Genomic DNA, 72,089 nt, shown 5'->3' with positions numbered 1-72,089 from the left:
CTGTACTTGATGGTATTGTGTTGGGTAGATCACTGCTACAGTACTTGATGGTATTGTACTGGTGTGATCACTGTTACGGTACTTGATGGTATTGTACTGGTGTGATCACTGTTACTGTACTTGATGGTATTGTACTGGTGTGATCACTGCTACAGTACTTGATGGTATTATACTGGTGTGATTACAGCTACTGTACTTGATGGTATTGTACTGGTGTGATCACCGCTACAGTACTTGATGGTATTGTACTGGTGTGATCACTGTTACTGTACTTTATGGTATTGTGTTGGTGTGATCACTGCTACTGTACTTGATTGTATTGTACTGGTGTGATCACTGCTACAGTACTTGATGGTATTGTACTGGTGTGATCACTGTTACAGTACTTGATGGTATTGTGTTGGTGTGATCACTGCTACAGTACTTGATGATATTGTACTGGTGTGATAACTGCTACAGTACTTGATGGTATTGTACTGGTGTGATCACTGCTACGGTACTTGATGGTATTGTACTGGTGTGATCACTGTTACTGTACTTGATGGTATTGTGTTGGTGTGATCACTGCTACTGTACTTGATGGTATTGTACTGGTATGATCACTGCTACAGTACTTGATGGTATTGTACTGGTGTGATCACTGCTACAGTACTTGATGGTATTATACTGGGGTGATTACTGCTACTGTACTTGATGGTATTGTACTGGTGTGATCACTGCTACAGTACTTGATGGTATTGTGCTGGTGTGATCACTGCTACAGTACTTGATGGTATTGTACTGGTGTGATCACTGTTACTGTACTTGATGGTATTGTACTTTGTGATCACTGCTACAGTACTTGATGGTATTGTACTGGTGTGATCACTGCTACAGTACTTGATGGTATTGTACTGGTGTGATCACTGCTACAGTACTTGATGGTATTGTACTGGTGTGATCACTGCTACAGTACTTGATGGTATTGTACTGGTGTGATCACTGCTACAGTACTTGATGGTATTGTACTGGTGTGATCACTGCTACAGTACTTGATGGTGTTGTACTGGTGTGATCACTGTTACTGTACTTGATGGTATTGTACTTGTGTGATCACTGTTACTGTACTTGATGGTATTGTACTGGTGTGATCACTGCTACAGTACTTGATGGTATTGTACTGGTGTGATTAGTGCTACTGTACTTGATGGTATTGTACTGGTGTGATCACTGTTACCGTACTTGATGGCATTGTACTGGTGTGATCACGGCTACAGTACTTGATGGTATTGTACTGGTGTGATCACTGCTACAGTACTTGATGGTATTGTGCTGGTGTGATTAGTGCTACTGTACTTGATGGTATTGTACTGGTGTGATCACTGTTACTGTACTTGATGGTATTGTACTGGTGTGATCACTGCTACAGTACTTGATGGTATTGTGCTGGTGTGATCACTGCTACAGCACTTGATGGTATTGTACTGGTGTGATCACTGCTACGGTACATGATGGTATTGTACTGGTGTGATCACTGCTACAGTACTTGATGGTATTATACTGGGGTGATTACTGCTACTGTACTTGATGGTATTGTACTAGTGTGATCACTGCTACAGTACTTGATGGTATTGTACTGGTGTGATCACTGTTACTGTACTTGATGGTATTGTACTGGTGTGATCACTGCTACTGTACTTGATGGTATTGTACTGGTGTGATCACCGCTACAGTACTTGATGGTATTGTACTGGTGTGATCACTGTTACTGTACTTAATGGTATTGTGTTGGTGTGATCACTGCTACTGTACTTGATGGTATTGTACTGGTGTGATCACTGCTACAGTACTTGATGGTATTGTACTGGTGTGATCACTGCTACAGTACTTGATGGTATTGTACTGGTGTGATCACCGTTACTGTACTTGATGGTATTGTACTGGTGTGATCACTGCTACAGTACTTGATGGTATTGTACTGTGTGATCACTGTTACTGTACTTGATGGTATTGTACTGGTGTGATCACTGTTACTGTACTTGATGGTATTGTGTTGGTGTGATCACTGATACAGTACTTGATGGTATTGTACTGGTGTGATCAGTTCTACAGTACTTGATGGTATTGGACTGTGTGATCACTGTTACTGTACTTGATGGTATTGTACTCGTGTGATCACTGTTACTGTACTTGATGGTATTGTGTTGGTGTGATCACTGTTACTGTACTTGATGGTATTGTACTGGTGTGATCACTGCTACAGTACTTGATGGTATTGTACTGTGCGATCACTGTTACTGTACTTGATGGTATTTTACTCGTGTGATCACTGTTACTGTACTTGATGGTATTGTGTTGGTGTGATCACTGTTACTGTACTTGATGGTATTGTACTGGTGTGATCACTCCTACAGTACTTGATGGTATTGTACTGGTGTGATCACTGCTACAGTACTTGATGGTATTGTACTGGTGTGATCACTGTTACTGTACTTGATGGTATTGTACTGGTGTGATCACTGCTACAGTACTTGATGGTATTGTACTGGTGTGATCACTGTTACTGTACTTGATGGTATTGTACTGGTGTGATCACTGTTACTGTACTTGATGGTATTGTACTGGTATGATCACTGCTACAGTACTTGATGGTATTGTACTGGTGTGATCACTGCTACAGTACTTGATGGTATTATACTGGGGTGATTACTGCTACTGTACTTGATGGTATTGTACTGGTGTGATCACTGCTACAGTACTTGATGGTATTGTACTGGTGTGATCACTGTTACTGTACTTGATGGTATTGTACTGGTGTGATCACTGCTACTGTACTTGATGGTATTGTACTGGTGTGATCACCGCTACAGTACTTGATGGTATTGTACTGGTGTGATCACTGTTACTGTACTTAATGGTATTGTGTTGGTGTGATCACTGCTACTGTACTTGATGGTATTGTACTGGTGTGATCACTGCTACAGTACTTGATGGTATTGTACTGGTGTGATCACTGCTACAGTACTTGATGGTATTGTACTGGTGTGATCACCGTTACTGTACTTGATGGTATTGTACTGGTGTGATCACTGCTACAGTACTTGATGGTATTGTACTGTGTGATCACTGTTACTGTACTTGATGGTATTGTACTGGTGTGATCACTGTTACTGTACTTGATGGTATTGTGTTGGTGTGATCACTGATACAGTACTTGATGGTATTGTACTGGTGTGATCAGTTCTACAGTACTTGATGGTATTGGACTGTGTGATCACTGTTACTGTACTTGATGGTATTGTACTCGTGTGATCACTGTTACTGTACTTGATGGTATTGTGTTGGTGTGATCACTGTTACTGTACTTGATGGTATTGTACTGGTGTGATCACTGCTACAGTACTTGATGGTATTGTACTGTGCGATCACTGTTACTGTACTTGATGGTATTTTACTCGTGTGATCACTGTTACTGTACTTGATGGTATTGTGTTGGTGTGATCACTGTTACTGTACTTGATGGTATTGTACTGGTGTGATCACTCCTACAGTACTTGATGGTATTGTACTGGTGTGATCACTGCTACAGTACTTGATGGTATTGTACTGGTGTGATCACTGTTACTGTACTTGATGGTATTGTACTGGTGTGATCACTGCTACAGTACTTGATGGTATTGTACTGGTGTGATCACTGTTACTGTACTTGATGGTATTGTACTGGTGTGATCACTGTTACTGTACTTGATGGTATTGTACTGGTATGATCACTGCTACAGTACTTGATGGTATTGTACTGGTGTGATCACTGCTACAGTACTTGATGGTATTATACTGGGGTGATTACTGCTACTGTACTTGATGGTATTGTACTGGTGTGATCACTGCTACAGTACTTGATGGTATTGTACTGGTGTGATCACTGTTACTGTACTTGATGGTATTGTACTGGTGTGATCACTGCTACTGTACTTGATGGTATTGTACTGGTGTGATCACCGCTACAGTACTTGATGGTATTGTACTGGTGTGATCACTGTTACTGTACTTAATGGTATTGTGTTGGTGTGATCACTGCTACTGTACTTGATGGTATTGTACTGGTGTGATCACTGCTACAGTACTTGATGGTATTGTACTGGTGTGATCACTGCTACAGTACTTGATGGTATTGTACTGGTGTGATCACCGTTACTGTACTTGATGGTATTGTACTGGTGTGATCACTGCTACAGTACTTGATGGTATTGTACTGTGTGATCACTGTTACTGTACTTGATGGTATTGTACTGGTGTGATCACTGTTACTGTACTTGATGGTATTGTGTTGGTGTGATCACTGATACAGTACTTGATGGTATTGTACTGGTGTGATCAGTTCTACAGTACTTGATGGTATTGGACTGTGTGATCACTGTTACTGTACTTGATGGTATTGTACTCGTGTGATCACTGTTACTGTACTTGATGGTATTGTGTTAGTGTGATCACTGTTACTGTACTTGATGGTATTGTACTGGTGTGATCACTGCTACAGTACTTGATGGTATTGTACTGTGCGATCACTGTTACTGTACTTGATGGTATTTTACTCGTGTGATCACTGTTACTGTACTTGATGGTATTGTGTTGGTGTGATCACTGTTACTGTACTTGATGGTATTGTACTGGTGTGATCACTCCTACAGTACTTGATGGTATTGTACTGGTGTGATCACTGCTACAGTACTTGATGGTATTATACTGGTGTGATCACTGTTACTGTACTTGATGGTATTGTACTGGTGTGATCACTGCTACAGTACTTGATGGTATTGTACTGGTGTGATCACTGTTACTGTACTTGATGGTATTGTACTGGTGTGATCACTGTTACTCCTACAGTACTTGATGGTATTGTACTGGTGTGATCACTGCTACAGTACTTGATGGTATTATACTGGTGTGATCACTGTTACTGTACTTGATGGTATTGTACTGGTGTGATCACTGCTACAGTACTTGATGGTATTGTACTGGTGTGATCACTGTTACTGTACTTGATGGTATTGTACTGGTGTGATCACTGTTACTGTACTTGATGGTATTGTACTGGTGTGATCACTGCTACAGTACTTGATGGTATTGTACTGTGTGATGACTGTTACTGTACTTGATGGTGTTGTACTGGTGTGATCACTGTTACTGTACTTGATGGTATTGTACTGGTGTGATCACTGTTACTGTACTTGATGGTATTGTACTGGTGTGATCACTGCTACAGTACTTGATGGTATTGTACTGGTGTGATCACTGTTACTGTACTTGATGGTATTGTACTGGTGTGATCACTGTTACTGTACTTGATGGTATTGTACTGGTGTGATCACTGCTACAGTACTTGATGGTATTGTACTGGTGTGATCACTGTTACTGTACTTGATGGTATTGTACTGGTGTGATCACTGTTACTGTACTTGATGGTATTGTACTGGTGTGATCACTGCTACAGTACTTGATGGTATTGTACTGGTGTGATCACTGTTACGGTACTTGATGGTATTGTACTGGTGTGATCACTGTTACTGTACTTGATGGTATTGTACTGGTGTGATCACTGCCACAGTACTTGATGGTATTGTACTGGTGTGATCACTGTTACAGTACTTGATGGTATTATGTTGGTGTGATCACTGCTACAGTACTTGATGGTATTGTACTGGTGTGATCACTGTTACGGTACTTGATGGTATTGTACTGGTGTGATCACTGTTACTGTACTTGATGGTATTGTACTGGTGTGATCACTGCCACAGTACTTGATGGTATTGTACTGGTGTGATCACTGCTACAGTTCTTGATGGTATTATACTGGTGTGATTACTGCTACTGTTCTTGATGGTATTGTACTGGTGTGATCACCGCTACAGTACTTGATGGTATTGTACTGGTGTGATCACTGCTACAGTACTTGATGGTATTGTACTGTGTGATCACTGTTACTGTACTTGATGGTATTGTACTGTGTGATCACTGCTACAGTACTTGATGGTATTGTACTGTGTGATCACTGTTACTGTACTTGATGGTATTGTACTGTGTGATCACTGCTACAGTACTTGATGGTATTGTACTGGTGTGATCACTGTTACAGTACTTGATGGTATTATGTTGGTGTGATCACTGCTACAGTACTTGATGGTATTGTACTGGTGTGATCACTGCTACAATACTTGATGGTATTGTACTGGTGTGATCACTGCTACAGTACTTGATGGTATTGTACTGGTGTGATCACTGCTACAGTACTTGATGGTATTGTACTGGTGTGATCACTGCTACAGTACTTGATGGTATTGTACTGGTGTGATCACTGCTACAGTACTTGATGGCATTGTACTGGTGTGATCACTGTTACAGTACTTGATGGTATTGTACTGGTGTGATCACTGTTACTGTACTTGATGGTATTGTACTGGTATGATCACTGCTACAGTACTTGATGGTATTGTACTGGTGTGATCACTCCTACAGTACTTGATGGTATAATACTGGTGTGATTGCTGCTACTGTACTTGATGGTATTGTACTGGTGTGATCACCGCTACAGTACTTGATGGTATTGTACTGGTGTGATCACTGTTACTGTACTTAATGGTATTGTGTTGGTGTGATCACTGCTACTGTACTTGATGGTATTGTACTGGTGTGATCACTGCTACAGTACTTGATGGTATTGTACTCGTGTGATCACTGTTACAGTACTTGATGGTATTGTGTTGGTGTGATCACTGCTACAGTACTTGATGGTATTGTACTGGTGTGATCACTGCTACAGTACTTGAAGGTATTGTACTGGTGTGATCACTGCTACTGTACTTGATGGTATTGTACTGGTGTGATCACTGCTACAGTACTTGATGGTATTGTACTGGTGTGATCACTGCTACAGTACTTGATGGTATTGTACTGGTGTGATCACCGTTACTGTACTTGATGGTATTGTACTGGTGTGATCACTGCTACAGTACTTGATGGTATTGTACTGTGTGATCACTGTTACTGTACTTGATGGTATTGTGTTGGTGTGATCACTGCTACAGTACTTTGATGATATTGTACTGGTGTGATCAGTGCTACAGTACTTGATGGTATTGTACTGTTGTGATCACTGTTACAGTACTTGATGGTATTGTACTGGTGTGATCACTGTTACTGTACTTGATGGTATTGTACTGGTATGATCAATGCTACAGTACTTGATGGTATTGTACTGGTGTGATCACTCCTACAGTACTTGATGGTATAATACTGGTGTGATTACTGCTACTGTACTTGATGGTATTGTACTCGTGTGATCACCGCTACAGTACTTGATGGTATTGTACTGGTGTGATCACTGTTACTGTACTTAATGGTATTGTGTTGGTATGATCACTGCTACTGTACTTGATGGTATTGTACTGGTGTGATCACTATTACTGTACTTGATGGTATTGTACTGGTGTGATTACTGCTACAGTACTTGATGGTATTGTACTGGTGTGATCACTGCTACAGTACTTGATGGTATTGGACTGGTGTGATCACTGCTACTGTACTTGATGGTATTGTACTGGTGTGATCACTGCTACAGTACTTGATGGTATTGTGCTGGTGTGATCACTGTTACTGTACTTGATGGTATTGTACTGGTGTGATCACTGCTACAGTACTTGATGGTATTGTACTGGTGTGATTAGTGCTACTGTAGTTGATGGTATTGTGTTGGTGTGATTACTGATACAGTACTTGATGGTATTGTACTGGTGTGATCACTGTTACTGTACTTGATGGTATTGTACTGGTGTGATCACTGTTACTGTACTTGATGGTATTGTACTGTAGTGATCAGTGCTACAGTACTTGATGGTATTGTACTGGTGTGATCACTGTTACTGTACTTGATGGTATTGTACTGGTGTGATCACTGTTACTGTACTTGATGGTATTGTACTGTAGTGATCAGTGGTACAGTACTTGATGGTATTGTACTGGTGTGATCACTGTTACTGTACTTGATGGTGTTGTACTGGTGTGATCATTGCTACAGTACTGGATGGTATTGTACTGGTGTGATCACTGGTACAGTACTTGATGGTATTGTACTGGTGTGATCACTGTTACTGTACTTGATGGTGTTGTACTGGTGTGATCACTGCTACAGTACTTGATGGTATTGTACTGGTGTGATCACTGTTACTGTACTTGATGGTATTGTACTGGTGTGATCACTGTTACTGTACTTGATGGTATTGTACTGGTGTGATCAATGTTACTGTACTTGATGGTATTGTACTGGTGTGATCACTGTTACTGTACTTGATGGTATTGTACTGGTGTGATCACTGTTACTGTACTTGATGGTATTGTACTGGTGTGATCACTGCCACAGTACTTGATGGTATTGTACTGGTGTGATCACTGTTACAGTACTTGATGGTATTATGTTGGTGTGATCACTGCTACAGTACTTGATGGTATTGTACTGGTGTGATCACTGTTACGGTACTTGATGGTATTGTACTGGTGTGATCACTGTTACTGTACTTGATGGTATTGTACTGGTGTGATCACTGCCACAGTACTTGATGGTATTGTACTGGTGTGATCACTGCTACAGTTCTTGATGGTATTATACTGGTGTGATTACTGCTACTGTTCTTGATGGTATTGTACTGGTGTGATCACCGCTACAGTACTTGATGGTATTGTACTGGTGTGATCACTGCTACAGTACTTGATGGTATTGTACTGTGTGATCACTGTTACTGTACTTGATGGTATTGTACTGTGTGATCACTGCTACAGTACTTGATGGTATTGTACTGTGTGATCACTGTTACTGTACTTGATGGTATTGTACTGTGTGATCACTGCTACAGTACTTGATGGTATTGTACTGGTGTGATCACTGTTACAGTACTTGATGGTATTATGTTGGTGTGATCACTGCTACAGTACTTGATGGTATTGTACTGGTGTGATCACTGCTACAATACTTGATGGTATTGTACTGGTGTGATCACTGCTACAGTACTTGATGGTATTGTACTGGTGTGATCACTGCTACAGTACTTGATGGTATTGTACTGGTGTGATCACTGCTACAGTACTTGATGGTATTGTACTGGTGTGATCACTGTTACAGTACTTGATGGTATTGTACTGGTGTGATCACTCCTACAGTACTTGATGGTATAATACTGGTGTGATTGCTGCTACTGTACTTGATGGTATTGTACTGGTGTGATCACCGCTACAGTACTTGATGGTATTGTACTGGTGTGATCACTGTTACTGTACTTAATGGTATTGTGTTGGTGTGATCACTGCTACTGTACTTGATGGTATTGTACTGGTGTGATCACTGCTACAGTACTTGATGGTATTGTACTCGTGTGATCACTGTTACAGTACTTGATGGTATTGTGTTGGTGTGATCACTGCTACAGTACTTGATGGTATTGTACTGGTGTGATCACTGCTACAGTACTTGATGGTATTGTACTGGTGTGATCGCTGCTACTGTACTTGATGGTATTGTACTGGTGTGATCACTGCTACAGTACTTGATGGTATTGTACTGGTGTGATCACTGCTACAGTACTTGATGGTATTGTACTGGTGTGATCACCGTTACTGTACTTGATGGTATTGTACTGGTGTGATCACTGCTACAGTACTTGATGGTATTGTACTGCGTGATCACTGTTACTGTACTTGATGGTATTGTGTTGGTGTGATCACTGCTACAGTACTTTGATGATATTGTACTGGTGTGATCAGTGCTACAGTACTTGATGGTATTGTACTGGTGTGATCACTGTTACAGTACTTGATGGTATTGTACTGGTGTGATCACTGTTACTGTACTTGATGGTATTGTACTGGTATGATCAATGCTACAGTACTTGATGGTATTGTACTGGTGTGATCACTCCTACAGTACTTGATGGTATAATACTGGTGTGATTACTGCTACTGTACTTGATGGTATTGTACTCGTGTGATCACCGCTACAGTACTTGATGGTATTGTACTGGTGTGATCACTGTTACTGTACTTAATGGTATTGTGTTGGTATGATCACTGCTACTGTACTTGATGGTATTGTACTGGTGTGATCACTATTACTGTACTTGATGGTATTGTACTGGTGTGATTACTGCTACAGTACTTGATGGTATTGTACTGGTGTGATCACTGCTACAGTACTTGATGGTATTGTACTGGTGTGATCACTGCTACTGTACTTGATGGTATTGTACTGGTGTGATCACTGCTACAGTACTTGATGGTATTGTGCTGGTGTGATCACTGTTACTGTACTTGATGGTATTGTACTGGTGTGATCACTGCTACAGTACTTGATGGTATTGTACTGGTGTGATTAGTGCTACTGTAGTTGATGGTATTGTGTTGGTGTGATTACTGATACAGTACTTGATGGTATTGTACTGGTGTGATCACTGTTACTGTACTTGATGGTATTGTACTGGTGTGATCACTGTTACTGTACTTGATGGTATTGTACTGTAGTGATCAGTGCTACAGTACTTGATGGTATTGTACTGGTGTGATCACTGTTACTGTACTTGATGGTATTGTACTGGTGTGATCACTGTTACTGTACTTGATGGTATTGTACTGTAGTGATCAGTGGTACAGTACTTGATGGTATTGTACTGGTGTGATCACTGTTACTGTACTTGATGGTGTTGTACTGGTGTGATCATTGCTACAGTACTGGATGGTATTGTACTGGTGTGATCACTGGTACAGTACTTGATGGTATTGTACTGGTGTGATCACTGTTACTGTACTTGATGGTGTTGTACTGGTGTGATCACTGCTACAGTACTTGATGGTATTGTACTGGTGTGATCACTGTTACTGTACTTGATGGTATTGTACTGGTGTGATCACTGTTACTGTACTTGATGGTATTGTACTGGTGTGATCAATGTTACTGTACTTGATGGTATTGTACTGGTGTGATCACTGTTACTGTACTTGATGGTATTGTACTGGTGTGATCACTGTTACTGTACTTGATGGTATTGTACTGGTGTGATCACTGTTACAGTACTTGATGGTATTGTACTGGTGTGATCACTGCTACAGTACTTGATGGTATTGTACTGGTGTGATCACTGTTACTGTACTTGATGGTATTGTACTGGTGTGATCACTGCTACAGTACTTGATGGTATTGTACTGGTGTGATCACTGTTACTGTACTTGATGGTATTGTACTGGTGTGATCACTGTTACTGTACTTGATGGTATTGTACTGGTGTGATCACTGCTACAGTACTTGATGGTATTGTACTGTGTGATGACTGTTGCTGTACTTGATGGTATTGTACTGGTGTGATCACTGTTACTGTACTTAATGGTATTGTGTTGGTATGATCACTGCTACTGTACTTGATGGTATTGTACTGGTGTGATCACTATTACTGTACTTGATGGTATTGTACTGGTGTGATTACTGCTACAGTACTTGATGGTATTGTACTGGTGTGATCACTGCTACAGTACTTGATGGTATTGTACTGTGTGATCTCTGTTACTGTACTTGATGGTATTGTACTGTGTGATCACTGCTACAGTACTTGATGGTATTGTACTGTGTGATCACTGTTACTGTACTTGATGGTATTGTACTGTGTGATCACTGCTACAGTACTTGATGGTATTGTACTGGTGTGATCACTGTTACAGTACTTGATGGTATTATGTTGGTGTGATCACTGCTACAGTACTTGATGGTATTGTACTGGTGTGATCACTGCTACAATACTTGATGGTATTGTACTGGTGTGATCACTGCTACAGTACTTGATGGTATTGTACTGGTGTGATCACTGCTACAGTACTTGATGGTATTGTACTGGTGTGATCACTGCTACAGTACTTGATGGTATTGTACTGGTGTGATCACTGTTACAGTACTTGATGGTATTGTACTGGTGTGATCACTCCTACAGTACTTGATGGTATAATACTGGTGTGATTGCTGCTACTGTACTTGATGGTATTGTACTGGTGTGATCACCGCTACAGTACTTGATGGTATTGTACTGGTGTGATCACTGTTACTGTACTTAATGGTATTGTGTTGGTGTGATCACTGCTACTGTACTTGATGGTATTGTACTGGTGTGATCACTGCTACAGTACTTGATGGTATTGTACTCGTGTGATCACTGTTACAGTACTTGATGGTATTGTGTTGGTGTGATCACTGCTACAGTACTTGATGGTATTGTACTGGTGTGATCACTGCTACAGTACTTGATGGTATTGTACTGGTGTGATCGCTGCTACTGTACTTGATGGTATTGTACTGGTGTGATCACTGCTACAGTACTTGATGGTATTGTACTGGTGTGATCACTGCTACAGTACTTGATGGTATTGTACTGGTGTGATCACCGTTACTGTACTTGATGGTATTGTACTGGTGTGATCACTGCTACAGTACTTGATGGTATTGTACTGCGTGATCACTGTTACTGTACTTGATGGTATTGTGTTGGTGTGATCACTGCTACAGTACTTTGATGATATTGTACTGGTGTGATCAGTGCTACAGTACTTGATGGTATTGTACTGGTGTGATCACTGTTACAGTACTTGATGGTATTGTACTGGTGTGATCACTGTTACTGTACTTGATGGTATTGTACTGGTATGATCAATGCTACAGTACTTGATGGTATTGTACTGGTGTGATCACTCCTACAGTACTTGATGGTATAATACTGGTGTGATTACTGCTACTGTACTTGATGGTATTGTACTCGTGTGATCACCGCTACAGTACTTGATGGTATTGTACTGGTGTGATCACTGTTACTGTACTTAATGGTATTGTGTTGGTATGATCACTGCTACTGTACTTGATGGTATTGTACTGGTGTGATCACTATTACTGTACTTGATGGTATTGTACTGGTGTGATTACTGCTACAGTACTTGATGGTATTGTACTGGTGTGATCACTGCTACAGTACTTGATGGTATTGTACTGGTGTGATCACTGCTACTGTACTTGATGGTATTGTACTGGTGTGATCACTGCTACAGTACTTGATGGTATTGTGCTGGTGTGATCACTGTTACTGTATTTGATGGTATTGTACTGGTGTGATCACTGCTACAGTACTTGATGGTATTGTACTGGTGTGATTAGTGCTACTGTAGTTGATGGTATTGTGTTGGTGTGATTACTGATACAGTACTTGATGGTATTGTACTGGTGTGATCACTGTTACTGTACTTGATGGTATTGTACTGGTGTGATCACTGTTACTGTACTTGATGGTATTGTACTGTAGTGATCAGTGCTACAGTACTTGATGGTATTGTACTGGTGTGATCACTGTTACTGTACTTGATGGTATTGTACTGGTGTGATCACTGTTACTGTACTTGATGGTATTGTACTGTAGTGATCAGTGGTACAGTACTTGATGGTATTGTACTGGTGTGATCACTGTTACTGTACTTGATGGTGTTGTACTGGTGTGATCATTGCTACAGTACTGGATGGTATTGTACTGGTGTGATCACTGGTACAGTACTTGATGGTATTGTACTGGTGTGATCACTGTTACTGTACTTGATGGTGTTGTACTGGTGTGATCACTGCTACAGTACTTGATGGTATTGTACTGGTGTGATCACTGTTACTGTACTTGATGGTATTGTACTGGTGTGATCACTGTTACTGTACTTGATGGTATTGTACTGGTGTGATCACTGCTACAGTACTTGATGGTATTGTACTGGTGTGATCACTGTTACAGTACTTGATGGTATTGTACTGGTGTGATCACTCCTACAGTACTTGATGGTATAATACTGGTGTGATTGCTGCTACTGTACTTGATGGTATTGTACTGGTGTGATCACCGCTACAGTACTTGATGGTATTGTACTGGTGTGATCACTGTTACTGTACTTAATGGTATTGTGTTGGTGTGATCACTGCTACTGTACTTGATGGTATTGTACTGGTGTGATCACTGCTACAGTACTTGATGGTATTGTACTCGTGTGATCACTGTTACAGTACTTGATGGTATTGTGTTGGTGTGATCACTGCTACAGTACTTGATGGTATTGTACTGGTGTGATCACTGCTACAGTACTTGATGGTACTGTACTGGTGTGATCGCTGCTACTGTACTTGATGGTATTGTACTGGTGTGATCACTGCTACAGTACTTGATGGTATTGTACTGGTGTGATCACTGCTACAGTACTTGATGGTATTGTACTGGTGTGATCACCGTTACTGTACTTGATGGTATTGTACTGGTGTGATCACTGCTACAGTACTTGATGGTATTGTACTGCGTGATCACTGTTACTGTACTTGATGGTATTGTGTTGGTGTGATCACTGCTACAGTACTTTGATGATATTGTACTGGTGTGATCAGTGCTACAGTACTTGATGGTATTGTACTGGTGTGATCACTGTTACAGTACTTGATGGTATTGTACTGGTGTGATCACTGTTACTGTACTTGATGGTATTGTACTGGTATGATCAATGCTACAGTACTTGATGGTATTGTACTGGTGTGATCACTCCTACAGTACTTGATGGTATAATACTGGTGTGATTACTGCTACTGTACTTGATGGTATTGTACTCGTGTGATCACCGCTACAGTACTTGATGGTATTGTACTGGTGTGATCACTGTTACTGTACTTAATGGTATTGTGTTGGTATGATCACTGCTACTGTACTTGATGGTATTGTACTGGTGTGATCACTATTACTGTACTTGATGGTATTGTACTGGTGTGATTACTGCTACAGTACTTGATGGTATTGTACTGGTGTGATCACTGCTACAGTACTTGATGGTATTGTACTGGTGTGATCACTGCTACTGTACTTGATGGTATTGTACTGGTGTGATCACTGCTACAGTACTTGATGGTATTGTGCTGGTGTGATCACTGTTACTGTACTTGATGGTATTGTACTGGTGTGATCACTGCTACAGTACTTGATGGTATTGTACTGGTGTGATTAGTGCTACTGTAGTTGATGGTATTGTGTTGGTGTGATTACTGATACAGTACTTGATGGTATTGTACTGGTGTGATCACTGTTACTGTACTTGATGGTATTGTACTGGTGTGATCACTGTTACTGTACTTGATGGTATTGTACTGTAGTGATCAGTGCTACAGTACTTGATGGTATTGTACTGGTGTGATCACTGTTACTGTACTTGATGGTATTGTACTGGTGTGATCACTGTTACTGTACTTGATGGTATTGTACTGTAGTGATCAGTGGTACAGTACTTGATGGTATTGTACTGGTGTGATCACTGTTACTGTACTTGATGGTGTTGTACTGGTGTGATCATTGCTACAGTACTGGATGGTATTGTACTGGTGTGATCACTGGTACAGTACTTGATGGTATTGTACTGGTGTGATCACTGTTACTGTACTTGATGGTGTTGTACTGGTGTGATCACTGCTACAGTACTTGATGGTATTGTACTGGTGTGATCACTGTTACTGTACTTGATGGTATTGTACTGGTGTGATCACTGTTACTGTACTTGATGGTATTGTACTGGTGTGATCAATGTTACTGTACTTGATGGTATTGTACTGGTGTGATCACTGTTACTGTACTTGATGGTATTGTACTGGTGTGATCACTGTTACTGTACTTGATGGTATTGTACTGGTGTGATCACTGTTACAGTACTTGATGGTATTGTACTGGTGTGATCACTGCTACAGTACTTGATGGTATTGTACTGGTGTGATCACTGTTACTGTACTTGATGGTATTGTACTGGTGTGATCACTGCTACAGTACTTGATGGTATTGTACTGGTGTGATCACTGTTACTGTACTTGATGGTATTGTACTGGTGTGATCACTGTTACTGTACTTGATGGTATTGTACTGGTGTGATCACTGCTACAGTACTTGATGGTATTGTACTGTGTGATGACTGTTACTGTACTTGATGGTATTGTACTGGTGTGATCACTGTTACTGTACTTGATGGTATTGTACTGGTGTGATCACTGTTACTGTACTTGATGGTATTGTACTGGTGTGATCACTGCTACAGTACTTGATGGTATTGTACTGGTGTGATCACTGTTACTGTACTTGATGGTATTGTACTGGTGTGATCACTGTTACTGTACTTGATGATATTGTACTGGTGTGATCACTGCTACAGTACTTGATGGTATTGTACTGGTGTGATCACTGTTACTGTACTTGATGGTATTGTACTGGTGTGATCACTGTTACTGTACTTGATGGTATTGTACTGGTGTGATCACTGCTACAGTACTTGATGGTATTGTACTGGTGTGATCACTGTTACGGTACTTGATGGTATTGTACTGGTGTGATCACTGTTACTGTACTTGATGGTATTGTACTGGTGTGATCACTGCCACAGTACTTGATGGTATTGTACTGGTGTGATCACTGTTACAGTACTTGATGGTATTATGTTGGTGTGATCACTGCTACAGTACTTGATGGTATTGTACTGGTGTGATCACTGTTACGGTACTTGATGGTATTGTACTGGTGTGATCACTGTTACTGTACTTGATGGTATTGTACTGGTGTGATCACTGCCACAGTACTTGATGGTATTGTACTGGTGTGATCACTGCTACAGTTCTTGATGGTATTATACTGGTGTGATTACTGCTACTGTTCTTGATGGTATTGTACTGGTGTGATCACCGCTACAGTACTTGATGGTATTGTACTGGTGTGATCACTGCTACAGTACTTGATGGTATTGTACTGTGTGATCACTGTTACTGTACTTGATGGTATTGTACTGTGTGATCACTGCTACAGTACTTGATGGCATTGTACTGTGTGATCACTGTTACTGTACTTGATGGTATTGTACTGTGTGATCACTGCTACAGTACTTGATGGTATTGTACTGGTGTGATCACTGTTACAGTACTTGATGGTATTATGTTGGTGTGATCACTGCTACAGTACTTGATGGTACTGTACTGGTGTGATCACTGCTACAATACTTGATGGTATTGTACTGGTGTGATCACTGCTACAGTACTTGATGGTATTGTACTGGTGTGATCACTGCTACAGTACTTGATGGTATTGTACTGGTGTGATCACTGCTACAGTACTTGATGGTATTGTACTGGTGTGATCACTGCTACAGTACTTGATGGTATTGTACTGGTGTGATCACTGTTACAGTACTTGATGGTATTGTACTGGTGTGATCACTGTTACTGTACTTGATGGTATTGTACTGGTATGATCACTGCTACAGTACTTGATGGTATTGTACTGGTGTGATCACTCCTACAGTACTTGATGGTATAATACTGGTGTGATTGCTGCTACTGTACTTGATGGTATTGTACTGGTGTGATCACCGCTACAGTACTTGATGGTATTGTACTGGTGTGATCACTGTTACTGTACTTAATGGTATTGTGTTGGTGTGATCACTGCTACTGTACTTGATGGTATTGTACTGGTGTGATCACTGCTACAGTACTTGATGGTATTGTACTCGTGTGATCACTGTTACAGTACTTGATGGTATTGTGTTGGTGTGATCACTGCTACAGTACTTGATGGTATTGTACTGGTGTGATCACTGCTACAGTACTTGATGGTATTGTACTGGTGTGATCACTGCTACTGTACTTGATGGTATTGTACTGGTGTGATCACTGCTACAGTACTTGATGGTATTGTACTGGTGTGATCACTGCTACAGTACTTGATGGTATTGTACTGGTGTGATCACCGTTACTGTACTTGATGGTATTGTACTGGTGTGATCACTGCTACAGTACTTGATGGTATTGTACTGTGTGATCACTGTTACTGTACTTGATGGTATTGTACTGTGTGATCACTGCTACAGTACTTGATGGTATTGTACTGTGTGATCACTGTTACTGTACTTGATGGTATTGTACTGGTGTGATCACTGTTACTGTACTTGATGGTATTGTGTTGGTGTGATCACTGCTACAGTACTTTGATGATATTGTACTGGTGTGATCAGTGCTACAGTACTTGATGGTATTGTACTGGTGTGATCACTGTTACTGTACTTGATGGTATTGTACTGGTATGATCAATGCTACAGTACTTGATGGTATTGTACTGGTTTGATCACTCCTACAGTACTTGATGGTATAATACTGGTGTGATTACTGCTACTGTACTTGATGGTATTGTACTCGTGTGATCACCGCTACAGTACTTGATGGTATTGTACTGGTGTGATCACTGTTACTGTACTTAATGGTATTGTGTTGGTATGATCATTGCTACTGTACTTGATGGTATTGTACTGGTGTGATCACTATTACTGTACTTGATGGTATTGTACTGGTGTGATTACTGCTACAGTACTTGATGGTATTGTACTGGTGTGATCACTGCTACAGTACTTGATGGTATTGTACTGGTGTGATCACTGCTACTGTACTTGATGGTATTGTACTGGTGTGATCACTGCTACAGTACTTGATGGTATTGTGCTGGTGTGATCACTGTTACTGTACTTGATGGTATTGTACTGGTGTGATCACTGCTACAGTACTTGATGGTATTGTACTGGTGTGATTAGTGCTACTGTAGTTGATGGTATTGTGTTGGTGTGATTACTGATACAGTACTTGATGGTATTGTACTGGTGTGATCACTGTTACTGCACTTGATGGTATTGTACTGGTGTGATCACTGTTACTGTACTTGATGGTATTGTACTGTAGTGATCAGTGCTACAGTACTTGATGGTATTGTACTGGTGTGATCACTGTTACTGTACTTGATGGTATTGTACTGGTGTGATCACTGTTACTGTACTTGATGGTATTGTACTGTAGTGATCAGTGGTACAGTACTTGATGGTATTGTACTGGTGTGATCACTGTTACTGTACTTGATGGTGTTGTACTGGTGTGATCACTGCTACAGTACTGGATGGTATTGTACTGGTGTGATCACTGGTACAGTACTTGATGGTATTGTACTGGTGTGATCACTGTTACTGTACTTGATGGTGTTGTACTGGTGTGATCACTGCTACAGTACTTGATGGTATTGTACTGGTGTGATCACTGTTACTGTACTTGATGGTATTGTACTGGTGTGATCACTGTTACTGTACTTGATGGTATTGTACTGGTGTGATCAATGTTACTGTACTTGATGGTATTGTACTGGTGTGATCACTGTTACTGTACTTGATGGTATTGTACTGGTGTGATCACTGTTACTGTACTTGATGGTATTGTACTGGTGTGATCACTGTTACAGTACTTGATGGTATTGTACTGGTGTGATCACTGCTACAGTACTTGATGGTATTGTACTGGTGTGATCACTGTTACTGTACTTGATGGTATTGTACTGGTGTGATCACTGTTACTGTACTTGATGGTATTGTACTGGTGTGATCACTGCTACAGTACTTGATGGTATTGTACTGGTGTGATCACTGCTACAGTACTTGATGGTATTGTACTGGTGTGATCACTGTTACTGTACTTGATGGTATTGTACTGGTGTGATCACTATTACTGTACTTGATGGTATTGTACTGGTGTGATCACTGTTACAGTACTTGATGGTATTGTACTGGTGTGATCACTGTTACTGTACTTGATGGTATTGTACTGGTGTGATCACTGCTACAGTACTTAATGGTATTGTGTTGGTGTGATCACTGCTACAGTACTTGATGGTATTGTACTGGTGTGATCACTGCTACAGTACTTGATGGTATTGTACTGGTGTGATCACTGTTACTGTACTTGATGGTATTGTACTGGTGTGATCACTGCTACAGTACTTGATGGTATTGTACTGGTGTGATCACTGCTACAGTACTTGATGGTATTGTACTGGTGTGATCACTGCTACAGTACTTGATGGTATTGTACTGGTGTGATCACATGTGCTGCAGTGTTTACTATCAGCACGTCTCTCGACAGACGATGCCGCCAGACTGTGGTAGGGCAGGCTTTCGCCTAGCAGTGGATTGAGCATGGTCGTGTGGCCTGGCCGTGCTGTGTTTACACACTGGGGGTGTTGTTCGCCCTGCAGGGACCTCCCCGTCTGCACACAGTCACTGGGCAGCAAAAATAGCAGCAGGAGGAGAGTGTTTTGTGTCTTCACGGCATCTGCCCGCGGCCCGAAGAATAAAGCATCGTGAACAGCGACTGAACTGTAAAATGAAAGTTCCGCCTTAAACTAGATTTGGCAAGAAAAGCCGGACTTGTGTGGCCCCCACCCCAACGCAATCTCCTCCTCCCCCTCCGCCTCTTGTGTGTGTCACCAGAATCAGCCTAATCCCACTTGTGGCCGAGGTCAAAGATGACATCTCTCCTGCACCACAAACACACAGGGATCGTCAACCCACCCCGCCACAGCGAGGTCCCACGGCTCACACGGGCGGCCGCTTCCGCCTCATCATCCTCATCATCCTCCTCCTCCTCGTTCTCCACTCACTCGCAACGTCAACACGGCGCGGGGCCGCCGTGCCATTGGTGGCCGCCACAGCGAATGGGAGCCCTGTCGCTATGGGCCCTCGCCTCTCGCGGGCGGCCCTGGTTGGTTGGTTGTGGGTGGGGGAGGGGCCTGGCTGTTGCTAACATTCACACTCTCACTCACCTCGGGCTAACGTATATTATGTTTTTATACATTATTTTGTGCGCGTGTGTGCTGGTTTATTACGCCTACCACTGTTGTTTGGTCGTGGTGGTGTTGCTGCTGACACCAGGCTTATATTGTGGAACCAGGTCATGGATAAGGAGCCTTTATTTCCCAAATGTGTTTTTTACCTGTGCCCGACCAAACCGAATTCTGGGTTGTAAATATACAAGTTCTGTCCTGTATAAAGCAAAAGGAACAACTCAACAGATAAGTCAATAACACTTCGTGTGGGTTTAAAATAAAAATGTATCATAGGCGGTGTTTCAGGGAATGCACCCACCTCTTCTGCAAAGCACCCACTGCCTACGCAGCATCGCCATGCATTGTCCTGGACTGTATATTTGAGCTTATTTGAGGCAGGCAAACAACAGTCAGCTGTTGTCAGTTTTAGAGAAAGAACCGCATCTATAGAGCCACAAAAGATAAGCACTTCATCGTGCACAGCTGACAGGCGATATGCCTGCCACAAAGAAAAGTAAAATTTATTGAGCTCCAGACAATACAATGCGAGGTTCAGAGTCCAAACTAATGACCCAGGAATAATTGCAGACAACTGAGCACCAACACAGAGATAAAAAAAAGACATGTTCCTTTGAAGCTCATCCTGAGTGCCCTGTGGCTCTGCTGGGCCTCTCTCAAGATGTCCACAATTATGAGTGCCCAGTGCAAGACACCTGGATAACCAGACAATCTGCTCTGAACCCAGCAAGACAGCTTCTGCGTTATTTTAATAACACAATTGACCGCACTGACGCTCACGGGACAGCCCCTTTGGCTGTGGATCCCAACATTTCTGGACCCCTGTACCACTATCGTCGACCCTAAGCAAATATTCGTGTATTGACAGAGCACCGTAGAGTGGACCACCTGGGTATGCCATTGTTGTGCAACATTCAGCAGAGGGAAAAGTACCAACACGCAGGGTGTGTTTGAGCCATCATTGACGCTTCCTCCAATCAAGTATACAGCAAATGCACCAATCGAGAAGTCTTGTGGATTTCACAGTGGGCGAGGCCACTATGTAAGAAGCGTTTTAAGTAATAGAAATGTGATGCTTTGTCGCACTCTACGCGGAGGGATTAACACCAAGGTAACTGTGTGCGTTAACATGATTACGTTTGGGAAGAAGCAAATGACCAGAGACGTTTTAAACGCAGTTCTGTAAGTGTGCAGCAGGATACACACGCGTGCACTGTCAGGTACATTGGAAGTGGCCCTTTGGCACCGCCTCAAAATGAATTAATGCCATCCAAGTGGCACCCACAATGGCAAAGTGAATATTAATCCGCGGCACAGTGGAAGGACGCGAGCAGCCAGGGAGCTCGCCAGCGCCACCTATAGCGATCCCACCCAAACTCCTCTTACGGTGTTAGCCACGGTGTTAGCAAGCGCCACCACTTGCAAGAAACGCCTCCTCGGCTTTGGTGACCTGCCAGGGCAGTCTGAGGACTGGTACCTCCAATGCTGCCCACCATTGGCAGCTGAGCCCACGAGGGGGGCAAGTGACCTCGCCTGAGGGTGGCTGCCTTCGGCCAAGTGGACATCGCGCGCGCTACGAATTAGCAAACCAACTACAATCACCCAGGAATGTCCTTAACGCTCGTGACGTCACTCCACTTCGAACAGCCCCCCTCATTAATATTCATGAACAGGTGACGTCCTCCAAATGGACACCCCCCCTTCCATTCATAATAATTAGCGGGTGACGTCACTCCACATGGGGGGCGGGGCGCCTCCTCCCCCCTCCTCGGCGTCAACTACCAACCGTCACGTCACGTGATCTCCGTCACGCTGCTGTTGAGACATCGAAGTAAAAAGGACGTCGTGACGAACAAGGGATTATAACCTTAAAATGAGATCGGTCTGTGTCGCCGCGCCCTTACAAACTGCACACGCATTGATATCAGCAATGGTTATCACTTCGCGGTATGATTTTCGCTTGCAATTTTCAGATTGACTGCAAAAGGCGAGTTATTATTAATTACACGTGCAGACGACTCAGGGACACAACTTAACAAAAAAATATCCCTTTGGTGGTGGGAGGGGGGGAGACTCCAGTACTGTTATGAATAATGATGACGATAAATGTGTTTCATATTCAATAGCGTGCGTCACTCACTGGTTGTATGATATATTATGCATTAAATACAGTATAACGATAATGATAATGGGAGGATGGTTGCGTTGGTCATAATGATGGTGATGATGAGAATGGCTATAATGGTATAAATGTTGAAATGCTTTCACACCGTACGTAGTGTTGGAGGTGCGAAGTTAACAGTGGTGAATTGTGTAGAGCTCTATTCCCCCGTGTATGCATGTGTGCAAGAGGCATTTCTCACCCCCTAGTACTGTAATTCCATGATGAATTGTCACAATCCACGGGAGTGATTTCCACGTCCCCTTATTTCACTACCTCGTATGCATTGATTCTTGTTTATTTTTTTTGTCATTATATTCTCAAGCTTGCTCCTCCCATCCAGGGACCTGCATTAGGATGTTTGATTCATACCATTCATGAGTGTTTGGCTTGTCGGGGTAAACCAGAGCACTCGCAGTAAGCCCATGCAATACCAGAGGGTGACACAGCCAACAATGCCATCTTATGCCAATCTCTCAGTTCTGCACCAACAACATCTGGCAAAACCGCTGATTTATCCATCGAAGCATTACGCGTCCTTAGCTTTGCATAGCCTCTAATATTTGTAGTACATAGATTGAGAGCATTGTGGATGCTTTCGTGTGATTTATTTGTGGGCAAGACGTTTAACACACACATGCAGCTTTAACAATTGCTACAATGGGTATGGGGTGGTTGATCTAGTGAAAGTTAACAATGCTCGATAAGCCCAGTGTACAAAGAATTTGTATTCCATTGTTAAGTTGGCTGTGCTTTTGGGCTGGAGGTCAGTCGACATTGGCCAACAGGATACAGAATTCCCTAAGGAAAGCACTTATTCCAAACATATAAATGACAAAGCACAGGTGCATCCGCACCCACCACCACATTGAAACCATTGTTATTGTAGCCTTATAACAATGGCAAGACGCTAACTACCTGGACTGGTATACAGGAGGTCGTGGGTTTCGATCGCGACCCGTGACGCCTGCTGGAAATTTGGAGTTTGTGTGTTCTCCGGTTTTTCCCTCCGCATTTAGAATCAACGTGCGTGTAGAATATCCGGCTCCTTTAAATTCCCACGTGAGAATCCGTTTCGGTGAGCTATCATTTGTGGCCAGGTAACTTCTGAAAGAGAGCCCTATGGCGCAGTGGGCCTTACCTGGTAAAAAGAAAAGTGTTTAGTTTAGAATGTGGAGAAACATTAAGAGGTTTATCATCTCAAGTGCAAAGCAAATGTACATTATCCTGATATAGTTTCATTACGTTTTACTAATGGCTTATTCACCTCACACGTGTTGAGGGGGGTTAGGGGGGGAGACTCTGTCTTGTAAAGAGGACGAAAAGCCTCTTGCAGAGGATTAATCATGAGACCAAGATACAGTCACAACAACAAAACAGTCTCAGCATGGCCCACGGAGCTGCGCCAGCCAACAGTTTCCTGGCAAGTTTCACTCACACGAGGCCAGATTGTTCCATGGTGGAGAGGATAACGTAGCTTGTCAGTAATAATAATAATGTGAATCCACTGCCGGATGAAGACCTTCCCATTGTGTGTATTTGACTATACTCCACCACACTGGTCATTGTGGATTGCTGGAGGCGGGGGCTCAGGACTGGTTCCACTATCATTCGCCACTGATGTTAGTCCTGGCCAGGAGTATAACTCAGTTTTCTCAGGTTATAGGGCAGTGCGACAACCATTGCGCTACTGCTTCCTCCGAGCATGTATGGTTTAACAATCTTAAACCATACATGCAACTGATGAAAATTCCTCTGAAAACTACCTACAAATCCTCCTCCAATACATACTAAACGCTGTCAAGCACAAGAAAGGTCAGACACAATACACCAAGACCTCTTAATGTCCCGAGTTAAGCTAAACTGAGGATGTGGTATGCCAGGACACACTGCCCGCACTGTGGCTTGTGGACATTCGTCTTTTAAAAAAAGTTAAACTGGCATCTTAGTGTGTGCAGCTGACAATTTACTTCCAGTGCCTTGAAGTGGCTGATTGTAAATGCGATTGTGACACAGGCTAGAACCTGTTCGAGCACGTTTAAATACCTCCAGAGTTAATGTTTACATTCTGTTATTGTGATGGTGTTGTGCCGTTGAAGTTAGAAGTGTGAAACTGTTGTGGCTGCAATAGATTGCAATGCCCTTATTTGTAAACGTAATGGGTTTTCCAGACAAATATATACTATCGAAAAGTATAGCAAATGTTGCAGTTAAAATGTTCTGATTGAAGTATTTGTATAGAAAATACCTAAATTCGGGTCAGTGAATGGTGTGAAGTGCTATTTTAAGTAATGTAGGTGCATGTGGTGTGTGCCCGTCCACAGAGTGTAATGCGTGTGTGCAGATCATTTTGTGATACTGCATTGGCAGAGGCGCACGATCACAGACAACAATAATTCTGAACAACGTCGCCACAACAAAAGAAAAATAATATAATTGTCGACGCCTCGGGCAACTGGCCCTCACACCACAAGTTTGTTTAACAAAAATATATGATTGTGGAATGCTTTGATATTGTCTTGCCGACCGAGTTGCCCTTGAACAAATAGCTTCTCAATTAAATGGGCTTACGCTTATGATTCTGAAACGCCTGCCATAGAGACAGAGGCCATACATGTAATGTGCAGACAGACCTTGCGTTCGTGGTGTTGTGCATGCTGCCCTCTAGTGCGCTGTGAATATAGCAGCACAATTCTATAGTTGGCAGCACTTGGTGAGACGTCTGTCCATTTAAGGAAGATTGTTTTACATTTGTCGATATGTGTGCACTTGGAAAATGCACATGTGGTTATGGTTGTGCGGGAATTACAGTGATGGTGCGCCAATTAAGTTATTGGCCGTGATAGTAGAACGTTATGTATCGCAGGCAGGGGCGGAGATTCATGTTGAGTGCTGTTAGCGCTGGTGCTGCTATTCCAAGTATTCTGGATGTTCATGCCACACACGAAAGGAATTGTAATATTTACAGTAATTGCAAAGTTATAACACTGCAGTACATAGCACGAAACAACACTCCCTTCTGTTGTAACGCCGCTGTGAACTGGCACCTTCACAAAAACTTGATTGGCATCACTTTCAGTTTTCAGTTTATTTTTTATTTTGGTTTTGGTATTGCCCTGTGAGCCATTGGGCTCTTGAATCGGGTGCAACCACAACAAACAAAACAACACAAAACACGAACAAGAAAACATCTTAAAGTGACTCTGTGACTGTGCAAACAGAAAATGAATGAAAGAAAACAGCAAAATATTCCTGAAAAAAGCACCGTACACCAACGCTGTGCGCAAAAAATCCCAGTGGGATGCAAGTCAAACAACAACCACAAGAAATTTTGATTTAAAGCTTTCGTGACTGCAGTAATTCATATTCTTAGTTCTTTCTTTTGTTGTTTCCCTTCAACGTGACTTTACCGAAAGAACTAAGAATATGAACCACAAGAAAATTTAGATTAAGGCCATCAGTCTAACTCCATACTACAATAAACAAACATAGCCAAACCAAAAAACTTTTCGAAATCACCAAAATAAAGCCATAAATGCAATGTAACAGTGATCATAAAAAACACAACAGCACGCGAGAAATAACTGCAGGACTTAATACGTCTGAAATACAAAATTATACACTCGTGTGAACAAAAAATAAAGTATTTTAAAATGCTGCAAAAATAAGATGGGGTAACATTTTTACTTTGCAAGTTAAAATTATTGTTCGAGTCGTTTTGTTTTTATAGAAGTTACCGAGCGTAACCTGTCACGACGACTAGGCCCCAGTGCTTTTCTCTTGCCACATGTCCAAGCGTCATGATCGTGGTTCTGAGATGGATGATGATTGTCCAGACAGGATGTGGCAAATGCAAGGGAAGACACTCGGCACTCTTTAGGCCAATGCAAGAGAAACACGATTCGCTGAAGCTCGATTCTCCACACTTGAACATTCAGAATAATTATTTTGGGTTAGGCTCCGTAATTATCTGGCTAAATGTGTCGTAAGAGCCTCCAACACCCGTCATAGCCAAATAAATTACGACAAACTAATGATTTGAAGCTTTCGTGGCTGCAAGGATTCATACTCTTTGATTTAGCCAGATCAGTATGTGGCCGAAACCAAAAATCAATTATGAATCATATTGGTTGTGAAACCTGCTACGTAAAAACACATGTGATGGCTCTTGTCAGAAAACAATAATTCTATTTTTCTGTTCCACATTTCACTTAAAATGTGACGAGGCAACCTGGATTTAATACTTATGTATTGGAAATACAGCATAACTGAGCTGATATTTGAATGTTTTTCACGGATAACTATGATATGCCTATTTTTAGACAAGTGTTTGCATATGAACAACAAGCTGAGACAAGTGTTGGTTATCTGGACAATCAGCACGCAATGTCCAGAGTTATGTGGACATATCACCTGTAATATCTTCCGTGAAATCTTCTGCAGTGATCCCGTGGTCTTAATACGTTTAACAATATCTGTACAGTGGAAGTGGTGTACAGCTGACACGAAGCAGGCATCTTTATTTGCAATGGATTCCATTCTTTTCTGTTCACCAGTCACGATGGGGGAGCTCATACAGCGACAATAAAAACTCTCAATCTATTCAAACATCATTGGCCATGCCCAGCACATATAATGTATGACTGTATGGTATGATTGTGGTTCGTGATCAAAGATGGATGAGGTGGAGTTAATTTTATGGATGAGGGAAATTACAACTGAAGGCCTTGCTATGTGTGAGTTTAAGGGGCTTCAGTTGCCGACAGGATGTGACAGAGACAGATGAACAATTAACAAACAGTGGAGTATTGTATACCCATTGTGTCATGTTTATGGCACGACTTAATACAAGACGGATGGTTGAGTCATCAGACTCATGGACCACACGTATACAGAGGACATGCCCATGTTCAAATGTGTGTTGTATTATTTCCCTTGTTTACCCAGGAAAGCCTCACCGAGTCTCAAGACTATTTTTCAAGAGGGTCCTGCCGGGGCCAATGTTGCGATGTGTAATCCCAATTTAGTAATTTTCTGGAAATGTGCAGCATTGAGATGTTTGGCCCGATACCAGTTGCGTTTAAAAAAAAAGCTATGGGAGGGAACCCACGATAAACAGGGGGAGAACATACACAGACAAAAGTAGACATGTGATCAAAGCAAAGTACAATAAAGTAAAACTAAATCATTTCAAAAATAACCGTGGAGTGAGATCACCGTGGGTGGGGTTGTTTTATTTAACTGGACACCTGTGAAACAGCTCTACAGCATCAAGCAAAGCGAGTGGGGACCCGTTGTGGCCGCCGGATCCAGCAGGCCGCCCTGGTGTATTCATCATAACATACGCACCTCGGCTGCTTCACAGTGGATGGTAAAATATCCTCTTGACATAATTTGCAAGAGTAAGGCCATTGTGTGCCTGCGTCATGATCAAAATTTAGCATAATTAAAACAAATACAATGCCGTTTATTCATTTGGGAATACACACAGAATCAAATGTAGTCTTTTTACACGTTTGCAATATATTTTGTTATACCTCGTGTGGTCGCTTTTTGCTTTATCTTTGTCCGGCTTAATTTCTTCTCTGTGATTTTAGTTTGTGTCATTGTGGTCACCCCAGGTCACTCTTTGTCTCTCGGGCTCTCTCCTGGCTGAGAAAAACGTGAACCGTGACCCCCATGGAATCGTGACAGACTGCGCCTGTGAATCACGGCCGCCTTCTTTCGCGAATACAAGAAACGTAGCGACAGTCGACCAAATGCGCTCCATTTCGTGATCAGAGGAAGGCCTTCTTGCTCTTTGCCCGAAACGTCGCCGATATATTTGTACTTTAATACGGCCGGTGTTGGGAATGCGGCGTTGTTGAATGTTTGTCTTGTTTGTGCACAACGCCACTGTCCACGCGAGATGTTGAGTGTGGATCTCATTGAAGTGGGGGGAGTGGGAGGGACTGAGGGGGGGAGTGGGGGGTGAAGGGGGGGAGTGGGGGGTGAAGGGGGGGAGAGTGGGGGGTGAAGGGGGGGAGAGTGGGGGGTGAAGGGGGGGAGAGTGGGGGGTAGGGGGGGAGTGGGGGGTAGGGGGGAGTGGGGGGTGAAGGGGGGAGTGGGGGGTGAGGGGAGAGAGTGGGGGGTGAAGGGGGGGAGTGGGGGGAGTGGGGAGTGAGTGGGGGGTGAAGGGGGGGAGTGGGGGGTGAGGGGAGAGAGTGGGGGGTGAAGGGGGGGAGTGGGGTGTAGGGGGGGAGTGGGGGGAGTGGGGAGTGAGTGGGGGGTGAAGGGGGGGAGTGGGGGGTGAGGGGAGAGAGTGGGGGGTGAAGGGGGGGAGTGGGGGGTAGGGGGGGAGTGGGGGGAGTGGGGAGTGAGTGGGGGGGGAGTTGGAACAGGAGTGGGGCGGTGAGAGGGGGAGTTGGGGGGTGCGTGGATCTGGAGGGAAAACCTCGCCTCTGGCACCGCACCACACGCCCCCGCCACCCCGCCGCCACCTCGCCCTGCGTCAGTTGTCTCGCGCGCCGCCATTGGTCAAACCGCAATTCAACAGGAAGCCGGACAAGCCAATGGGGAGTGACCCCTCGCCGCCACGCGACGACCCGCCGGGATGTGACGTCGCGCCGCTCGCGTGGGCGCCGCGCCGCCATGTTGGGTGAGGGCGGCTCCCGCGCCCCCGGGGGCACGCAGGGTGGGAGGGAGCATGACGTCACCGCGAGCCCCGCCGTAATCGCCGCCTTGCGGTCGCTACCAACCTGACCCAAGATGGCGGCCGCGCGGTCTCGGCGCGAGTGACCGCAGCGGGGCGGAGCCGCGGGAGGCTCACCTCGGCGCGACACCACCAAGCGGCGGCAGCGGCGCCTCGCTCCTTCCCCTTCCCCGCCCGTTGCGCCCGTTGCGTCTCGCCTCCCTCTATTGTTACCTCCTCTCTCACGTCCCACCGCGACCACATCGCTCGTACGGCAACGGCTCGCCGAGTGCCGTCGCTCTCTCGCCCTGCTGCTGCCGGGGCTGTCGTCTCGCTCCCAAAATCTTCGCCATTGTTGAGACTTTTTTCGTTCTCCTCGCGGCCTCCCGACCCCCTCCCCATCGCATCCGCGCCTTCGCCCGACTTCGCGGAGTCCGCGACAACCAAACAACAACAGCAGCAGCAGCAGCGGTAACAACAACCGCCGAGAAACAGGCGATCGTTCCAGCATGGGCTGCACGCTGAGCACCGAGGACAAGGCGGCCGTGGAGAGGTCGCGCATGATCGACAGGAACCTTCGAGAGGACGGGGAGAAGGCGTCCCGAGAGGTCAAGCTGCTTTTGCTCGGTGCGTCCCACACACGCCACACACAACACGCACGCTGCATACACAAATGTGTACCGACGGTCGCGTATACTCACACGAATGACCATGCCTTCAAAGACACAGATTCCCCGTGTAGCCTGTAACAGACTGTTGGGGCAAGTGCTGTTAACGAGCAGTTATGAAGGCCGGGATGGCACATGAGGGTTGTGGGTGTCCAGTACCACGCCCGTCCGCCTTTGTGTCCATAGTGGTGATGTTTACACACCGCACCGGGGACTCGTTTGAGGCTGAGTCGACCTAGGGGAGACCCAGGACCGGTTAAAATAGTCACGGTTGGCAGTGAGCGGGAATCTTAACTCGGGGACGCCGGGTTGGTAGCGCAGCGCGCTAACCGCTACACTGTTGGGGCAAGTGTGTGTTGGAGAGCACCTTCATCCTTTATCAGAAGGTTGCCAGAACCACGCCCGGCCGCCTTTGTGTCCTTATTGGCGGTGTTTACACATCGCACAGGGTTTGTCGCCTAATCAAATTGTAAATGTTGTGGATTTACTCTCCAACACACCGGTGTGCTGTCCGAGTAAGGAATTGGCGCGTTAACTTCACGTGACAAACCTCAATAATTGGTTGTCGGGTGGTGTCGGGTTTAACGACACATTTTTCTTCTTTGGTTCTTTCGGTAAAGTCACGTAGAATGAGAATAAAATAATAAATTGATAAAATAAAATAACACAATAATATTCTCACGACGTTTCGGCCACAACACAAGCGGCCTTCATCAGGTGAAGGGGACGAGACTGTCTGGAGGACAGCGCTGACACATTTTTATTTACGCGATCTCACCCCCCCCCAAAAAAACCTACATTATAGATGATATTGGTCGCGAAAGTCGACTTGTTAAACAGAGCGTACGCTCCACACTAACTCCACAAGCACAGCTCTCCACATCACACACACACAGGACAATACAGTAATAACACGGCAGAATTAAATGATTTAATAGGCTAACCTCGCATACGATCTCATCAATTATTCACAACCTCATGCTGCTCATTCGGTGCGTCCCTGTACCCCCGCATCACACAGACGCAGTCTCAAGATAGAGATCCCCCATGTAGCCTACAGACTGTTGGGGCAGGTACACAGGGCACAATGACACGCGGGTACAAACAGACCTTGGCTATCCTTCGCAGCTATTGGGGCAGCCACAATGCGGCACAGACAAACGCCATCCCCTCTATACATCACCCCCCAAATCGGGGTACCCTCACCTCTTGCTGTACAGGCAAGAGATATTGCGAGCAAACCACGTGCGTGTGGCGGAGATCGTCGTCACCATCAGCCCGGAATATCCTCGTCTTCGCAGAAGGCTGCTGGCTGCTGCTGGTGATGATGATTACAATCTGCTTGCCGCAGTGGAAACGACTCAAAAGTGGAATGCTGTTGCTCGCCGTGTCAGTCACAGGCTGTGGTCGAGCGTGTTCATGTGCCGCCCCCCCAGCCAGCCAGCCGCCTTAGCACCGCCACGCGTGTGTTGTGTCCACACGGCCGACCGCCGTCTACACCCCGCCGCATGCTGTGGGGGCCCCGCACGTTTCCCGAGGAACTCCATCCACACAGAGACGTAGAGACACCAGCGACGACGAACGCGTCGACTGTGGCCGGCTGAGTTGAATGTTACTCGGGAGAGGGCTGCTGTTGTCGGTACTGGCTCTTGCGAGAGCGGGGGGCGAATCGAGAGAAGAGAGGCGTGGAGGAAGAGGCCGTGGGATGTCTCTGCCTCTCTTCACCACCGACCGTTTTAACCAAGCACGAAGTACTGGACATCTGTGAAAAGGGGCTTCATAGCGTAGCGGATTCCTACAGTACAAATACATGTTCTGATTCTGAATCTTCAAGCAAGCGTGTAACCGTTTCTGAATCTTCAAGCAAGCGTGTAACGTGATCTATTCCAAGTTAAAGTGATAAATTAAGCGACTGCGTTGGCAGTGGTGCACACGAGAACATGGCACGCAAACACAAAAAAACCTCGCTGCCTTCAGCCATGGGCACTGCGGCTGCCCTGTCACCGATGAGCAGTTGCTTCGCCCTAATAGCCTAACAACGTGTGTCCCCAGCAGTAGCCCAATAGCCTAACAACTTGTGTCCCCAGCAGTAGCCCAATAGCCTAACAACGTGTGTCCCCAGCAGTAGCCCAATAGCCTAACAACGTGTGTCCCCAGCAGTAGCCCAATAGCCTAACAACGTGTGTCCCCAGCAGTAGCCCAATAGGCTAACAACGTGTGTCCCCAGCAGTAGCCCGAAGACTCGCACTGGTGTCGTTCGTGTTTGAAGTTAATTCAAATGAACCTTCACACGAGAGGTGAAGAGAGTGGAGGGCTGATCCCGGGGTTTGTGTGGTTGTTTCTATTGCAGGTGCTGGAGAATCGGGGAAGAGCACCATAGTGAAGCAGATGAAGTAAGTTGGTTGAATGTCACACTTGAAGCCCATGTTCTCAACCTTTTTTATATGCTCCCCCCATCAAATGAAGGCGACTGGTCTCCCCTCCCCCCACCAGCTCCACTCATGAGCTTAATCATGTCTGTTGGCACCCATGAGGTGCGTGAACATGTCGCTCTAAATTGCGGTTGACACTCGTGCGTGTCCACTGCTTTGGCTGCGATTCCATCTTTGGTCTCAACCACTGGCAATCATCCCGTACATCAACGGGTCCTGCCGAAGCACACTTATTCAACAGTAAACATCCCCTAGGGTCCACTATCCGATCTTTCAAGGTAATACTTAAACATTCTTGGAAAGGAGCTGCTAAATTTTGGAAGACGGCGTGACCAACTTCATCACTGTACAAATAATGCCATTAAGCGGAAACATACATGCGTATATGTGTATGTTGAACTTCTTTCGCACCGTGCTCAACCAACCATAACCAACCACGAGGCCTGTCGTGTTTTAATGAGACGTTGATATTAAACATGATAATATTTTGTGTTCCCCCTCACCTTTCTGTCCCGTGTTTTCAGAATTATTCACGAGGCTGGCTACACAGAGGAGGAATGTAAACAGTACAAGGCTGTAGTGTACAGCAACACCATCCAGTCGGTCATCGCCATCATCAGGGCAATGGGAAACCTGAGAATTGATTTTGGGGATGCTGGACGGGCGGTAAGTAAACATCATCATTGTGTGCAAGTTTCATTGTTTCTACAAGGAATCAAATAATCATTCAATTAATATTTTACACATTTTACTACATTGAGACGATCCGAAAATTGCGGTGTTGGACAGATAACCCGGCAAGAACAATTGTTGTCTTCCTTTGTGTTAGGTTTAACTGTTGCATGTCAGTATAGATTGGTTCTGCGTTTTCACGCACACATTTGAAACAGTTTTTTTTACGTATGCTCGAGGTATTTATTTCTATATTACTCAAAACGAACATGGGCCTGTCGTGTAGTGGAACATTTCCTGTGTATTCCAGACAAAAAAGGGTGTGGTTAGGCAGAGGGAAATGACAAGGCGCTCGCATTTTACACACTGAATAATATCTGAATGAACATTTATCGATAAACAAAATGCGCACCGAAAAAAATATTATTGGTTTGTCGAATGCATTAGGAGCTGTGCGAGTGGTTATTTGGCAGGAAATGTCATTCGAACATGGTTTGTAATTGTATCCAGCCTGAATCCTTGTTGCAATACACCTCCCCCTGCCTGCTAATCACGATCAGGTGGTAAGGTTTGCCCATGTGAAGCCACCTTGTATGTGAAACATTGCCCCTGGTTCATGCTTTTGTTAATCGCATTGCTGGGTTCTTTTTTTTTATGGAAAGTGACCGAACTATAAAGGGTTTAGCATTTGAATGCTTTTCCTGCCATGCCTCCGCTGAACCAGCCTTTTGATTGAACACAAACATTTCGCCCTTGTGTTCGTGAAGCTGCAAAACTACCGCTGGGCACTAACTCAAACATGGACATTGGTTTCTGCTTTCCAGTGTTTCAAAATAAGTCCTAATGGCTTCATAAGGTTTGCCATCCAGAAAGGAAATGTATTATGGTGCTCAACAAGCAATGGGCAGCCTTTTGAGATATAGCGAGTTAGAGGTTTTAACCATGTGTTATGAAAACTCTCTTAAAACTAAACCTACACATGTAGGTGTGTCTTCATGAAAATAATAAAATGTAACACATGGCTGGGTAGTTAGCAGAGCTGCTACCATTCCTTGTAAAATTTTGTTGGCCTAATTCTCATTTGTGAGCTGGGTGTTTTAGCAGTCTGTTACCAGCATAAATACATTTATAAAATAATTACCAGTTAAAGTTATTGGACAAATCTGAGGTGTCCTTAAGTGATATATATTAATATCACATATTCAACCTAAATGTATGCTTAGAAATAGAGTAACAAGTGTGCGGTTATATAATTCGAAAGGAGCTGTTGCTCGTGCAGTTAATTCGATGATGCACCAAGGTAATTATCTGACACTTGGTCTGCGTGCAGGATGATGCGCGGCAGCTGTTTGTGCTGGCGGGGTCGGCGGAAGATGGGCTGATGACACCCGAGCTGGCGCAAGTCATCAAGCGGCTGTGGGCAGATCCGGGCGTGCAGGCGTGCTTTCGGCGAGCCCGCGAGTACCAGCTCAATGACTCGGCTGCATAGTGAGTAACTCGCTTTGAGTTTTTATGTTTTATTACAGCATTTAACTAATTTATAATAAAAGCATGAATGCACAGGATAAAGTTATGTTTTTTTTCCAACTGGCTTGAGGCTGAATCGAGAGGAACAGGATTTTACCAGCAATCACTTTGCAACCTGTTTTTGGCTCTTTGCATGATTCGACTTGCTCATTTTGGAGTACCGATGAGCTGGTCAATTGTCGCATAAACACTTTTATATCTGTAAAGTTATGGGTTAAGGCCGTATTCTTTAACTGGCAGCCTCGGTACCGCATGTGGCACCCGAAGGCCCGGGGCATAGCTGACATAATGCAATGATCCCCAAGTGCATAGTGTCATCACCCACTTTTACTTAAATTGTAGTCAGGGCTTGGTGGATTGCCCGTGCACTACTCTGGGCAAGATGAGGTGGAGCAGTGATTATTGTGCTTTGCAACGCAACAACGTGGATCATTCTTTGTGGTTTCTAAAGTTGAATTTATTGCACATTCCTCGTGCTTTATATTAGTTAGCACTGACTTCCAGGTGCCTGTGGCCAAAGATTCGTAACCATTGGAGGTCACTTCTCATCTTCCACGTGTGTCCAAGAGAGAGAGAGAGACGAAGCAACAAAACTCTAATTGCATCCAATGCGTCTTTTATTTAAGACTGCCGTTGTGAAACCTGAACTCTTGAGGGATCGCACCTCCAACTAGCACGGTTGGCTACTTACGGTGTGAAATAAATAAAATATACGTACATAAAACTGACAATGGAGAGAACATGAGAGGCACAGTGTGTTTGTTAATTACAAAATAAGTACTAGTTTGTTCAAAGAACTGAAATAAGTCGATAGCCTTTTTTGGTGGCCTTTTGGGTTTGTTAGACGGAAGTTTTTGGAATCGGTTTAGCATGTAGGATTTCGCGACCAATATTATCCATAATAAAGGTTTTTTGGGTTATATCGCGGAAATATAAATGTTGTTAAACCCGCCAATTAGTAAGGGTTGTCAATTAAACAAAACGTGCCAATTAGTTACTACATCGGCACCAGTGTGTTGGAGAGTAAACCCACAACATTCACAATTCGAGTATGACATTTCGCTGGCGATGACAACAACTAGCTTCATCAGGCAATAGCCGGAATTGTGAAAAAAGATTTTGGAATGTGTGCCTTGCATCAGCAACATGCAATTCGATATGACGTGCCCTTGTGGTTGTCATGGCAACCACAAGGGCACGTGTGATGGTGATGAGCTGTTGGTTTATCAAGGTACATAACATGCTACCATGTAACATAACATCCTAAGCCTATAAAACATAGACGTTACAACAATTGTAGGTGACTTTGTGCAATAAGTGAATAGGGCACTATGCATGCCCTGGTGACGAAAGCATTACTTGGCGTCTTCTCCGACAGGTGACACACAGTCCATTGTTAAACATATATTTATAACCAATCTCATTTGTTGTACAGGTACAATTTACCTTATTTTACACGTTCAGTGCATCACTTCCATTGAAATAGATGTTTTTGTGCTCGCAATGTTTGCATATTGAATCGTGCGTGTGAGACTCGTAAATTATGTGCTAATGTTGGGCAATACAGGGACTCCTCTACTTACAAACGAGAGAGGTTTCAGAGGTCTGTTCGTCAGTCGATTTGTTCGTAAGTCCAACTTTACTCCTGTCGATTCCAAACATGTTCTACGACATGTACACTAAACACGGGGAATGGCTTTAAATGTATAATCTCCTGTAGATGTTGATGCCACTGGTTCTTCATGTTCTGCAGATGTAGGTGCCACTGGTTCTTCGTGTTCTGCAGATGTAGATGCCACCACCGCCATCTATTGCGCGGCGGTCGAACTTACGACACTCCGTTCTGTATGTCCAGGCAACTGGACATACGGACAGGTTTGCTCGTATCTCTGAAAGTTCATAGGTCGGACGTTCGTAAGTGGAGGAGTCCCTGTATTTTGAAAATAAATGCAGTACAACAAAAAAACGAGGAACTATACAAACAATACAGTAAATAGCAGCATGAGGGAATACATTCTGGAATCGTATCACAATCAGTCATGACAGTTGAGTCACGGTGGGGTGAATCTTGAATCATTACATGGTTGCAGTTGCGATGAGTCAATTCACGAGTTAGATTCTTATATTACAGTAGTCCCTCGGTTAACGTTTTTTTATCCGTTTCACAAAAACTACTGTGAACGCAAATAACTGTTAATCGAATACAGTATAGGAATAACACGTTAAAAGCATTAATGCGGAATGTAAACTAAGCCATGAGAGTCTAAACGCTCAAAAATAGCCGTTGCCGATTGGCTGAGGGCACGCCCCATTTACGGTTTGGCCAAAATTGGCGCCCGCGTGCATGACGCAAACACGTTACTGTTAATCAAAATTTTATCGTTGAGCAAAACTACGGGGTCCTATGGGAAGCGAAACGTTAACCGAAAAACCGTGAACCGATGTCACTGTTAGCCGAGGGACTGCTATGCTGGTGTAATGTCGTGTTTGTTGGTGGTTGTGTAACCCAGCGCTTTGTCGGCGCGGTGGGGCTTGTGAGATTCATGCGACTCGGATGCAAGCTGGTCAGGAAATGACAGCACATGTTTGAGCTGGTATCCCCTTGTACTTGTGGGTTTTTTTCAAGGGGCTGCAGCTTCCTGATACGCGTAAACACATTGCATAATAACTTGAAACATTACGCAGTGATTTAAATACGATCCCATTGCTCGGGTTTGGATGAAATTAAAGTTCCGATACAGATTTTGAAGCATAGGATTATAGATTGCATAGGGTCAGTTTGGAATCCTATTGTTAATAATAAACGATTGACATTCCTACTAATTACGCTGTCCCCCTACAACACTACACGAGTTACTCGTATAACACATTGGTACAGTAGTTGTAATTCTATTGTTTTTATATTTGCATAACATATGCGAAAACATTATTTGAATCTTATAGGGCAAGCGATTGCCCTTCCTTGCCTCGATTCCCTGCTAGGCTCTCTGGGCCAGGTTGTGCAACCAGAGAGCAAGGTGGGGGGACACAGATTTCCATGCCTTTACCTTTATTCGTTTTTTTAGGACATGGAACTTGGTTGAATTTGACTTGTTTTGCAAAACAAAAGCAAATAAGTTGCACTGTATGAACATGTTTCTATTATCCCAGCCTTCATGTGGATAAGAGGAGTGACTTGAAGTGGCAACACATTCATCCTATTTTACGTGTTTATCCTTAATTTTCTACTTGAATCGGAGGAAAATGAATGGATGAACACGTATATAATTGGATCTGAGACTATATCAATAATACGGATTAGCATCCGCTTTTACTTACCAGGAGGCAGGTGATTCAAAAACGTTACACTGATGAAAAGTTGTGGCTGGGTTTGAGTGTGACATGACATTCTTGCACCCTTGGTGTGAAAGCTTCCTTTTTGTGATGGCGATAAAAAATAAAATAATTGACCCTACGTTTGGAATTTCAAATGGACGTGTGACTTCCAGATCATAACCACAAACAGTGTGGGAATTTGCCCTTTCCAGTTGCGTTTTTGTCTTTTGCGATACCTTTAGAGGGTTGTCATGTTCCATATCAAAACTCTTACCTTGACGAGCGGGAACACCGTAAAGTAGAAAGTCCAATTTGTGTGCTGCATATGGGGGCACCGCTTTGTACGGGGCAGAGGGAGCTTTGCATTCTGCAATCTCGAGTGCTTGTTCAGTACTAATGTAAAACCTCTTGAGTCCGACTAACCTCCGCCCCTTGTTATTGATTTACGCAGCAGTTTGTAATGTATACTCTTTGGTTTTTTCGGTAAAGTCACGTAGGTAAAATAGAATAAATTAAAATAAAATAAAACAATAAAATCACGACGTTTCGGAGGCAACACAAGCTTCCGTCTTCAGGTGGAACAGTCACAGCAAGATCGCTGCATCAAGTGGGGAGGCTCTGAGAGCCTCGAGTTTAAATACAGGTTAAGGTGGGGGGGGAGCCAAGTAGGGCACATTGATGTTGTGCGGAGCTAAATTAATCCGTCTTTTGTTATGTTGAGGGTGCGGGGGATGCGGTGGGTCACTGCATGGGGGCAATGGACAAATGGAAACAAAAATGGAAAAGTTCGGAAAGAATATGCTGTGTGCTTATAAGGTAGCTAAAGTTTTGACTTGGTTTATGACATCTTTCCAGTGGTTCTTAATTTAAAACCATCCTCTCAGTTGAAGTTGTCTATGTTTGTATATCTGGATGGCTTCATGGACAAATCTTTGGTAATAACCGGGAGGTGTGCAGAGTACTTTGGTATCGGAGAAAACAATCTCATGAGAACCCACTGTGTTGAGACAATGATCAGCTACGGCCGACGAATTCGTTCTGCCGTGTTTCACATCTGATTTGTGCTTGCAAATTCGGTCAGAAATATGTCGTTTTGTCTCCCCGATATAGCAGTCACCGCAGATACAACTCAATCTGTAAACACCGGGGTACTGTAAGTCAGGGATGACATCCATTACGGATGGGATCAGATGACGGATTTTGGAGAAATTTGAATCAGACGCCATCCAGACATCCACCCTTAGTCCTTCCCTGTGGAAGAGATATGTGGATGACACTTTCGTCATTTGGCCACATGGCCTCCCAGCTTTGAACCATTTCCTAGACCACATCAATTCCAGACACACCATGGAAGTGGAGAAAGATGGCAAGCTGCCATTCTTGGATGTTCTGTTTGAGAGGAGGACTGATGGCTCTTTGGGGCATTCTGTTTACAGGAAGCCCACCCACACAGATTCCTACTTGAAGCCTGATTCCCACCACCACCCGGCTCAAAATAATTCTCTCATCAAAACATTATACCATAGAGCTCATTGCATTTCTGACCAACACCACCTGACCAGTGAATTAAAACATGTACATCTGGCCCTCAAGATGAATGGTTACTCTGACCGTATCATTCGCCAAGCTGTTTCTCCCACCATACAGAAACAACCACTTGACACTCCGATCAAAATCATCACACTGCCATACATAGCAGGCGTTACCAAAAAGATTTCCAAAATTCTAAACAAACACAAGATCCAGGTTCGATTCAATACAGTACACACAATCCGTGATCTGATCCCATCCGTAAAGGATGTCATCCCTGACTTACAGTACCCCGGTGTTTACAAACTGAGTTGTATCTGCGGTGACTGCTATATCGGGGAGACAAAACGACATATTTCTGACCGAATTCGCGAGCACAAATCAGATTTGAAACACGGCAGAACGAATTCGTCGGCCGTAGCTGATCATTGTTTCATCACAGCGGGTTCTCATGAGATTGTTTTCTCCGATACCAAAGTACTATGCACACCTCCCGGTTATTACCAAAGATTTGTCCATGAAGCCATCCAGATATACAAACATAGACAACTTCAACTGAGAGGATGGTTTTAAATTAAGAACCACTGGAAAGATGTCATAAACCAAGTCAAAACTTTAGCTACCTTATAAGCACACAGCATATTCTTTCCGAACTTTTCCATTTTTGTTTCCATTTTTCCATTGCCCCCGTGCAGTGACCCACCGCATCCCCCGCACCCTCAACATAACAAAAGACGGATTAACTTAGCCCCGCACCCCATCAATGTCCCCTACTTGGCTCCTCCCCCCACCTTAACCTGTATTTGAACTCGAGGCTCTCAGAGCCTCCCCACTTGATGCAGCGATCTTGCTGTGACTGTTCCACCTGAAGACGGAAGCTTGTGTTGCCTCCGAAACGTCGTGGTTTAATTGTTTTCTTTTATTTTAATTTATTTTATTTTACCTACGTGACTTTACCGAAAAAACCAAAGAGTATGAATCCTTGCAGTCACGAAAGCTTCAAATCTAGAATGAAGTTTGTAATGTAGTTTTGGAGTGACGATCGCTTTTGAAAAGGATGAATAATAAAATACTATAATCATTCCCAGGACAGTTTGATTGTGGGATCATAATAATTGCGGTTAGGGCTGAAAGGGTGGCATGCTTTCTGCCCATGTGTTAATTTGTGAAATGCATCACGTTTTTACGGTGATCATGAACGAATCGTTGCTGATAGCCAGTGGGTTTGCAGAGTACCTCGGTCTTGGAAAAATACATTTCGTGTGTGCCCTCAGCATTAAAACAATGATCAGCCATGGCTGAGGTATTGGTCCGACCGTGTTTAAGATCTGCCTTATGTTCACGAACACGGTCTGAGATGTGTCGCTTATTTTCCCCAATGTAACTACTGCTGCAGACGCAGCTTAGTTTGTAGACACCGGGGTATTGCATGTCAGGAATCACATCCTTCACAGATTCGTTCAGATCACAAGTTGTATGTACTGTATTGAATCGAACCTGGATCTTGTGTTTGCTCATGATTTTGGAAATCTTTCTAGTGACCCCTGCTATGTTTGGCAAGGTGGCGGTTTTGATTGGGTCCTCAGATGGTTCTTTCCCAACAGTTGGGGTGATAGCTTTACGGATTATGTAGTCTGAATATCCATTCATCTTGAGTTCGGTGTATGTGTTTCAGTTCACTGGCTAGGTGATGATGGTTGGAAATACATCGAGCTCTATGGTGTAGAGTTTTGATGAGGGAATTCTTCTGGGATGGATGGTGGTGGGAGTCAAGTTTTAGATAGGCATGTGTGGGTGGCTTTCCTGTAGACAGTGTCCCATTGAGCCATCTGGTCCCTTTTCAATTAAAATATCCAAGAATGGTAACTTGCCATCCTTTTTCACCTCCATGGTGAATTTGATGGCTGTGTGTATGGAATTGATGTGGTTGAAGAATTGGCCCAGAGCTGGTAGGCCATGTGGCCAGATGACGAATGTGTCATCTACGTACCTCTTCCACAAGGAAGTACGTAGGGTGGATGCCTGGATAGCATCTGTCCCAAATTGTTTCATTAAAACATTGGCTACAACTGGAGATAAGGGAGAACCCATTGGGGTACCTTCAACTTGTTTGTAGAATGTTTCATTACAGGTGAAGTATGTGTTGGACAGGCAGTGTCTCACCACGGAAGGTACATAAGAATTCAGTCCTTGTTGGACCAAATCTTAAATTATTGCAATGGTGTCAGGCACAGGAACTTTGGTAAACAAAGAGATTACATTGAAACTAATGTGCAAATCACCTGGAGATAGTGAGATGTCCTTAATTAACGATACCAAGTGAGCTGAGTTCAGTACAGCTGAGGTGGTCTTACCAGTGAACGGGCCAGTTTGTAGGTGGGTGAGTCAAAGGTGGAGACGATAGGATGAAGTCGTGTACCTTCTTCATGGATTTTTGGTAAGCCATAAAATCTGGGTGGTCTAGCAGCAGAGGGTTTTAAGGAAAGCCACTTGGTTGGTTCGATTAGAGATGTCGAATTAGTGATGATATTGTTTTGCCTTAGCAAGCCATTACAGGGACTCCTCTACTTACGAACAAGTTCAGTTCCAGAGGTCTGTTCGTAAGTGGATTTTCTTATAAGTCCAACTTCACTCCGGTCGATTCCAAACATGTTGTACGGCATGTACACTAATAACGGGGGATGGCTTTAAAAGTTGCATAATCTCCTGTCGATGTAGATGCTGATGATTCTTCATATTGTGCAGATGTAGATGCTACTGTTTCTTCATGTTCAGCAGATGCTACTGGTCCTTTATGTTCTGCAGATGTAGATGCTAATTCCCTTTTGTGCTCGTGTTTCCTCTCTACTCTCTTGAAAAACTTACCAAGAGATATCGGCACAGTTGCTCTTGTCTCTTCACAAATTAACTTCTAATAGGCAATAGCAACTGGACATATAGACCGGTTTGTTCGTATCTCTGAAAGTTTGCAAGTCGAATTTTCTTAAGTAGAGGAGTCGCTGTAGTTGTTTTGTAATTATGTGCATGGATAATTTGACAATTGTAAGGTCTGCAGTCAGAGTGTACTTGAGTTGAAATGGTGGTCTGTGGTTTTCTCGGATTATCAATCCAGCTGGGACGAATTAAGGAAGTAACACTCCTTCAGAAGTCCGTGGTTACTTCCTGCAAGGAGGCCCCTTCCACACCATAGTAATGTGGCATTTACACCACTGGTTGTCATCCACAAGTAGAGACGAGCAACAATGGAGATGTTGCTTTTCACGGATACATTGCTTGTATCTATCTTATCAGCAAATGGGTGGAACATTGAATCTTGAGTGCTGGTTCTTTGCATACCATTGAAACACACAACATAAAGAGGGGGGGGGGGCCCTGTTCAGCTTTCTAGACCATAGGGGCAAGTGCTATTATTCTGGGCATCCAAGGCCATCAAAATGAGACCCAGGCTGTGGCCGGGCCTTACTTGGCACGGCTCGGCACTTTACCCGGGGCATTGCTCTGTGGGTTTTGGTGCCTCATGTACAGTGTCTTGTACCTGTAACATAATGAGGTTTAATTTTTGCTTGTGGTAGCTTACACTTTCTCAAGCATTAACATGTGTCATTTTTATTAGGTGTATTTAATGCAAAACGATAAAAACGCAGCCCTGAAGTTTACCTTATTTAGAGATGCCGTTGACCGCACGTGTTTCATGTGTCGATCCAGGTGACGTCATGACTTACCATATCGGAAAACGACCCAGTTAAGAGCATGTGGCTCCATTGGCAGAGTGAGCCGCATGGCCTACCCCAGTGAAACTGTGTTTGCCAGTCTAGTGCTCGCTCACTTGTTTCAGGAAGGCTGCCAATGGAATTCAGGCCAAGCTCACGTGCTCGTTTCACAAACTGCGCAGTCCGCCCACTCTTCAGTGGTCACGGGACCGTGGCGTTATTTTAACGCTGGCCTGACACACATCCGGGGGGGGTGCGTCCAGAACCACGCTGGACCTGCCTTTGCCTCATTCTTCACACATACGGCGTCCGTGGCATGGCGAATAAAGTCCTGACTTGAAATAAGCCACACGGGGATCGATTCTTCACAATCACAGGCGTGTATAAATCGGGAGACTTATGACCAAATGACGCCGTGGGTGTGCGCAATGTCATCAGATCTGGGAGGCGTGGCAGGTGTTGCTGAGCAGGGATAGTGGTTGAGTGAGTGGCTACCACGCACGCCAGGTTGGCAATACGTGGCTGCGGAGATGTGCTGCGAGGTCAGCAGCGGCTAGTTCAGCGATATCAACTGTTGCACTGTTCTTCTATGCTCCCACGCCCGACAAACACGGTCGGTTACGTACGGTGCGAAAGAAGTTAAACATGCGTACATCCAGCCTTCATGAATCTGCGCTGATCGGCATGGTGATGTGGTAAAAAAAAACTCCAGGACTTGCGAGGCATGGGGAGGCCCTGCAGGGAACCCTCCATTCATTGTACATGAATGGGGGAGTCACTGTGTAAAGAAACATCCATTTCTCACACAGCACAGTGCCCAAAATGATTGTCAAATGCCATACATATATTTTTTGTAAATGGTTACTAAAAGCATACGAATAGAAAACCAGTGTGAAATTAGATTTGAATACACGTTCTTTCTCCTTCATGGGAACCCACTGAATGGGAATCCTAGTAACGTGGTGTTAATGCGTGTGGCCCAAGGTGACATTTACAGTAATTGTAGGCTAAAATGTAAAACAGGTATGTGCGATGCCTCTGGAGACAGAAATCCACCGTGTCACCTATTCTGTTATGTTTGCTTAGCAGGCTGATCGCCGCTGGCATTAAAATATTGAAAGTGTGGCTTTTGAAATTGCGTGGCAATTTAGCAGCATGACCTTTTGTGTTTTCACTGTGTTGCAGAAGAAATATGTAAGCAAAGGATGTGTGTTCGCAGGATGATATCGGCTTATGCAGCCATAGCAATAGGTACTACGAAGTGGACTTCTATTATGCAATTACCGTGTTTCTTTACAGCCGTCAAATTATAACGCCACATTCAAGCCTCATTAGGGCTGCTGGTGCTTCATCAGTCTGCTGTACACGTACTTGCTAAGCGAGTGTGCAATACGTGGATTGCAATAGTTGTGCCTTGCGTACCTGTTTTAGATTCCCTCTTGTAACATTCCTCGATGAGTCCTAAGTTTTTGGTCGCAAATGACATTCTCTTTTGTTCTATTCGGTAAAGTCTCGTAGGATAAAAAATAAAACAACAAAAATCACAACGTTTCGGCCACAACACAAGCGGCCTTCATCAGGTGAAGGGACCAACCTGTCCAGCGGACAGCGTTGGAGTGAAGAAAGCCAAGCGCTGGTCGCCTCCCTTTAAGCTGTGAGGGGGCAAACAGCAAACGCCCTGACAAAGGAAATTACCACTAGTAGTGGTATTCTAAACTCCCAGGGTGGTGTATTATCATCTTGTGCTAATTCCAAGCTTTGTCAGTGGTGCGTTTCATGCTAATTTCCTTTGTCAGGGCGTTTGCTGTTTGCCCCCTCACAGCTTAACGTGACTTTACCGAATATAACCAAAGAGTATGGATCCTTGCAGTCACGAAAGCTTCAAATTAGAAGCAAGTGACATTCTTTGGCAGTGGAAATGTATTCAAATGAAGCATTTAGTTGCGATAGAATTGAGGTTTTCGAAAAGGTGTATTTCTGGGTGTAATGCCTGTCGACTGCAGACATTTCACATGGCCACCGTGTCGAGCGACTCGTTAAGAGGCATGGATGCGGAGGTGTTGTGCCTTCGTGGCTTGTGCCGCATACAGATTGCCCTTGGCAGTGTCATGCGCCTTCGCGCTCCCTAGGCGACGCGTGCACCTGCCGTGTCATTGTGCTCTCATTATATTTCTTCCCCGTTTTCTTACAGGAATATAAGAGGGTACCTGCCAAGTACGCGTCTGTTAAAAATATAGATGCGTGTGTAATGCACTTGCGATTAATGTACGGGAAAGTGGCAGGTGAAAACTTATTTTACTGTAGGCGTAAGCGGTGTCACAGTGACTCTCCATTACCTTCTGTCTCGTGGAGATGCGTGTTCGGTGAGGATGAACCCTTTCTCCCGAGAGTAAAGGGAGGAAAAGGTGTGGGGTAAGTTACATGAATTTAAGTGTTAAGGAGTCATCTTAGGTATTTTTATTTGAGTGCCTGTGAATTGCACAATGAAGGAGTAGTAATGCGAGTTTGAAATCCAGCAACTCGGGGTCGGTAGATCACAGAAACTCTGCCCATGTGAGGCTGAGCTAGAATAAGCAGCTCCTGAACCAGTAACGTTGGGAAATATGCTCTGTGACATGCAAAGTCTGTTGTGATTTAACAATGTACATAATTGACAGTTAAATGACTAGCTTTGATTTGATGTGCAAATGTAATAATATATAATTTGATTGGCTGTTGGGTGAAATTAGTCGTAAAGTGTACTCTTCATTTCCCTTCTCCATAATTAAATTTTTTTAAGGGGACATAGCATTGCTTCAAGTCTCTTGAGAACAATTTTGAAGACGTGTAAGCTAATGACAAAATTGTGGATTGATTTGAGGGTCACTGTAATTGTTTTACATTGAATGAGGTGAGGGGCCTCGAAAAAATTAGAATTGACTACATTTTAGAGACCCTTTAAAGTACATTTTGTTATTCAGAAAATTGAAAAATTGCTAATGATTCACCGTTTGTACATTGCTGGGCTCAAGATAGTGGCAGAGATGAGACGTGTTCTGTGTCACAATAATCACCGTGGAAAAAACAACCCCCGTATTCCTTTTTCATAATACTATATTGATCTTAATAATTATAACAGTGTGCTTATACTGGGCTCCGACCGGCCGGTGCTGCGGTTAAAGTGATTATATCCCTTCCAGGAGGGTGCAGGTCAAAATCCCGTTGGGAGTTAGGACTGCTGAATGCCCATTCGCCCAGAGGGACACTGAGGTGGTGGAGTAATCCATGCTGTGTCTGAGGACTCGTTTACACGAGGGTTTTTGTATTTCTGTTTGTAGCTGCAAATCGGAGTACATAGGAAGGACCCTGTGCATACGAAGAGATTTCACTCCATGCCATGGACGTTAAATATAGATGTTTGTATTATTTAAATGGACAGAATGTATTCCCAAGTGTTTTTTGGGCAAATTTGTCACCAATTAACAGCCCCGTTTATTCATTATTTTTAATCACACTATTTCCATACCAGTGTACATTTGGCACACTTTTTTTTTACCAGTTTAAACTTTGACAAGGAGCTTCTGCTTTTTCATCTTGTAATGTTTCTTACATTTGCGTGAAATATATATCGATACTCGAAGCTATTCGTGACATTTGACAGTTCACAATGCGCCCCTCCAGTAGAGACCATAGTTCCTGTCAGGAAACCTTTTTAGCTCGCGTATTCCTCATTCTCACTGCAGCCGCAGCCGGGCCCGTCACACATGGCGTCGTTTTGAGGCTGCGTCAGAGAATCCGGATTTTGCACAGCATCATCGCTTCCTAGCCCGACCCATCCCATGCAATGGCCCAACCGCTGGCCATACAAGCCCACCCACACGCACTTCCTCATCCCGAAGTCATGGTGACGAGAGAGCTGCGCCATCTCCACAAGCAGCTCTGTGCCACCGTGGGGTTAACGCGGAAGCGAGACGCGCGGAGCTCTCTGCGACGCTACTTGCGGGCGTGTACCGTCATGGCCGTGTTGGCGTTAAAACATATCCCAAACAAAAAATAGATCTACGTAGCTTTTAGTTTGAAATCTAATTCGTTTAAGAGTTTAAAAAAAAAGCCCATAAAACATTTACTATTTTACGACTCATCCCCAGCTGTTGAGGGTGGTGCAGAGATGGAGAAAGGGGAGGGGGTGCCAAGTGGGAGAGGCTGATCCCACGGAGGCCTCATTGCTCATGGAGCTTGAGAACCCCAGATGAGCAAAGTGGGCAGCATTGATGGAGTCTTTTGACTTTACGCACTCCAGCCGGAGGGTAATGGGGGTTACTGCGGAAGCTCGGTGGAGCGGCACCCTCAGAATACCGGACTCGTAAGGCGACTGCTCATGGGATAGCGACGCAGCTTCTCGGCAATGCAAAAACAATCGTAAGTCGAAAACAAGAACGCACATTAAAACAATCCGCAAAAGATGCACTCCACGAGCATCAAAAACTCTCCTCTGTCTGCAGCTGTACTTACAGAAGAAATGGATGCTGCACTGGCGGGAACAAAGGCAGGTGAAGCCACAGGAATAGATGGGATTACCCAGAATTCCTAAAACACCTTGGCTGCAAAGGATGAAACCTGGCTGGCGAAACTTTTTTCAAAAAAATCATCGCCACCAGCAGGCTATCAAGACTTTGGAGAAAAGTCTTTGCGCTCCTCCATCCAGGAAAACCTGCTGATGACCCGCTACAGGCCAATCTCCGTTCTTTGTACAGACGACAAGCTACTGGGGCGATTACTGCTAACTCGACTCTCTCCTCTCTTGGAAGCCAACACACCACCTGACCAGGTAGGTTTTCGGCCACAACGAAGCTGTTGTGACCAAGTCCTTGCCTTGACATAACACATCAAAGCCACCTTTCAGCATGAACAGAAAACAGCGGGCTGCTTTCATAGACTTGTCCTCTGTGTACGACTTGGTCTGGCGCCGAGGATTTCTCTTTAAACTCGCCAACACAATGAAGTGCGAAAAAACGGTTTGCCTCATCGCTAGCATGCTCGGTGACCGTCAATTTCGCGTCCATCTCGGAAACCGGATCAGCTGCCCACAAACTCTACAAATTGGCCTACCGCACGGGTCTGTATTAGCACCAGACCTGTCTAATCTTTATACCAGCGACATGCCGGCCACATTAAGCCGCAAGTTCATATGTTCAGACGATCTAGCATTGGCCAGCCAAGCGACGACACTCAGCGCAGCTTGAACACCGACCGAAAGAAATTGGAAGATTATTAATACTTCTGGCGACTTAAGCCAAATCCAACCAAGACAGTGTCCTCAGCATTCCATCTCAACAACGCGGTGGCAAAAAGTACGCTGAAGATCGAGTTTTGTGGTAAAACCATCACCCACGACCCACCCTGGAAATTCCTTCGAGTGGTGCTCGATCGAAGTCTCACTTTCAGGCAACACATTGCGCAGTTGAGCAACAAGATAAAAACTCGCACGAACATTACCCTTAAACTGGCGGGAACTCTCGTTGGGGCTGTGATGCGCAAACACTTCCGACTGCTATGCTCATCCTCGTGTATTCGACGGGAGAGTTGCTCGCTTGTGTGGGGACGCAGCACTCGCATTTTCGACACACAGCTGAACATTGCAATGCGTGGCCATCTCAGGTACACTGAAGTCGACGCGGACCCAGTGGCTCCCAGTGCTCGCCCTCATCGCTCCGCCGCAAACCCGTCGTGAAACAACGGCCGTTCGGGAGTACCAAAAAATGATCGTTAACCCGCGCCTTCCGATACATCGGGACATAAACCCAGTGCCATCTGTTCGCTTAAAATCAAGCCTCACTCCACGCCGCAAATACAAATGAACGCGAGAGATGGAAGCAAGTCTGGACTGCGGCTGCGGTAAAAAATAAACACCTCGTACAGGACCCTACCCGTCGAACCTCCTGGTTTCAACCTTCCACTCTGCCAATGGTCGACCATCAACCGAATTGGGACCGGGCATGGCCGGTACGGGCACGTGATGCACAAATGGCACATCAGAGATTCGGCGGCCTGCGAGTGTGGCCACGAATCCTAAACGATCGACCACATTGTAAACAGCTGCTGTCTTCACTCCTTTAAAGGAGGAACGGGCGAGATCCACTCCGCATCTGAACAGACACTTTGAGTGGATAACAAATTAAAAATTACATCTTTAAGCTGCCGCTTGGAATCCATACGATAGAAAACCCAAGGCCCCCTGGTGTTGATGCTTGGTCACAACTGGGCCAGCATTGCCCTGTTCCGTTTGGCTGTAGAAACCATGCAATCACAACAAATATGAGTCCAGATGCATTCTTCATCACCATTGTGTGTTTTTCTTGATTAGTCGTGGGGGGAGGGGTATAATCTCCGACTATATAAAGTATATATTTTATATTGTTTCCAAACTAATATAGTTTTGATGAAATACAAATTCTCAGCCACATATCAAAACATGTGACCTCAACTTTGAGAGACTGACTGCTTGACTAAACGGGTTATTTAGCCCACTGCTTTGTTTGAGGGCCACACCCAGACAGAAAGACGATGCTTGAAGGCACAAAAACATGTCATCACAAAGCCTGTCAGCAGTCCTGTGAGCCACATGATTGACACCCTAGGTAGGGCTCGCATTTAACTCTGGGTTAACCTTCGTGCTATGTATGCTTGCGATTTTTAGTTGGGGATTAAATTGAACGCTCGAGTATGAGGCATTGTTTAGGGAAGGGAGCGATTAACATTTATCACATGCGTACACATGGCTTGTTGGGAGGGGCAGGAAGCTGAATGTTCGGTGAAGGGAGATTGAAGCCGAATCCTTGGAGAGGTAACATTTTAATGACTTCTCTCCGAGGTGGGGCGGAAGAGGGGGTATGGAAAATGAGTCTACCCCTTTGAAATTGTTGAAAAATGTGACCTTTTGTGTGGGTAAGAGTTCGTTCAAAGTCAAACTGTCTCCCTGCTCTAATTATCAGAGGGGCAGTGTTCAATTTAATTTGAAAAATTCCACATTCCTTTGACAAGAGCTAGTCTTTATATTATGAGACCTCCTTTGCCAATAACAAGATATAGTAATAGGTTTTTACCCTTTTAGCTGGCACAAAAACTGACACCTTTATACAAAGGATCATGTTTGCAATAACCACAACACAAGCAGTCAAAAATGCAAACAAAAAGAAAAAACTCTGATAATGATATGCACTGTCCTTGAATTTGATTGGTTCACACCCGAGACGGTTTTTCTTAGAGCCTAGTCTCCACTGGTGTTGGACCAGATGACACCATAAGGCGTACAACTCAAAAACAGCGCACTATCAGAGTATTGAGAGCTCGGGGTAAGCTTATGGTTCAATTGTGGAAAGCACTGCTAACCAGAAGGCTTAAACCATATTCAGCAACCAGAATTATGAGCTGAGCTTGACTGCAGAGAGTCCTATAACAAGACTAGCTCTTATAGTAATATTAAATGTAAAGAAAACTAAACGCAAAAAGCAGTTCTAAAGAAATTAGTTTTCAAACTGGAATTTAAAAGTGCACAGCTCGGTGGTTTCCTAAAATCGAAAGGAAGAGTGTTCCAGACGCCAGCAGAAGCGCATCTGAAAGTGAGCGATGCGGTGACTACGGTCTTTGTTTGATGGTTAGCCAAAGCCGCTGCTGCGAGGATGACCGAGTTTGTGAGATGGTTTATGCTTCTTGACAAGATCAGCAAGGTATTATAGTTCAATTGTGGAAAGCACTGCTAACCAGAAGGCTTAAACCATATTCAATTGAGAGCTCGGGGTAAGCTCTCAATACTCTGATAGTGCGCTGTTTTTGAGTTGTACGCATTATGGTGTCATCTGGTCCAACACCAGTGGAGACTAGGCTATAAGAAAAGCCGTCTTGGGTGTGGACTAATCAAATTCAAGGACAGTGCATATCATTATCAGAGTTGTTTCTTTTTAGTTCTTTCGGTAAAGTCACGTTGAAGGGAAACACGGTAGGACCAACACCTCGGCCGTGGCAGATCATTGTTATAATTCAGTAGGCTCACATGCCATTGACTTTTCCAAGACAGAGGTTCTTTGTAAGCCATCTGGCTACCATGAGAGATTCGTTCATGAGGCTATCCACATATACAAGCACAGAGACAATTTCAACCGAGAAGATGGATTCTATCTTAGCAATCATTGGAAAGATTTGATAAACCATTTCAGGTCTTAATTGATTGTTCACGCTTACAGTGGCTTTCAGACAGCATACATTAATAAAAAAAAAATTCGTCTCCCCCCTCCGCTTTTCAGAATATAGATGGACTAGTCCTAAATAAATTGCCAAATCGCTGCGCGTGGCGCTAACGTTTTTTTATTATAAATAACTGCACCGTTTAAAAATAAATTTATGCAAACCAACACACCTGAAGACGACCGTTTGTGTTATGGTCGAAACGTCGTGATAATTTTTATTGTTTTATATATTTTATTATTTTGTTGTTTCCCTTCAACGTGACTTTACCGAAAGAACTAAGAATATGAATTACTGCAGTCACGAAAGCTTTAAATCAAAATTTGTTTCTTTTTGTTTGCATTTTTGACTGCTTGTGTTGTGGTTATTGCAAACATGATCCCTTGTATAAAGGTGTCAGTTTTTGTGCCAGCTAAAAGGGTAAAAACCTATTACTATAAGAGCTAGTCTTGTTATAGGACTCTCTGTAGTCAGGCTCAGCTCAAAATTATGGTTGTTGAATATGGTTTAAACCTTCTGGTTAGCAGTGCTTTCCACAATTGAACCATAATACCCTGCTGATCTCGTCAAGAAGCATAAACCATCACACAAACTCCGGTCATCCTCGCAGCAGCGGCTTTGGCTAACCATCAAACAAAGACCGTAGTCACCGCATCGCTCACTTTCAGATGCGCTTCTGCTGGCGTCTGGAACACTCTTCCTTTCGATTTTAGGAAACCACCGGAGCTGTGCACTTTTAAATTCCAGTTTGAAAACTAATTTCTTTAGAACTGCTTTTTGCGTTTAGTTTTCTTTACATTTCCGTACCTCCGATTAGAACGGTTGGCTCGGTACTATGTGAAAGAAGTTCTATTACATCTAATGGTTCACCCCTTTATACTGCGATTAATGAATTGCCACAATTACATCATTAATTAAATTGGGTTTTGCAGTGTGTGCAGAATACATAGCAGTTATGAATATATAATGTTAAGGGAGCAATTTTCTTTCTTATGGCTGCTGATGTAGATGCAGAGCAACAACTACAATTTCACATTAAGATCGTCAATTTAGATCACCGTGTCAGGAGCAGCGGAGTTGCCTATTGCCGCGATGTCTCCTTCGTATTTGTGGATCGGGGCATTGCGTCGTTATACGTTGTACGGTCTGTTCTGGATGACCACAGTCGCATTCTGCTAGAGAGTTTAAAATTTTCCACTTGTGCATTAGGTATCCGCATCTGCCATGGTTTGTGCAGTGGATGCGGTTTAGGGTGGACCATGAGCTTGGTGGAAGATTAAAACCCAGGGGACGTCTACATTGAAAATAGCCTCCCATGGTCGAGTTAGTTTGAAGTATTGTCAGATTGAACATAATTGATATTGTTATTTCCAGTGCCACGCCATAAGACACGTTTGAACTCTCGACGCCACATCACACTCTGTTTTGCAAACGTTTCCCTGGGATGCAGCTACTTTTGAAAGGAAGGTGCAACCCCCACTGAGCTATTGTTTTCCATTTTGTTTTTAATGTCACAACAGTACCACGTGGCAACAATGCGTGAGGTGATACTGGACCGTGTATCTTGTCTGACAAGCTTCATTCTTAATTTCTGCAAAAATATGCTTCGTTTTTAAATTACTACTCAAATTTCGCATTTTCAAGTTGCTTTAGTTTACCCAGGTGTGAACCGGAGACCAGGATGCATCTCATTTGCAAGAGTGAGCTCAAACAATCTGTCACAATGGGGCAATGGTTGCTGTGTGTAATCCCAATTAAGTATGATAATAGGTTTTTCCCCTTTTTTCTGGCAACAAACAGGTGTTAAGATGTTAAAACACCAAACTGAAACCTTTTACAAGGAATCATGTCTGCATTCACCACAATGCTTGTGGTCAGAATGCAAACAAAACACAAACTCTGATAACATATGCATTGTCCTTGAAACTGATTGGTCCACACCAGAGACAGCTTTCTTTTGAGCCTCGTCTCAAACGGCGTTAGACCAGAGGACGCCCAAAGACGTACAGCCCAAAGTAATTTTATAATTTGGCAAATGTGGACCCTGAACGCTTCGGAGGACGAGAGCCTACTCTTCTTCCCAGTGATGTCAAGGGAATCTTTGAGGTCCTCTGCGAAGCCGGCAGCACGTACTAGTGTTGTGGTCACATACTCGGCTCCACGGAAACGGCAAGACTGGCCTAGCCCAGGGTTGTTCACCCGATGCTGGGGGGGACAAAGCCTTCTATAGCGCAGCCCCAAAAGATCTTGAACTTCGTCTCGTTGCATGCCACCGGACATCCGAAACGTGCCGAGAGCCTCTCGGTTCCGTGGTCTGTGCAAGACACGCACTGGTTCAGACTTGACATACCATACGTTCAAAAACATAAACGGTCTCTTTGCTTTCAATTGATTTTATTTATTTTTATTTACTGCTTTTAACTTTCTTATGCGATTTGTTGTGTGCGGTTGCAATTTGCTTTGCTCTGTCGGTGTTGGGCGCCGAGGGCGTGACGGGTTTCTTTTATCACCTCTGTTGCTCTATGCCCCCTGTACCTTTCCAGTTCCACTGTAATGCGCACCGATGCTGACTTTATTGAGGGCAATATTGTCACGTAAAATGAAGATTGATTGGTTGTCATTACACCCGCAGTAATAATCAGGACGGCCATTGCATTTCAACTGTGAACCTCCTCCTCAAGCAGTTTAACACCACACAGGCTTTCGCGACCAATATTATCCACAACCTGCCACCACCTGATTGGTAAGGTTTGTTATGTAAACAATGGTCCACCGCCAGACCATGCCACCGCCTCGCTTGCAAACTACAGTAGTTTAGAGCCTATGGTGCCCATATATAAGTCACTCGGGCACAGTACAAGTAGTTTACGGTAATGACTCGTTTTGAGGTGATGTGGATATGGGATGAGGCAGCCTGCATCCTATTGTTAACTATTACTAAAAACGACTAATATCCAGCAGTAGATACAACATCGCCGATGGTATAATGTTCTTCTGAAGCAACTTAAGTACGTATCATCTAGGTAACATCAACCCTGTTAGTTTTTCCTACTATCTAAAAGCTAGGGCTTGTTTGGGGGTGCCTGTGGCGCCCCTCATAAACATTTACGGCCTTTGGCCAGGAAAGTCACACAAAAATTGCACACGAACGACGCATTCACGCAAGCACCCAATGCTCCGTTTTGAGGTTTAAAATAAAACATCTTTTATATTATGTTTTGAATTAGGCAATTTTATTTATTAAAAGCTTATGTAATTTTACATCCTTGAAGACTTGAAAACGACATTTCGTGTGAATTTTCTCTCGGCGTTAAGTCGATGGCCTTGCTGGGGGTTCGGTTCGATGCGGACTTTCACCTGTTTGGAATTGCGGGATCGAGATCAGGCGACATAGAGTTGGCCGTGTGAGAAGACCGCCGTCTGCAGATCGATTCCAACGTAATCGAACGTCTGTCCCTGCGCCTCCGTCGTTCATGCAGGGGGTGCGTAGGTTTGCAGCGCCCCTGCATGAAAACGACGGAAAGTGCAGCGTTCATCACAGATAGATAAAGTTGTGCGCTTACATAAGAGTATCCTTTTAATGAGACCCAACGCGTAGTGTTGTATGTGGGTTCACATTGCTTCAAGTGACAGTGAGGATAACGTTCATCACAGCTGTATTATTTTCGTCTGTTTGCGGTAACATTCACATCCATTTTTAATTGTTGGGTTTATTTTTGTCACGAGTGCATTTCCCTTTTCTTCTCTTCTCCACTTGCGTGCTCAGCTACCTGAACGACCTGGAAAGGATCTCGCAGCCAAGCTACGTGCCTACGCAGCAGGATGTGCTGCGTACGCGGGTGAAGACCACCGGCATCGTGGAGACTCACTTCACATTCAAAGACCTTCACTTCAAGTGAGAACATGCTCATGTAAACTTCCCGATTACCACGCGTCCCTTACAGAATAAATAACGTAGAATTTGTAACGTGCGGTATTTTGTTCACTCTCGGAGAGAGAGGGGGAGAGGGAAAATGTTTTGAGGCGCGAGAAACCACAAGCAAGCGGGATGGCAGCCAGAACCGGTGCCTAAAATTGTTCAAGCTCTGCAGTCCTACGTTGGGATTGATGGCCAACTCCATGAATGAGAGTTTATGAATTTTTGGAGAAAACCGGAGTGTCCAGAGAAAATCCACGTGCTGTGAGGGTGCTAACACTCAATCTGAATAGAGTTGCTGTACTGCCATTACCCTGGCAGGCCAGGCCATGGTGACCATCATGCTCAATGATTATAGGGAGGGAGTTTCACAAATGTGTGTGATCCACCAACTCCTCGCTGCCTTCACGGTGTTGGATCACTGCCTTGCAGCATAGCCACCAGCACACGGGTTGTGCCAAAAGAGATGGTGGGTAGCGTTGAGTAATTGTCTGTTCATCCTGTTCACAGTGGTGTCCATGTGCAGTGCTGTACAAAGTACTTGGTACATACTGGCCACAGATGCTGGACCCCTGTGTAGCGTCACTGCTGACTCTAAGCCCCTGATTGTTACCACAGAAAGCCAATCTCTGGATGTGCCTCAATAAAGCAGTATATGCAATAAAGCGGTAGATGTTGTGCAGAGCACAACTATTTACTTGACATCTGCAAAAAATGAAGGGATTCTCATCTGAAAGATTCTCAAGCTCACCAGTGTGTGCATGTTGCACACTATTTGTGATCAGTTTGTAGGAAACATTCAATGCATGCTTGCAGGAACATATTATCTGAATTATGTATTGAACAATATACATTTCAAACAAGGCAAAACCACAACGTTATTGCATCAAGATGATTTGAGCCGACATGTAATTTCATAAACCGTAATTTCTCAATGAGTTTTTGCAATAACTGGGAATATGGTTATGTACGTGTGTATGTTGAACTTCTTTTGCAATTCACGTAGCCAACCGTGCTAATCGGAGGCGCAGGGCAAGGACAACAAACTAAACACAAAAAGCAGTAATACAGATACGAGATTTTAATCTAGATGATTTAAAAGTACATAGCTCCGGTGGCTTACTAATATCGGAAGGAAGAGCGTTCCAGACGGCCGCAGAAGCGCATCTGAAAAAGCGAGTGATTCAGTGACCGTCTTTTGTTTGATGGCAGCCAAAAGCCGCTGCTGTAAGGATGACCGTGAGAGTTCACGTGATGATGGTTCATGCTCTTTGACGAGATCAGCAAGGTATTGTGGTTTCATTTGTGGCAAGCACTTTGTGTGTAATGAGCTTGGTGCAAACATGTGAAATGTTTAAAGAGAAGAGGGACGAGTGTCTGTGTTGTTTTGGCATTGCAGGTAACAAACACAGACCGCTAAAGAACATTTGTGATTAGGAGTCGGGCATTGTGTGCTGTTAAAACGTACAGTGGGACCCCATTTATATGTAATAATGCAGGGATATTGACCAATAATCGAAACCGCTTATAATGAGAAACCATTTAATTGCAACCCTACAACCCAATGTACAGTACATCCTGGTAGCGGAATGATAAACGTGGAGCAGAACGCAGGTCTGCAGAGTACTGTGCAGTATATCCAGGTCCCAATAAAAATGCCATAGTGCGCAGTGTTGTAGCGCATTCCACATAGACAGCATAGCATCAGCCTAGCCATAGCTCACCCACATGCTGTGTGGCAAGAGGTCCGTGTAGCCCCCGGTCTCCACTCTTGCACATTCCTTGCAGATTGAGGCAACGAAGTGGGATAGAGGTTCTTGACAGAGATCCTTCCTGAAATGGAGTTGATGGGCAGTGGTGAGGAGAGAGGAGAGGGCCTACTGCATCTTCATCCGGTAGGAAGTGGAAATGAAGTGGCAGTGGCCATTCTGCAGAGGTGAAGTCACGCGCACCCTGTCGGCCGAGAAGAGGTTGTGTAACAGAACGTTAAATTTTGATTTAAAGCTTTCGTGACTGCAGTAATTCATATTCTTAGCTCTTTCGGTAAAGTCACGTTGAAGGGAAACAATAAAATAATAAAATACGTTTCGACCATAACACAAACCGACACACCTGATGACGCCCGTTTGTGTTATGGTCGAAACGTCGTGAGAATTTTTTATTGTTTTATATATATTTTATTATTTTATTGTTTCCCTTCAACGTGACTTTACCGAAAGAGCTAAGAATATAACAGAACGTTGTAACCGTTCCTGCCGCTGAGATTACGCTTGGTGCAACCCATGCAGCGCGCACTGCGTGCGACTGCGTTGAGGCCTTCACATTGCTCGCCGCCATGGGAAGTGCCATGTGCATCGCTGCTTGCGCAACCCTTGCAAAATATGTAGCTGCGTAGCACGAGAAACTTTATCCTAATTTAGGAAGTGTCTTTGCATTTTTTGAAGCACTGCACGACAAAGCAGTCTGTTTTTGAAGCCAAATGCGCATACGTTAATGTCGTGTTTTAAATGTGATCCTCCCTGCAGGATGTTTGATGTTGGTGGACAGCGGTCCGAGCGCAAGAAGTGGATCCACTGCTTTGAAGGGGTGACGGCCATCATCTTCTGCGTGGCACTCAGTGCCTACGACCTGGTGCTGGCTGAGGATGAAGAGATGGTAAGTCTTGCCTGTGCCTCTTCCTAATAATAATAATAATTATTATTGCGTCTTAACACTACGCGCATCTCTAGGCCCTGTACAGGAACAACTACGTCGCACAATGCAGACAAAACTTCCTAGTCCACGTCCGTGTGTGTTTAAATATGTAGCTGTCGGATACAGTCACGTGCTCCTTGACTTGTTTCACAGCGTTAACAGGAATGTACAACGTGGTTTAAGAACCCATTTTTAAATGTCAATAATTGAAACAAAGAACAGACATCTGAAATGTATAAACGTGCATTAAAATATTCCACTGCATTGCCAATGGAATATAAATGGCTGCGTGAATATCGAAGTGTCTGAGTTAGCTAGTGCTATTTCTTCGTGTAAGAGTCTGCAGCCGCACGATAGCAAACTAAAACATGAACAGGCGTGCAAGTGGAAGACGCGAGTCTACGTCTGGGCGGTGTTCTCATATGAACGGCAGCTTTATCAACACTGAATTCTCAAGGGTGGATGGATACAAGGTTCGCGTGAGTCCCCTGGCCTTCGCTGATTAATGGACAAGCGGATAAGGGCGACGACGTCCAGGGCGACGACGTCCAGGGCACACGGCAGTTGCGCACGAGTAGGTTACAGCGTCTCGGGGAGAATAATCGAACGGCGGGTTTCCGTTGATATTGCAATGCTCCTCTATTGTTTTTCTTCCTGGAAAATGTGTGTGTTTGCAGAACCGCATGCACGAGAGCATGAAGCTGTTCGACAGTATCTGCAACAACAAGTGGTTCATAGAGACGTCCATCATCCTGTTTCTCAACAAGAAGGACCTGTTTGAGGAGAAGGTTATCCGGAGCCCTCTCACCATCTGCTACCCGGAATACACAGGTAGCTTGCAGTCGTGTCGCACAGTGAGCATAGTTCTCTGTGGACTGTTTATGGTCGCGACGGTATGATCAATGTGTGCCTGTGTATATGTTTTTTTACAGTTCTGGAAAAGCCATTGTATACGTGACAACAGTTTTTGGGTCGCGTGCAATGATCTGGCCAGATTTGTGCAGTCCAGACCCTTCACCACCCAACATAACCCAACAAATTGTCACGTTCAATTATTATTGCTTCCGTAAATTAATATTGCTTTGTTGCAATGGCATTCTTTGATTCTGATGTGAATTGTTAAATGCCTATAACATCTAGAAGTGTTTCAGTACGTCGAGAAGTGCTGTGTGCATATGTCGGATAGCATTGAACACCCGTTATACGAAGTGTAGTCGTAATATATACACAAAAAAACTCAACACTCTCTAAACAACTGCCTAAAAAGAAGAGCCAAATGAATTGTGCCATGACAAAGGGGCATTGCCCAAAACGTCACCTTGAATGTTTTGTTCTTTGTAAGGCAGTGGTGATTGACGGTTTTTAGTAATTTGTGCACAACGTCACCATCCTTACGACCAATAACTGTGTGGGCTTCCACCGGTTTTTTCCACTGCCGCGTTGGCAGCACCATGACCATGCGTATAATTGTTTCCCCCTCTTGCAACCTCGCTACGAGTGGATGCGGCGCAGGAATGCAACGCATCTGTCGATTGTTTATTTCCTGCAGGAGGGAACACTTACGAAGAGGCCGCCGCGTACATCCAGACGCAGTTTGAGAACTTGAACAAGCGGAAGGAGTCCAAGGAGATTTACACCCACTTCACTTGCGCCACAGACACCAAGAATGTACAGTTTGTGTTTGACGCAGTCACCGATGTAATAATCAAGAATAACTTAAAGGACTGCGGTCTTTTCTAGGCTTGCTCTGAAAACACACTCATGGTAAAACATTGTTCTTGTGATGATGATGAAGTGATGAGGGTTAGTAATGGTCCATGCCATAAAGAAAAAAACACTTCGTTTATTTTGTAATTCAAGTGCACCTTTTTCAGAAATTTCAATTAACACAGAAGCCAGCGGTAGTATGATAATGGTTCAGCGTACTCCATTGTTCTGCACGACCCTCTGTCCCATCCAGTGTGTGACGACAGTTGTGACGAAGTAAGCCTCTCCCAACCCTGTGCATGTGAGCGATGTGGCTTGCGTGTGTGGTGCAGCCTTGACTCGGAGAAGTCTGGGGCGGAACATCGGAGCCTCGCGAGTCCCCTCTCCAATCTGGCAGCTGAAACGTAGCGCTGCACCACCGCGCTATCCACCGCCGTGCGCCGGCACGTTACTCTGCTGCACTCATTTGGTAAATTATCTTATCGGAAGAAAACTAAATTTTCATTAAGCCGGAGCTTAAAAAATTTATGTTTTCTACGTAAACAAAATGTGCCGATCATCCACCAATTTACACGTTTGTAAAATATCTTAGTTTGTCAGCGATGTGCACGTTTCACAATTTTCCTGAAGTGTCAAGTTTAAGCCGTGCTTCACCTTTTCCCGTGACATCTGCGTTACACTTGTGATTCTGTTGCAATGAGGCGCTGAACAAGAGTGTGAGAGGAGAGAATTGAGTCGAAACTCCTCCAATATCCACCCAAAGGTTTGTAAGAGACCAACATCCCACACCCCGCCCGCTTAACTTCCTCTGTATTTTGCACCTCGTGTGCTCCCTAATCGGTCAGGAGTCTTCATTCCCAAAATCCTCAGCTCTTATTTTCAGTCACTTTATAAGGCAAGGTGGGCCGCCAAGTTCAGAACCTTTGGTCCAGGGGCTCGGTGTGTCTCGTAAATGCACACACTGCAGTCTGTAAAGGCACGTATTTTTCTTCACAGATTAATCAACTCTAGTGAGCTACTCCTGCCACATCACAGTTTAGGGTCAGAGTAGCCATTGCAAGTTTTAATTTTTTTGCATTTTTCTACAATTCAGAGTTGTGCTGCTGAAGGTAGTGTGGATACGGAGCAACACTTTTCTATTGCAAAACTTAGGGCAGCAGATTCTGTCTCATTGCAAATGCCTTCATTGGTAACCTCCACGACCAATATGTTGTGTTATCAATTTTTTTAAGCGAATTAGTCGATTATTTCTGTACCCAGTTGCCATACAGTCGCAAATTTTAACCCTCGCTAGACCAAGTTATTCCTTGGAGCCGACGTTGTTAGTATTTTTTGTGCGCGCAGGCAATTGACCAAGCTGAGAATGTCGAGTCGCTGGCGTGTACGGCTGGCCTAAGTGCGACAAGCACCAAGTCAGAGGTGCGGAGGCCAACGCTGACCCTGTGCGTTGGGTATCCGTGAGCCGAGCGGCTGTGCGTGTGCTGTGGTGGTGTGTGCGGTAAACAAAATTTTACTCGCCATTAGGATCCATTAAGTTAAAAGTATTTGATAAGATTGCCATATCTATCTATCTCTCTCTCCACATTGAAGTTGGAAACCTGGAACCTAACCTTTAAGGGACTGTAAGCTTCCTTTGAAGTTCATTATGCTCGAAGCATTTCTCACCTCGTGCAGTGCAAACTCGCTGGTCGTTCACGCTGGCGGGCGACCCACATCCTTGTGCGTAATTGGAACACGCCACTTAATGAACGGCCGCACAGAATGTGTCGTAAACCGTCGTGTAGGATTCCTTCGTCCTTTTCATTGCGTCATGCGGATCCCATTGTGATGTGTCGCCAACATTGCAGGTAACGGGTGTCTTGTAGAAAACTACTGGCAGCAGCGTTTGGATGGATAGGTAGACTGCGTGTAAAGAGCAGTTCTTTGTCTTTTAGGAACCGCCTTTCGCTGTCGGTCGCTCTGCAATCCTGAATGCATTCTCGGCAGATACGCAAGCCAGTGTGGATGGTCCGAACACACGGTGCCCATTCCACTTTACTGTGGACAACCCAGAGTAATCACATTTGAATTGAAGAGAACCAGCAAATAACACGTGGCAATTATGCACGAGTTCTTTATAAAGGTTAAACGTTGCATTTCAGCACTGCAAAATAATATTTTCATATGAAGATTGGTTCGCGAGTGTCTTTTTGATTCCTTTCAATGATGTCCCTTGCTGGCGATGCCATGAATATACATCTAACGCACTGTGCCGCGTGCTCCTGCATTACTTGTCCAATATTTGTTTTCCACAACAGCGCTCCGCGCTTGATTGTTGCAGGAACGACCGATGAGATGATCGCTCAGCAGGTTGCTTGTGTGGCCAGGGAGCAGCCGGCCGAGGACAGAATCTCATTCAACAGATGGTTTTATTTTGTATTGACCGTACCTTTGTTAACCTTGATACGTTGTATGCATTTCGCTCTCTTAATCTTTGCCTTATACCACAACGATTCCATAATTTCAATTAGGCTAGGCTAGTGTTAAGCTTTAATGTTTGACGCTTTGTGAAAATACTTTGGTCCACTTTGATTTTCATTGAATTTAGTTTCGCCGACTTTGTGTTTCACAAGGTTGAGCACGAAGCTCGTAGGTTGGTGTCGTCGTGTCTGGAGCTGGCTTGTGTCCTGGAGCATCACACGCTTGGTGCAAGCCGGTGTGTGTGCATGTGTGCGTGTGTGCGTGCTTAACCATGATTGTTTTTTTTGCTCTTGCCTTCATAAATCAGCCATGTTTAAAATTAGCCATATTTATGGGCGATTTCCTCTTGACCGTTCACGAAAATGTACTTTGATTGACCCTACTGTGCATGTCTGCAATGCCTTTTCACTGTGTCAATGTTTTGCCTCAACACGGGCATTGTGCACATTTTTACGTGACCTTAACTACTCGCGACATTCCGTGCACGCGTGCGTGCCGTGTCATCTCGTGACGGAGTCTCTTCTGCTTTTAACTGGATGCCGACACCAACTCGGAGACCAATTTTTTTTTAAATCCACCTCGTTTTTCTTTGGCTTCTTCGCGACTTGTGTACATTGCTTTTAACACGAAGCTTAAATACGCCTTTTGTGAAAATGTGTTGCTGTTAACAATAAAGAATTTCAACACTTTGACAGAATTCTCGATGAATCGTAATCCTATTGTAAATTTCCAGTGATGGGGACAGGATATAACACAAACTCAATGAGTCTCCTGGGCTACCTAGCTACGAAGCGTAATACACCATTATGAGTAAAAGAAGGGGGCCTCCCTTAACGGTAATCGATTAATCACGTGAACTGGGCTTGCTCGCTTCACATCTCCCTGTACACCTCAAAAGGTCCTGCAAAGCTGAGAGATGGCAAAGGTTCTGCACAGCTTTATAAAGCGTAGGGAGAATTAAAATAGAGGAACATCGTGATCGATTGCGAACCTTGACAATGCATCTGAATGATCGTCGGCCATATTTCAACTAATGGATAACGGGCTCCCCAGGACGTGGCCGTCTGTCAGGTTCCGTAATGGGTCGAGTGAGCTCTCCCAGGTTTAAGCCCATGGCATTAAACATGCACTTTAAAGATTTTAAAATTGACGTATCACCGGAAGACAATGCAATTAATGTCTTCATTCGTGTGACGTTCATTTTTCTTTACTCCGCAAACGAATCGAGCGGCGACATTTGACACCAGCCTGAAGCGTGTTGCGACCGGTGTGTTGGCGATGTTGGAGGAAAATTCGGCGTTTAGAACGCCGTGGTTGCTTATTTACGGACCAGCATACCGTGATGTGTTGATGGGTTAGCGTGACAGCAATTATGATGTGAACAGCTCATGCCAGGGGTAACCAAATCCCCACACTCCGGTTACCGTTTACACTTCGCTGAATTTAAATTTTTCTAATTGCTGTTTTTGCCATGAATGTTTTTCTCTCCCTGTAGAGTGAATCCCTTGATGTTGTTGGTCATCACCAGAGACTAACAATCGTACTTATGAGTACTTTTTAATTGGCGAGGCGAGTTGCATGTTTTTGTTTAATGACTGGAACGCGCTGATTTCGTGAGCTCTATCGTGACAGGTACTTTAATGATAGGACCACGCCAATGTGTTGTTTAGGTAAAAAAAACATTCTAAGGGTTAGCAGCCGTGATAAATAATTGTGCCCGACGAATTTCGAGCGAGCAACACGTTCAGCGAAACTCTGTTCAGAAGCGACCTGGCTATCACATGATAGCCCAAAGAAGTGGCTCATCACGTGGACATTTATCGCAGGCAAATACTCGAGACGCGTGACGTTCATTCTGAATGTGGAGGGAGAAAAAACCGGAGGACACCGGAGGAAAACAAATATCTACGCGACCACGTGGAGACAAATATACAACAGCAGGTGTCAGAGTTAGGATCGAACCCACGACACCTGTATACCAGGCGAGGTAGTTAACATCTCCTAACCACCGTGGCGCCCCTCACAATCACTTCTCACAATCACTTCACAATTATTCACGAAACAAGTATGACAAAGATGAATTTGCCACGCAATTTAGGGGCCATTCATTGAGTGGGTACGCAAAAATGATGTCGACTCCCCCCCTCCCTCCCACCTGCGTACGCCTGACGCGCCCCCCGAATCCTATAGAACGGCCGATATTTAATCCACGCAGAAACGATCAAGGATTAATAATATTAACGTGTTTAAGCAAACAGTCCACCGCCGGACTATCTTTACTAATTTGAAGGCCAATGTAGACAAATTATTATCGAGGCTTCACCCCCCCCCCCCCGTTTCCTATGCGTGCATTGTCAGTAGACCCCCCCATGCGCAAGCGAACGCATTTGGGTTACCCCCCTCCATGCGTGCGTATTCAATGGATGGCCCCTAATGTTATAATCAGCGATCATCACGGTTAGGACTCAATGGATGGCCCCTAATGTTATAATCAGCGATCATCACGGTTAGGACTCAATGGATGGCCCCTAATGTTATAATCAGCGATCATCACGGTTAGGACTCAATGGATGGCCCCTAATGTTATAATCAGCGATCATCACGGTTAGGACTCAATGGATGGCCCCTAATGTTATAATCAGCGATCATCACGGTTAGGACTCAATGGATGGCCCCTAATTTTATAATCAGCGATCATCACGGTTAGGACTCAATGGATGGCCCCTAATGTTATAATCAGCGATCATCACGGTTAGGACTCAATGGATGGCCCCTAATGTTATAATCAGCGATCATCACGGTTAGGACTCAATGGATGGCCCCTAATGTTATAATCAGCGATCATCGCGGTTAGGAAGCAATGCCAATTAGCGCGCACGTGGAAAGGTGGAGTATGAACTTATGTTGCACCGTACCTAGCCAGTCGTGCTAATCGGGAGGTGGAGGTTGTGGATAAATCATCCTCCTATTTCGGTCTCAGGAGGATTTCTCCACAAATCTGTCTCCTGATGATGCTAGTTGTACTTTTTGTCGAAACGTCGTGTGAATGTGAGTTTACTCTCCAACACACAGCTGGTGTGCTGTACTAGTAACTAAATGGAATGTTTTGTTTAGGTGACAAAACCTGCTAATCGGCTGTCGGGTGGTGGTTGTTTTAACGACATTATTATTGAGGCGATTTAACCCAAAAACCTCATGGATAATATTTGTCACGAAAGCCTATGTCCTCTCCAATGCAAAACAGCACTCATTACAATGGACCCGGCCAAACAGATGCCACCGCTTTCCAAATTCAGCTTCCATGGGTTTCGACATCACCATTTAAACATTTGAAACAATTTTTTTTTGCCAGGTAAGGCCCACTGAGCGACGTGGCTTGTTTTAAGAAGCGACCTGGCCACAAATGATAGCTCAACGAAGTGGCTCACTTAAGATCGAACCCACAACCCCCCGCATACCAGACGAGGCAGTTAACATCTCGCCACCACCACCAGCAGCAGCAGAAGCATGAGTACAAGTGACACGATCAGCAGCAGCAGCATGATAATCATCTGCAACAGCAGCACACGTGACAAAGCGCACCGTGATAATAAACAAGACGCATCGTGTGCCTCTACACAATGCACCACTAGAGGGCGCATTCAGCCTATGCATTAAGAATCACCAGACCACCCTCAAACATTCATAAAATAATAGAACATTGAATCATCTGCAGGGTTCTCAATTGGTATAAGGGGCCGTCCATAAATGACGTCACGCACCTGGGGGGGGGGGGTCAGACATTTGTGACGATGTGTGACGAGGGGGGGGGTTTGAGAAATGTGACGTCACATCAAAATGCGCAACTTTAAATAAATATTGACAACACGTTCTACTTAATTAAATAGACTTTTTAATAAATGTGTTCTCCTACAACATCAGAGTGCAGCGCCACATTAAATACGCACTACAATGGCAATAGTTTAAAGCGATGTGAAGCATGTTTTATTTTCAAAATGGAAATATGGTTTTGAAGGGGGTGGGGGCAGAGCGTTGTGACGTCATATTTGAGGGGGGGGGTCTCTTTGTGACGCCGTGTCACGAGGGGGGGGGGGGGTCAAAATCGTCCAAAATAGCGTGACGTCATTTATGGACGGCCCCGAACCGGCAAACCGGTTTTTAGAATCGATTTACCGGTGCGAAAGCCGTGAAACCGGTCCTAGTTTCCGAGGGAAGATGAGTAGTCAGTAGGTGGGCTCACCTTCACGGTGCCCCACCACGTGACCACCCACTGTGCCGACAGAGGCGTGGGAGGTTTGATGGTTTTCCTGCCGCGCCGGGAGGTCGGAGGAGTCGGGCCGGGCCCTCGCGACACCCACACGGTGGCCGCTCGGTCGCTCGGCACACAAGGGGAGGAGGACACACCCAGTCACGATGTTGCCCCGAGACGTGTCTGCGTGCTGAACCACCAGTAACCGGTTTTTACCGGTTTTTTTGTCTCCATTCGGTAATCGGATATATCACCCCAACACCCTCCCCCCATACCACCGCCCCACTACCCCCATCACCCCCCCCCCGAGATATGAACAACTCGAATGGTGTAGAACTCATTCCCTCTTCGTCCGTGTTGTCAGAGTGGCCTCAGTCACTTCACCTTGGGTGGCAAACCAACATTTGATCAACCTCTCTCTCTCTCTATAACAAAACCATCAAATTGTCAAGAGCCGCAATATCGACAGCGTTGGTGGTGAATAAGGGACGGAAATAAATAAATAAATATCACGAAGCGGTCCTTAAAGCGCCGCGTGCGGAGCAGTAAGTTGCCGAACACATTGAGGGCGACTTCACTCCACCCAGATGATGATGATGAGGTGCGTGAACACCTGAGTCCCTTGACGGCGAGTCCGCGTGGATGAGTCCGAGTCTGCGAGGATGAGTCCGAGTCTGCGAGGATGAGTCCGAGTCTGCGTGGATGAGTCCGAGTCTGCGTGGATGAGTCCGAGTCTGCGTGGATGAGTCCGAGTCCGCGTGGATGAGTCCGAGTCCGCGTGGATGAGTCCGAGTCTGCGTGGATGAGTCTGCGTGGATGAGTCTGAGTCTGCGAGGATGAGTCTGAGTCTGCGAGGATGAGTCTGCGAGGATGAGTCTGCGTGGATGAGTCTGAGTCTGCGAGGATGAGTCTGAGTCTGCGTGGATGAGTCTGAGTCTGCGAGGATGAGTCTGCGTGGATGAGTCTGAGTCTGCGTGGATGAGTCCGAGTCTGCGAGGATGAGTCCGAGTCTGCGAGGATGAGTTTGCGAGGATGAGTCTGCGAGGATGAGTCTGCGTGGATGAGTCTGAGTCTGCGAGGATGAGTCTGAGTCTGCGAGGATGAGTCTGAGTCTGCGAGGATGAGTCTGAGTCTGCGAGGATGAGTCTGAGTCTGCGAGGTTGAGTCTGAGTCTGCGAGGATGAGTCTGAGTCTGCGTGGATGAGTCTGAGTGCGAGGATGAGTCTGAGTCTGCGTGGATGAGTCTGCGAGGATGAGTCCGCGTGGATGAGTCTGAGTCTGCGAGGATGAGTCCGCGTGGATCAGTCTGAGTCTGCGAGGATGAGTCCGAGTCTGCGTGGATCAGTCCGAGTCTGCGAGGATGAGTCTGAGTCTGCGAGGTTGAGTCCGAGTCTGCGAGGATGAGTCCGAGTCTGCGAGGATGAGTCCGAGTCTGCGTGGATGAGTCCGAGTCTGCGTGGATGAGTCCGAGTCTGCGTGGATGAGTCCGAGTCCGCGTGGATGAGTCCGAGTCCGCGTGGATGAGTCCGAGTCTGCGTGGATGAGTCTGCGTGGATGAGTCTGAGTCTGCGAGGATGAGTCTGAGTCTGCGAGGATGAGTCTGAGTCTGCGAGGATGAGTCTGCGAGGATGAGTCTGCGTGGATGAGTCTGAGTCTGCGAGGATGAGTCTGAGTCTGCGTGGATGAGTCTGAGTCTGCGAGGATGAGTCTGCGTGGATGAGTCTGAGTCTGCGTGGATGAGTCCGAGTCTGCGAGGATGAGTTCGAGTCTGCGAGGATGAGTTTGCGAGGATGAGTCTGCGAGGATGAGTCTGCGTGGATGAGTCTGAGTCTGCGAGGATGAGTCTGAGTCTGTGAGGATGAGTCTGAGTCTGCGAGGATGAGTCTGAGTCTGCGTGGATGAGTCTGAGTCTGCGAGGATGAGTCTGAGTCTGCGAGGATGAGTCTGAGTCTGCGAGGATGAGTCTGAGTCTGCGAGGTTGAGTCTGAGTCTGCGAGGATGAGTCTGAGTCTGCGTGGATGAGTCTGAGTGCGAGGATGAGTCTGAGTCTGCGTGGATGAGTCTGCGAGGATGAGTCCGCGTGGATGAGTCTGAGTCTGCGAGGATGAGTCCGCGTGGATCAGTCTGAGTCTGCGAGGATGAGTCCGAGTCTGCGTGGATCAGTCCGAGTCTGCGAGGATGAGTCTGCGGGGATGAGGATGAGTCTGCGAGGTTGAGTCTGAGTCTGCGAGGTTGAGTCTGAGTCTGCGTGGATGAGTCTGCGAGGTTGAGTCTGAGTCTGCGAGGATGAGTCCGAGTCTGCGAGGTTGAGTCTGAGTCTGCGAGGATGAGTGGTTGAGTCTGCGTGGCGCGCCGAAGCGGACGAGGGAGGCGAGAGTTGTGAGTGAGTGCGGCGTGAACTCGAGCCACCGTGTGGGCCCAGGCGACTCCTACAGATGAGACTCATCCTGGCCTCTGGGTGCAGGAGCACGGGTTTCCCCACGCGCGTGTGTGTGTCTGTGTATGTGTGTGTGTCTGTGTGTGTGTGTCTGTGTGTGTGTGTCTCTGTGTGTGTGTGTGTGTGTCTGTGTGTGTGTGTCTCTGTGTGTGTGTGTCTGTGTGTGTGTGTCTCTGTGTGTGTGTATATGTGTGTGTGTGTCTCTGTGTGTGTCTGTGTGTGTGTGAGTGTCTGTGTGTGTGTGTCTGTGTGTGTGTGAGTGTCTGTGTGTGTGTGTCTGTGTGTGTGTGAGTGTCTGTGTGTGTGTGTGAGTGTCTGTGTGTGTGTCTGTGTGTCTGTGTCTGTGTGTCTGTGTGTGTGTGTCTCTCTGTGTGTGTGTCTGTGTGTGTGTGTGAGTGTGTGTCTGTGTGTGTGTCTGTGTGTGTGTCTCTCTGTGTGTGTGTGAGTGTGTGTGAGTGTCTCTGTGTGTGTGTCTGTGTGTGTGTGTATGTGTGTGTGTATGTGTGTGTGTGTCTGTGTGTGTGTATGTGTGTGAGTGTGTGTCTGTGTGTGTGTATGTATGTGTGTGTGTCTCTGTGTGTATGTGTGTGTGTGTGTGTCTGTGTGTGTGTGTGTCTATGTGTGTGTGTGTGTCTATGTGTGTGTGGGCTCGCCTTCCCATCAACCGGAGGCGAGGAATGGTGGTCGTGGTTACTTATGCCCCCACCGAAGATGAACATCCGTGGAGGGATGCAGGCAAAGCCGATGAGTCAGATGCCTTCTATGACCTCCTGTCACAGGTGCTGGCTAAAGTGGCCCCTCGGGATAGAGTCATCATGTTGGGTGACTTCAATGCCCGAGTTGGTCATGATACTGGCACCTGGTCTGGAGTGATTGGAGGGCATGGGCCAGATCAGCTCAATAACAACGGTAGGAGGCTGCTAGATTTTTGTGCAGCCCATGGGCTTGTAATTACCAACACGCTGTTCCGGCATCGGCGCATCCACACAACATCATGGATGCATGCCGGGTCCAAGCAAGAACATCTGCTGGACTACATAGTGACGGACCAGCGAATGCGAGCCCATGTCCTTGACACCAGGACCTACCGTGGAGCTGATCTGCCCTCTGACCATCGACTAGTCATCTGTAAGATGCGCCTGCCATTCTTCCACTCCGGTGGTGGGTGTACACCCAGGACCCCATTCCAACCTAAAGTGGCCTGGTCTCAGTTATCTGATGAAAGTTGCAAGCGAGAATTTCATCATCGCTTGCGGCTGGGATTGGCATCGTCCCCGACTCCTCCTGATGTCGAGGGTAAATGGGCGAGGTTTAGGACTGTGATTCATGCAGCTGCAATGGCTGCTTTGGGTACGCGGTCCAGACCTCCCCAGACACCCTGGATGACAGAGGAGTTGTTCACGATGGTTGAGAAAAAGCGACAGGCCCACTGTCATCGGCTACAGAATCCCACGTCAGAGAATGAGGAGGCTTACCGCAGCCTTCGCTCGGAGGTTCGGAGAGCCGTGAGGCGCTGCAAGGATGGGTGGTGGTCGCGGGTTGCTGAGGAGATCGAGTCTGCCTCAGTGGCCCGTGATCACAAATCTCTATTTAACTCCATCAAAAAAGTAACCTGCAGCGCCACACCTATTACCATCATTAGGGGAAAAAACGGTGATCCAATTTCCGACCCCCAGGAACAGGTTCGCAGATTTGCTGAGCATTTCTGTGAGGTCCTGGGGGAGGGAAAATCCCTCAGCCAGGAAAACATCGTGGCACAAAGTGAGGATGACCCTGCTGAGGCTGCGGTGCCTCAAATATTGGATGAAGTCACCCCCTGTGAGTGGCTGGCTGAGGTGCCATCTGCTGAGGAAGTATTGAAGGCGATCCGGAGTCTGAGACCAGGAAAGGCAGCGGGCAGAGATGATCTCCCAAGCGAAATGCTGAGGGAGGGTGGCGTTTGTGCACAGACTGCCCTATATGACATCATAACAACAGTCTGGACCACTGGACGGGTTCCGCAGGATTGGAAGGATGCCCTGGTGGTCCCCCTTTTTAAGAAGGGGGACCGCACAGACTGTAACAACTACAGGGGCATCTCACTCCTCAGTGTGCCGGGAAAGGTCCTGGCAAGGATTATTCAGCATCGCCTTGCCAGGCACGCTGAGGAGAGGCTTGCGGAGCCCCAATGCGGTTTCAGGAAAGGGCGGTCCTGCACAGATGCCATATTTTCTGTCCGTCTGCTACAGCAGAGGTGTAGGGAATTCCAACAAGACCTACATCTCTGCTTTATTGACCTGGTCAAGGCCTATGATACCATCAGTAGGCCTGGGCTCTGGGTCGTTCCTCGTGCTTTTGGAGTACCTGACCCTCTGCTCACGATCATTAAGGACCTTCATGATGGTGAGCGGGCCCGGGTAAAACTACGTGGCCGGGAGTCAGAGCCATTCCCTGTACACCTTGGGGTGCGACAGGGATGTCCTCTGGCTCCCACATTATTTAACATCTATTTTGACCACGTAGTTCGTGAAGCCTTCAATAGCTGTACCGGGGGAATCTCCATATGGTACAGATATAATGGGAGGCTAATCGATGCCCGGGTGCGGTCAAGGGATGGCTCCCTATTGCTCAACCACGTTATGTATGCTGATGACTTGGTAATAGCTGCTCAGTCAGAGGAGGAGTTGGAGACGCTGCTGCTGAGACTGGAGCGTGCCACTAAGAGGTGGGGCCTTACCATCAGCCCCACCAAAACTAAGCACCTGCCTGGGTATTTTGTACCATCGGACACTCCACCCCCACAACTCCCAATCGGTGATGGGGCAGTTGTGGAGAGAGTGGAGAGTTTCCCATACCTGGGCAGTGTGCTTATGACTGGCTCCAGTTTAACAGCGGAGGTCTCACTCCGAATCAGTCGAGCGGCAATATCTTTTCATCGGTTGCGTAACGCTGTGTGGAAGCTACCTGGTCTGTCGCTCCACACTAAGCTTCAGGTCTTCGCGGCCAC

General features: G+C 45.0%; 1 protein-coding gene across 1 annotated transcript; it reads left to right on the top strand.

Annotated features, from left to right (window-relative positions):
- Positions 1-29,706: 29,706 nt before the first annotated feature.
- Positions 29,707-63,106, top strand: LOC116947618 (guanine nucleotide-binding protein G(i) subunit alpha-1). The gene is made up of 8 exons (XM_032963579.2): positions 29,707-30,193; positions 32,585-32,627; positions 33,191-33,332; positions 34,669-34,826; positions 55,407-55,535; positions 58,082-58,211; positions 58,928-59,081; positions 59,800-63,106. The coding sequence occupies exons 1-8, from the start codon at positions 30,076-30,078 to the stop codon at positions 59,988-59,990; spliced, it is 1,065 nt and encodes a 354-aa protein (XP_032819470.1). The 5' UTR covers positions 29,707-30,075; the 3' UTR covers positions 59,991-63,106.
- The last annotated feature ends 8,983 nt before the right edge of the window (positions 63,107-72,089 follow it).

The sequence above is a fragment of the Petromyzon marinus genome, chromosome 30 (genome assembly GCF_048934315.1).
Source record: "Petromyzon marinus isolate PM22_M1 ecotype Great Lakes invasive population chromosome 30, UKy_Petmar_22M1.pri1.0, whole genome shotgun sequence".
In the NCBI taxonomy this organism is placed as follows: domain Eukaryota; kingdom Metazoa; phylum Chordata; class Hyperoartia; order Petromyzontiformes; family Petromyzontidae; genus Petromyzon; species Petromyzon marinus.
This window is presented reverse-complemented; position numbering and strand designations above follow the sequence as displayed.

Excerpts from the sequence above, each read along its gene's own strand:
- LOC116947618 (XM_032963579.2), top strand. The coding sequence starts at position 30,076 with ATGGGCTGCACGCTGAGCACCGAGGACAAGGCGGCCGTGGAGAGGTCG. Across the intron at positions 32,628-33,190 it reads ACCATAGTGAAGCAGATGAA|AATTATTCACGAGGCTGGCT; the intron begins GTAAGTTGGTTG and ends CCGTGTTTTCAG. Across the intron at positions 34,827-55,406 it reads CTCAATGACTCGGCTGCATA|CTACCTGAACGACCTGGAAA; the intron begins GTGAGTAACTCG and ends TTGCGTGCTCAG.